We start from the raw sequence: 70,471 nt of genomic DNA on the forward strand, positions 1-70,471 counted from the left end.
ATGGAGAACATGGGCCTACAGCCCTGGGGCTACCAAATGCCCTAGGGACGGGGGAAGAGGGTAAGGGTAAGAATGAAGCCCCCCAGCATTCCTTCAGCCCACCAGTGACACTGACCTGAGCCTCCAGGACCAAAACCCAGGACCTCAACCTGAGATCAGTATCTGTGCTACACCTTCAAAGGGAGTGGGGAGGATACTCCTAAACTACATGGCATAAGTGATGAAACTTTCAATAAACAAAAAGAAATCAGCTTCCTGAGGCTCTCTGACCCAAAGCAAATCCCGGGGGAAGGGAGATCCAGTCTCCAAGCATCTCCAGATTCCTTGACAGCATACAATTCTAACAAGTCCAATTTGTCTTCCCACCATCCTTTTCTAGCTCCTGGCCATCCCTTCCTGCAAGCTGCCGGGAATCCATTCTGAAATAACTCCCAGACCTTCAGCCAGTCAGCCTTCTCTTCAAGCTGTCGAGTCTGCTCGATGTCTGAATACATCTATGCCAAGGTTTCTTCGTGGATTTTCCTTCCTATGGGACAAGTGAGTTTTGACTTCCAAAGGGACTCAGAGGTGTCATGTATATTTCACATTGAAATCACTTTTATTCCTTGCTTTCTTTACATTGGTTTGTGACTTCTATTATTGATGATATTATAGAAATAAAAAAGGATAACTAGGGAAAAAAAATAAAAGGGTAAGGAAGGACACGATCAAAATGTAATGGCATCTAAGAATTACAGACTGGGAACTTGTTTTAAAAACTCTAACACATCCATATTTGGCATCAACCATACCCACTTGCCAGGAAGACAGGATATACTTGACCTCACAGGGTCATACCACCAGGTCCCCGAGGAGAGAACTGGGATGGATGTGACGGAGAGCATGTAAAAAATGGGCACAGTCTCCATCATCTTTGCCTTTTAATACAAGATTTGGTTTCATCATTTCTGAATGTGACATATTTCTTTTAAAAATAGAGCTCTCTGCTTGTTCTGAAACTTCTTAAAGTTCACTTGGAGGTGAAGGGCAGTAAGGCTGACCATAATTCTGGGGTGACATTGCCAGTGTTTCATAGTCGTGGACAAAATCTTCAAGGGATTCTGGATGCTCACAGCAAGGATGAGTTCATTGCAAATCCGTGGTACTGAAGAAACAGGACAAAATGCTCCAAGGCCCCATCTGTGCCTGCTGTGGACTCCCTGCGCACATTACTGACAAAAGGTAATCAATCATGGCTCACAGGGGACCAGGCAGTAGCGGCCCCTCCCAAAGGAGGTACAGGAGACAGAGTGACCCTGCACATGTCTACCAGAGGATGATGGGGCCTTCTAACACACTGGTTAAGAATGTGAGGGCACAAATACACAAGACGTAGGAACGCAGGGCTGAAGATGTTAAGCTCCTACCCTGGGCCAATGTAGACCTGGGTTTAATATCATGGAACTTGCTGGGATTTTCTCACAATACAGATTAAGAGTCAGAATCTCCCCCTGCCCCTGAGGAAGAGCCTGGTTAGCTCCTGAATCCAAAGATCCCCTTGATGTATCCGGTGAGGCCACTCTTGGTTTTCTGCTCCAACTTGTCCTCAAGGGGTGGGAAAGCCACATGGTTGAGGGCCAGGTCAAAGAACAAAGGCTTGCAAGGGATGGGCTGGAATCCTGGTGGGAAGTGCACGAGGTTGGCTTGCTTGGTGACGAGGGAAGGGTCCAGGCAGAATGTTTCAAACCGTTCAACCAGAGGCTGGAAGTCAAATCAAAAGGAGGAATCCAAGCATTAATCGCAGGAGACCCTCAGGGGAGCCTTCACTACGCGCCAAGTGCCCAGCTTGGTGCCTTCCATTTGCTATCTCATTCAATCCCCACCATGTCCTGCAAGGAGCTGCTGTCATGTCCCTGTCTTATAGGTCAGAGTCACTGAAACCTAGAGAAGTTAAGAGAGGGTGGGTCTGTTGGCCGTCTGACATAGAGTTCTTTCTTTTTTTTTTTTTTTTTAAAAAGATGACCCGGTAAGGGGATCTCAACCCTTGGCTTGGTGTTGTCAGCACCACACTCAGCCAGTGAGCCAACCAGCCATCTCTGTATAGGATCTGAACCCGTGGCCTTGGTGTTATCAGCACTGCACTTTCCTGAGTGAGCCACGGGCTGGCCCAGAGTTCTCACCCATGGTGCACAGCAAGTCGTTCTCAACTCTCTGACCTGGGACGACCTAGACACCTAACAAACTTTATACAGGCAGCTTTCAGCTCTTTAAGTAAAAGAAGGGAAGTAGGAGGTTTCCTTAGAAATTAAGAGTTCTCCACTCTACAAATGGTTATACATTTCTAGTGAGTTACTAATCCTACTCTTTATTCCTCAAAAGCCACACAGACTTACCTTATTGTCCTTGACTTGGAAGGAAGTCTCTGTTTGATGGGAGTCATTAGCATCTGAAAGTTTCACAGAGATTCAGTGAGAAGAGACACTTAGAACACTACGGTCACAAATGAGTCCTATCAAATACTTGACTTCTACACCCCGAGAGCAAACGTAGCCAGCATGTGGGGAAGTTAGCCCTCTCGCCCCTGGGTTCAAATTCTGCTGAGAAGTGGTGTAGAGAGACAAGAAAGCCCAGATCCAATGCTGTCAGCCCAGGGAAGCTAGCACAGTCATACTGAAGATAATACAGAAGACAGAACAATAGTGTTTCTCTAAATCCTTCTTCAGAATTCGATGCCTAATTGGCAGAAGTAAAGGCAGGACAAAATAAAAACCTTATAATAGATTAAGCAAAACAATTGCTTTCAGTCTTAAAATAGTAGTATAGGGTGTGGGAGAGAAGAGGTATGGCAGGGAAGAGAAATCTGGGCATACAGGGAGCAAACACCAGGCAGGGAGCTCACCTAGGATGGCCGCGGCCTGCAGGGAGCACTTCTCTGAGCGCACTTGCGCGATGAGCTCTTGCACATCAGGCAGGTCCTGTAATGATTCAGAAAACATGCACTCACGTGCAGGGGCCAGGCCAGAGAAGAACACCAAACTAACCTGAGTTAAGTGATCCCACTGGTATTTTCACAGGATTTTAACCTTTTTAAAGGTTATCCCTATTAAAAACAAACAAAAAAACTAGCCTGTTTCAAATGGGAAAAGCCATGCTATGACTTAAATGATAATGCCTAGAAACAGTAATGATGATAATGATAATATTCATAAATAAATTTATCATACACTAAACATATTATGTGTCAGGTATTGTTCTAAGCAGTCTACATAACTGCTAATTTAACCTTCAGGATCATCTTGAGGTAGTCTGTACTCCCATTTTACAGACGAGAACACCGAAGCATGGAGAGGTTAAATGATGTGCCAGTCACACTCCCAGTGGTAGCAGAGCTGGGATTCAGACCCAGGTCGTCTGGCCCAAGGGCCTAGGCCCTCAGCCACCGCATCCCACTGCTTCTACAGGGGTGAAGCAATTCTCTTGGCCTCAGTCTCTTCCTGCATAATGGGAACGACCTGACAGGCTCTTCATACCACAGACTCCTTCCTGTCTCCATCTCTGACACTTTCCCCCAAGACCATTAGGCCCTATGGTCAGATGAGTATTTGTAAAACACCCTTTTTTGCCTGAGTTGAACAATTCACATTGGTTTGCCCGAAATGACGTCCCACTGTGGTGATGCTGCCACCCCTGCTCCCCAGCCCCACCCCGTTCTCTTCTCCTCTCTGCCTTGCTTGAGGCCTCTCTTACTTCTTTTGTGTGCACAGATGGGCTCCTGCATGCAAATCCTGCAACAAAACCACCGGCTCTTTGAAGGCAGAAACCAGGTTCATTCCTCATCCCTCAGGGGCCTAGTGTTCCTCAGGGCAAACAGCAAGAGCCCCTAGCAGCAGCCCTCACACACTGGCTTGTGACTACATTAATAACAGTAACCTTAGTTTGCTTTTCTAAACAGTCTCTACTTGTAAAATATACAAGGGTTCCTTGAACCAGCCAATGTTTTAGTAAGCTCTGCAACACTGCAGCAGTCCACAAGCTTAGGGAGCTAGTTGTCATTTAACAATCAGGAAAATAAAGCAAGCCAAGGAGGAGGAAGGGAGCTCAAGACGCCTGGAGGTCCTGTTAAAATGCACGTTCTCTTGAGGACTGCATTTCTACAGCTCCAATGCTGCTGGTCTTGGACATACTCTGTGCAGGGAGGCTTCACCACTGGTTCTCAATTTTTCTGCACCTGAAGTCATGAGGGTCTTTTAAAGAACTCACTGCCCATTCCAGACCCCACACCAATTAGAACCAGAATCTCGGGGGTGTGTGTGTGTGAGATGCAGACATCTGTCTTTTAAATCTTCCGAGGCAATTCCAGTGCGTAGCCAAGTCTGAGATCGGTACTCCAGGGCTTTTTTTTTTAACCAGAGAAATGGCTTTCCTTCTTCATATCTAAATCCTGCTCAGGCCTGGGACACAGACATGAGTTACACAGCCTGCGGCACCCGGGCAGCCAGGGACACAGCAGGTCCTATGGGTGACAAGGGAGAACCAGCCCAAGAAGGAGTCAAGCTGTTGTATCCTCACAGCCCTATACAGGCTCACTATATAACTTCCCAGGGTTTGGAGGAGAGGCCAATATCTCACCTTTAGGCTGTTCTTGAAGGCACCTGCATCAGAAGTCACTTCGTTTGCATATTTCAGAACTCTGTCATACAGGACAAGGGCTTCGCTCCACTTCTTCACCAACACGTAGGACTGAGCAATGAAAAAACACCTGATGGGGAGGGGAAAAGAGCCACAGTATTCTAAAGCAACACTTACCCAAGACCACGACTTTCCCTGCAGGTTAGGCTAAACCTTAAATTTGGAAACAGGTTTCTTTCTTTTTTTTTTTCTTTTTTTAAAAAGATGACCGGTAAGGGGATCTTAAAACCCTTGACTTGGTGTTGTCAGCACCACGCTTTCCCAAGTGAGCTAACCGGCCATCCCTATATGGGATCCGAACCCATGGCCTTGTTGTTATCAGCACCACACTCTCCCGAGTGAGCCATGGGCCGGCCCGGAAACAGGTTTCTTAACTAAGGATCACTGCATGGGAGACTCCCTATACCGTAAATGTCCAGGTTTGCCAGGCTCACCGCAGACTCTTCCCAGCAATCAGAGATGACCATGTAGGTCCAACCCTGTCTTTACTGGCTGACTCTGCAAAGAAGGGCAGTTCCCAAAAGAATGGTGGATTAATTCAAGAAACTGAGAATTTCAGCTTTATCTCAATTCAGCTCAGGTTCCCTGAAATGGCTATTCTGGTTCTGCTAATTAACACCCTTTTCAGGACTTGTCCCTTTTCCATTGGGAGGGAGGAGGAAGTGAGATAGGACAGAATAGGGACACGCCCTAGGGAGGCTGCTCATAAATATTCACACTGGATCACTAGCCTACTCCTTGATTTGCAGTTAATGAACCCATAATGAGCTGAGGACAGCTTAACCATCCTACCAATGAGCATGCTACACCTGGAACTTTGCAGTTTACAAAACTCAAGCATCTGTTCACTAAAGAACAAAAGTGCAGACAACTGCTACACGACTTTCCACCCTGACACTAGACCAGAAAGGACAAAGTAAAGGGGAAAATGACTCCATTGAGCATGACCAAAAACTTCAGAAACTCAGGGACGCATGACTGGAAGCTGATACAACTTCGCATCAGCCTGTTAGGCCTTGATTACCCTAGATCCTCCCCTGCGGCTGAATATTCCTCCTCTTAGTTAGGACAGAGAAACACCCCTGTCCCAGAACAACATATAAACCCTCCCCAGCCTGCACCCGCTTCTGTGCATACATTTGTTTTACAATAAAGTCCTATCGTTTGAATGTTCCGTCTGTCTGTCCCCCTTCCTTTTCTTTCTCTGAGCAGGTGCTCACTGTGTTGCGGACTTCATTCAGTCCCATGAAAGGTTCTCTTCACAGTTTGACCAAGAACCTTGGAGCTGCCATCTGGCAAGAACATGAGGCAGAAGGCAAGTTTAACGTGTGTGTGCCCCAACTCCCCCTGACCTATCCAAAGAGCAAACAAGGCATGCTGGAAACTACTAGCCGCAACCTTTAGTAAAGACTTCCCTTGAACGTCCTGGGCTGAATATTCTCTGGTCACAGGCAAGGTAACCATACAGTTAAGTGCCAACGACTCCATTTTCCAACAGACGGGACATTCTCCCAATGCTTACAGAGGTACTGGGAGGAAGAAGAATGCCCTGTCTGTCCCATGGGATGTTACCTGTAAGCCTTGTACACCAGGGTCTTGAGGCCTATCTCTTTGTGGAAGGCTTTGTCCTCCTCTAAGCCAGGAAGCTGGAGCAGTTCCACCAGATTCTGCACAAGACACGCAACAAGAAAATTCATCAAGAGAAGGCCTCAGATTGAGTTTTTGACAGAAGACCTTGTGAGAAAAGTCTTTGAAGTGTGGCTTGGTAGCAACCACACCTGGTGTCACCTTCATTCCCCTCTGATACTGAAAGCCTATTGCTCAACTCACATCTCACCTACCTTCGGAGACTTCTCGGAGCATCTCAGCTGGAAGGGATAGCTTCCAGCTCTGAATTTTCATTTCAGAGCAACCCTTGGTCAGGATCTACACAGATGCCTTGTTTTTGTGTACGTGCCTCACAATCATATTGACAAGCTCCCAGTGGGCCAAGCAGGGTGGACTCAGATCTCAAAATGCTCCACAGCGCCTTGGAGAGTATCTTATACAGGTGAAGTGCTCAGTGAATACCTGTAGGTTTACTAGTCTCTACATTATCAATGTGCCTGAAATATCAGGGTTCACAGACTGCTGAACTAGTACAAAACCTTTGACTTTTACCCAGCTACTAATAGCTCCTGGATGTCACAGCCCTTTCGTTATGCAAAGTTAAGTTGCTTTATATCCAACATAGGTAAAGGACAGGGCTTTGCCTTCCCAGCCCTCAGGAGTCACCTGTAGAATGATGTCATAGAGCCGGATCAGGTCCTGGGGCCGGGGGCAGCGCTTGCTGTCATCTTCCGGCTGCTGCTGCAGCAGAGCCTTCTGCAGACCTTTAGCCATGCTCTCATTACGCTTGATTGCCGTCGACAGCTTGATGTGAGTCAGGTAGCTGGAACGTACCACGTCAGCTCAAGTTACGCTCAGGGAGGCTGACAGGCTGGGAAGAGTACTGGACTATGAGTTGGGACTAACCAAGGGGAAGTGTCGGGGTGAGGGCATGCCAGACAGCAGGGCCATTTGGCCTGGGCCTCAAGCCCAAGGGGCCCTCAATTTGGCTGCTATTCAGTGGCAAATTTGCAGGGGACCAGCATGAGACTTTGTCACAGGGTCCAAGGATGGCATGCCAGTTGCTAGAACAAGGACTAGATTAGTCCTTGTTAGACCTACATTAGAAGGTCAGTGTGCTCGCATTATAACTACCCAACTCATGTGCTGAACTCTTCTCAGAAAACAGTGAGTCAGTCTCTTTGGCTGCTCATGCATACTAACAGTGTGTATATACTGAGGAGACTATGCATGACACCTGCTTATTTTAACTGTACCATCAGGTGAGCCCCTTAATATGTGGGGATAAAAACATGGTAACTGTTTAAAAATCTGTTTAAGAAGCATTCAGGCCTCTAGATCCCCATCCTACTCTGACAGAAGACTGGAGGCCATCCCTTGGAGAGGACTCAAAAGAGGCCTGTGGCCAGGGGATACAGGCATAGCTGAGAACAGGGGTTCCATAATGAACACAGGATCAACCGATGGTCAAGTTCTGAGTGCTAACCCCTGGCCTTCTTCTCTACTAAGCTTCCAGAACAATAGCAGCCTGTGGTATTCCAGGTTTCTGACCAGCCCAAGAGAAAAAACCCTTGGAGATTCTGGATTTGGGGTGCTGGGCAGAAGGCAGAGCCAGATGCCTCCAGTAAGACCCATGGATAGTGTGCCCACACACATGCACAGAGCTCCCACACAACAGGCCACATTCTTCAGCAGGACTGGGTGACCAAGGATCACCAGACACTTAAGGAAAACATCTAACAAAGAAGAGGCCAAAACCAAGGGGGAAAAGTGAGCAACCTGGAGGGACCAGACTTTGCAGGGAGAAAACTTCAAAAAATATATTATTAATCCCAGAAAGATAAGAAAAGACTTTGCAGATATGAAATTAGAATGAGAGTCTATTTTAAAAAATGATATTTGAAGAACATAAACAAGCTCTTAGATGGTATCAGAAAGACTGTGTAAGGGTTGGTTGGGAGGTCAAGAAAGGTCAGGATGTATAGAAGGAGCACAGCAGGTGAGATGGGGCTATAGTGGAAAGTCGTACAAAATGACTAAAACCCCAAATCAAGAAGTAGCAACATACACATGTCATTCAGAGGTAAAAAGGTAAATACCAAAAGAATTTGTTAAAATAATTTTAAATGGCTGCTTCAGAGAAATGGGAGAGAAAGTTAGGAGATGGATTTTCCTAAAAAGCTTTGCAGAAAAAATCAGACTCTCAAAACAAAATAACTGTTATACACAAAATGACATAGGAATTTAGATACAGCTTTACAATTATATTAAAATATAAAAGCTGCTTGATTCCTGATTCAATCAATTTACCCCAAATCTGGCCTCCTGATCCAACTTGAAGTCCATGATCCTGATACTAGCTAGATGTGAAGGTGGATGATGAATCCAAGGGTAAGGGGGCTTTAAAATTTCAAAGTTTCGGGCCGAGCCCGTGGTGCACTCGGGACAGTGCGGCACTGGGAGCGCAGCGACGCTCCCGCCGCGGGTTCAGATCCTATATGGGAATGGCCGGTGCACTCACTGGCTGAGTGCTGGTCACGAAAAAGACAAAAAAAAAAAAAAAAAAATTTAAAGTTTCAGGGCCGGCCCGTGGCTCACTCGGGAGAGTGTGGTGCTGATAATACCAAGGCCATGGGTTTGGATCCCTATGCAAGGATGGTCGGTTAGCTCACTTGGGAGCGCGTGGTGCTGACAACACCAAGTCAAGAGTTAAGATCCCCTTACCGGTCATGTTTTTTTTTTAAGAAAAGAAAGATATTATCTATTTCAACAATCTCAGGAGAAAGATGAGGTTCCAGGAGGTTAAGTGATGTGTTTGTAGTTAACAGCCACAAAGAGTAAGGAATTACTCTAACTTCCTAACCTTGAAAAGACAATCCGAAAACTTCAGTAGGTCTTAGGAAACTTTGAAAAAAAAAATTTTTTTTTTAAAAGATGACCGGTAAGGGAATCCAAACCCATGGCCTTGGTGTTGTCAGATCCACACTCTCCCAAGTGAGCCACGGGCCGGCCCTGGAATAGATAATATCTAAGGGCCATTCTTGCTTGATATTTTATGCATATAAGTCATCTGGCAGTCAATCTGACATTCACATAAAACTACATTCCCTAAGAATGGAGATTAATGGTTAAGAAGGGAGTTTCTGTGTCTTGGGGTTTTTTTAATTAAAAAAAAATGGAGAGGGGCAGAGAAATGGCTGAAGATACTGTCAGGTTCACTATATAAGTTACAAGCAGTGACCAAGAAATTAAAATTTCAAGGTCAAATGGAAAAGAGAATCTGATGAGAAGTGGAGTTTCCCCAAGTAACAATCTTAATTCTTCCCTGTACGTTCAAAAAAAGTCACTCTTCCTCCTTCTGTTTTAAAAAAATGAAACTTGACAAGGAGATTTAAAAGTGTATATGAAAGGCAAAGGGATAAGAATAGTCAAGCTGCGCCTAAGCAAAAACCTGCTGAGAGGAACTTGCTCTACTAGATATCGAGACTTAGCACAAAGTTACAGTAACTCATTAGAGACAAATAAATCAACGAACAGAACTGAGTCCTGAAAAAGCACACGAGGAGAAAACGGGATATGTGCCTGACAGAGCTGGCACTGCAGACCGGTGGGGAAAGGATGGAGTCGTCCATAAATCGTACTGGAACAACCCATCACCCTTACGGAAAAAAGTGAAGCAGATCCTTACCTTACACAAAAATAAACTCCAGACAGAATTAAACTTGAGTTGAAATTAAACTTGACGTGAAAGAGACAACTTTAAAACATTCAGAACCCAGAGGAGAGTAACTTTCAGAGCTTGGCACTGAGAAGGAGAGCAGTTAGCTCTCGAAGACGGGGAGGAATGGGACGAGTAGTGGCCACCGGGAGCTCCAGAGTCACTGGTTGTGTTCTAGTTCTTAAGCTATGTAAAAATCTTAAATGATATATATTAAAATAATATGAAAACGCAGTATGTACACTCATAGAATAAAATGTGCACAAATGCATTAGTTTTATTTGTTACATATTAAGAAATTATAAATTAAAATGTTCATGACATTATATATACTCTCTTATTCCAATGATATATTTCATAATATTAAAAAGTACAAAAATTAATATAACCCTTACCTGTGCAAGTATTGAAGATTAGACACCTTCCCCGACTCCCCTTCAAGGCTGTAATCTCTCTGTTTCTGCAGAAAGTGTAAAATGTAAAAAGTAAAACACCTGGTCCTATCCTTAGCTCTGACTACCTCATTCAATGGTGTGGTCCCCAAAGTACCCTGAACATAGGCACAAACTCTGGTAAATTAGGGGTCCTCAAATATCCAAGATCTATTTTACATATTATACAATGACAGGGTAACTCAGTTGCCACTGGCACCTAAAAACTGGCCTTGAGTAAGAGAATTCGGAGTAATGACCAGTTGAGGCTTCCTGTCCATGCTCCCAGGGTCTAACCCCAAAGCATTAAAAATAAATATTTTATAGTCCATGGCTCCACTTTAGATCTGTGCCTGAGACTCAGGTTCTACCCTTTTGCTGTCAGAGCTAGCTTTCTGTAGTAGGCTGAAAAATGGCCCCCAAAGATGTCCACATCCAAACCTCTGGCATCTGTGAGGCTGTTACCTCACATGGTAAGAGAGACTTTGCAGATGTGATTAAGTTAAGGATCTTTGCATTATCCAGGTGGGCCCAACATAATCACAGAGTCTTTAAAAGAGAGAGGCAGAAGGTCAGAGAGAGATGTAGGGAGAGAAGCAGAGGGCAGAGAGGAGAGAAGATGCTGAGCTCTTGGCTTTGAAAATGGAGGAAGGGGCCAAAAGCCAAGGAAAGCAGGTGGCCTCTAGAAGCCAGGAAATGCACTCTTAGGAATACTGAAAACAGATTCTCCCTAGGTTCTCTTAGGGCTTCCAAAAGGAATGCAGCCCTGTGAACCCACTTTAGGTGATAAATTTGTGTTGTTTTAAGCCACTAAATTTTTGGTAATAGTACTGCAGCAACAGGAAACAAATGCACCTCTGTATCACTACACTCATAACTTTCTGTGAGGTGTCTCCCTAACTGCCATCAATTCAAGGTGAGTGACGGAGGCTGGGGCTCTCTGTAGGTACCTCTGTTAAGTGGTTGAAGGGAAGCATAATATACGAGTATAAAGGCAGCCCAATAGGAGAAGGAAGCAGGTGACTACTTAGAGAAAGCAGTGATTTAAAAATAGACCAAAAAACATTTTTTGAACATTTTATACTCCAGGTACATCTGTGGCAGATGCTGAAAAAAAATACATAGCTGTTTTTAAGATGCTAATAATCTTGAGGGAAATATAACAAAAAGGTAAATATAAAACCATAAACAAAATGTTAAAAGGTAACAATTTGTTGCGGGGTTTTTTTTTTTTTTTTTTTAAAGATGACCAGTAAGGGGATCTTAACCCTTGACTTGGAGTTGTCAGCACCACTCTCTCCGAAGTGAGCTAACCAGCCATCCCTATATAGGGATCCGAACCCATGGCCTTGGTGTTATCAGCACCACACTCTCCCAAGTGAGCCACGGGCGGCCCTCAGAGTTTCAGTTTTACAAGATGAAAAGCATTCTGGACATGGACGGTGGTGACAGCTGCATAACATTATGAATATATTTACAACCACTGAAATGTACACTTAAAAATGGTTAAGATGCTAAATTCTATGTTATGCGTATTTCACCACAATAAAAAAAGTACATTTTAAAAAGAGACAATACTTGATTAACTATCGAACAAAAACGATAGCTGCACATATCAGACGTTTAGAGAATACAGAGTTTCTTGTGGACCAGGCTGGTGTAGGCATGCCTATCAGAGATGGTAAGCTATGAGCTGGACCTTGAAAAATAGGTGAGGTTTGGAGAGATGAAAAAGGGAGGAAAGATTATCCAGGTGTGAAGAGGGAAAGCGGAATGAGAACAGTGTCACTGATGCACTCAGGTAGGAAGGGCATATTAGGGAGCTTCAGGCAGAAAACTCAGGGACTCAAGGGCCAGCCCGTGGCTCACTTGGGAGAGTGTGGTGCTGATAACACCAAGGCCGCAGGTTCAGATCCCTATATAGGGATGGCCAGTTAGCTCACTTGGGAGAGCGTGGTGCTGACAACACCAAGTCAAGGGTTAAGATCCCCTTACTGGTCATCTTTATAAAAAAAAAAAAAAAAAAAGAAAGAAAAAGAAAACTCAGCAAAGTATAATGCTGGAGATGAGGTGCAAACAGCCTGGGGAAGGCTCGTACACCAGCTTCAGGAGTCTTCACTGCATTTGCTAGACCAAAGGTCTCTAAAGCAGGGTACACAAAACTCATTGACTGTGAGTATAAGAAGAAAATGAGAGCTTCTCTTTATATTTATCTCACTTTTAAAAACTTTATTTTAATGCATTTCATACATTACACATCAGTTATATAATTTATAAGTAAACATATCAGAGGTACACGCTCTCAATTTTACTTGTGGGGTACATTATCATAAAAGTTTGGAGATCACTGCTCCAGACCTAGGAGCATCACTGGGCTTCTTATAATCAGACAGTGAGATGAGATTTAGAAAGATTCACTCTGTGTTTCTGGAAAGAAAGGCCTGGTGGAGGGAATAGAGACCAAGAGAGGAGAAGCAATTAGAAGACCTTTGTAGTAGTCTGGGCATAAGATAAAAGGCTGATTAGAAACAAGTGGAATCAAGACTAGGCGCATGGCATCACAAAGGGAGAATAAACAGTGTTTGGTCCAGAGAAGAAAAATACAAAATGGTTCTGAGGTTTTCAGCCTAGTTGTTTGACTGGATTACAGTGATAATACAAGGGTACTTCAAAAAGTTCATGGAAAAATGGAATTAAAAAATAATTTGAGGGTTAGAGCGTAACACCAAGGTCAAGGGTCGGATTCGCATTACAGGCCAGGAAAAGAAAAAAAGATAATTCGCAGGGCCGGCCAGTTAGCTCTCTTGATTACAGTGCAGTGCTGATAACACCAAGGTCAAGGGTTCAGATCCCCATACAGGCCAGCTGCCCTCTTCCCCCCACCAAAAAGGATAATTTGAATCTTTCCATGAACTTTTTGAAGACCCCTCATATTATCAGAAAAAGGGAGAACTGGAGAAGTCCACCCAGAGATAAGAATTTGAGACCACAAGCTTAACAGGCAATATGTGAAACCATTAGGAGAAACAGGATAGGGAGAAAGAAATCTCTCAACCTGATGGAGTCCAGAGGCTCTGCGGTCAGCTGACCACCCCCCCTAAAGAAAATGAAACATTGGCTAAGAGAATAACGCACTCATACCCCTGGGATCCCACCTGAGAACGGGACAGAGACTGAGGAGGACGTCAACCTGGATCAGCTGTAGCAGGAGCTGGGGGTTCAGCTGATGGTCCTACCTGATCTGGCTTGAGCTCTTCCCGAACAGCCTGGATGGCGTCCCGACACTCGCTGAGCATGGATTCAAACAGACGCTCCTTGGTTTCTTCGCTTTCAGCCTAAAGAAAGGCAGAAGAGAGTAAGAGACTTTCTTTTGAGTAAACCGTTGTATTCTAACAGAAGGAGGACGTACGAGCACTTTCATTCCCCCCACCCAACCTCACACCATACACGCGGATACACAGGGGTGCCCTCATCAGAGGTCATTTTAACTGTTACTATTCCCCACTACGTGAGATTTTCTTACAGCCATATTCATGATTCACAAGGAAATGGGAATTATATTTTAAAAAGTAAACATAATGAAAAAGTTGTACAACTGATATGAAACTTTGTCAGGCAGCAGATGATTTAAATTTCTTCCTGTCATAGACCTTTCCACTACTCGTTCCGCAACACTTCTACCTCTGCTCAGAACCAGCATCTGGCATTCCTGGAGGGGCCTTAAAGACCAGACTTGGGGCACTGCTCCCTCACACTAAAGCACAGCACAGCAGAAGTCTGTTTCCCTTTTTCCTTCCAGAATAAACTGTCAAGTTCTACTGCATGCCAACAGAATTGGCCTTTACAAATATAACCCAACTTGCAGATTCTGAATTTCTTTTAGGGCCACGCAAGTGATAAACATTACTAATCAAGACACAATCAAAAAGATAGCTCCTCTAAATATCATAGTAAGTTCTCTTCACCACACACATTCTGCACTCACATATTCCACATGGCCGACTCTGAGAATAATTTTTAGGGCACACAAGGTTGACAAGTATGACATGACAGTCTTTGTACAAGTACTGGGCGTCACCCCTCTACACAGCTGGGGTAGGTAAAAAATGTGATTCACTGATTGAATTCCTGCCAAACCACATTATCGTCCTAAAGAATCTGCCTGAGCAGGTGGGAATGGACGTAAGGCTGAAAGGAGATGAACTTGTGTCACTGGCAGAGCCAGTGTGAAGTTAAAACATCAACATTCCATTACTGTATTTGACTTTCCACAGAAACTAACATCCAATCTGAAAAGATGTCTTGACATTCAACTGACCTCTGAGAAAGCTCAAAAGAAAACACAGTGCTATCTGCTCCTTAAGAGATGTTTGGGAGGGGCTTAAAGAAAAACTTTCTTCTTGTAAGAACTCTAATGTTTTTCCTAGTTTTCATATGAAAAAAATCTTCTCTGTAAATTACCCAATATAAATCAAACATACTTTTCCACTGATAAGTACTGGACTTTCCTGTTGTTCACTAACTTAGGAACACATGAGAGGCACAGTCATCCTTTACGTCTATTAAGGCATACGTGGCCACCATTAACTTGGTGAAACACAAGAGCAGTGTTGTCCAAAAGAAATTTCTGCAAGGCTGGAAATGTTCTCTATCTGCTCTGTCCAATACAATAGGCATTAGTCACACGTAGCTAATGAGCACTTGAAATTTTTATTAATTTTAAATAGCCATATGTGTCAAATGGCTACTGTACTGGACAGTTTGGCTCTAGAGAAATACACTTTACAGAACATTGTTAAGCACCTCAAGTTGGCAAGATCCTTTATAATCATTAAATCAAACTTGCTGGCCAAACTTTTCAAAGTGCTAATCTTGTGGAATGGTGCAGCTATATAATACTTAACAACTGCAATAAGATATGTTGGGCTGGCCTATTAGCTCAGTTGGATAGATGATGGTGCTGATAACACCAAGGTCTGGGGTTTGATCCTTGTAACCTGCCAGCCACCAAAAAAAAAAAAAAAAAAAAAAAAGACACGTGAATCTGGAATACTTAACAACGGGAATAAGATATGTGAGACTTGGCACTGTTTAAGAAACAAAACAACCAACCACATACATACACCAGAGCCACATTATTAGCAGAAGGATGAGCTACAGAACCAGTTTCAATACCATGCAATCCAACAAATATGACTCCAACACCCTTTTTCAGATACATGGAGTTCAGCAACTGAGGCAAATGGGCTTTACCCACTAAAAGAGTAAACTTCGTTTCATCAGGTATGCAGCATCTGTCTTCTTTCCTGTAGGTAGGGTATGGTTCAAATAAAAAATTAAAATCATGCTAAAATGCTAAATCCCTTTACTGCCACGTATTACCTTTGTTCCCCTTGACTGAGTAAACCTCTGCATCAAGGTGCTGAACACAAGCAAACTTCCCCACTGCTTCCACAAAATCTAAGTTCCATTGGGAATTTTGCAAACATCCTAAACAACAATGAAGGAAAAAGCACATCTGAAGGGGAGGACTTAAGTCAGTTGTGTTTTCTTTTGGCGCCCACACTGCACAGTGACTCAGAGACCACCAATCTCTGAAGCAGAACATCTCATGATTCTCCCTGGGCAGGGAAAAATGTCTCCAAACAGCAAATCTTAAATATATTTTGCTACTTACACTTTTATTCCATAAATCTCTATTTGAGGCCAAGATGATTCCTGAAAGGACAATGGAACAAGAAACACCTCTCAACGTGTAGAGGCAGGACTCCTTAACACCTACACAGCGACCTTCCCTGTCAGCCACTGAACCAACAAAAATATCTTCCTAAATATAAGGAATTCTTATAACTCCCTGCTTAAGAATTTGTGGTCTGGTGTCCTTTTCCCGAGGTGTGCCTATGACATAGAGAAATCTTAAGCCTAAAAGTAATGTGTTACTTATTAGTCTTAATAAATAAATAAATTCTAGATCACATTTTACAAAACTTGAATCATCCAGGATGTGCTTTTCTATAGTCTCTGATTTTCTTCTCAGGCGGTATCTCAAGGCTGACCTGGTACAGAGGAAACTCGGCTGCTGTGTGTCCTGAGGTTACAGACCTCCTTCTATTAAAAACAGAATCCTAGATTGTTTTCACTTGTCTACAGAAATTGCTGGAAGGTGGTGGTGTGACTAACAGACATTCAAGACGAGTCTGACCACATTCCCCACCACACCCATAGGAGAACCCTGGTGATGGGAACAAAGCCTCACCCAGCCCATAAGGTCCAGGGAAAAACACATGGAGATTTGGTAAAGGAGGAGACAAACCTCACTGGAGAACAGATTTTCTTTTTTAAAGAAGGTCTCAGGGCCAGCCTGTGGCTCACTTGGGAGAGTGTGGTGCTGATAACACCAAGGCCACGGGTTCGGATCCCTATATAGTGATGGCTGGTTAGCTCACTTCAGAGAGCGTGGTGCTGATAACACCAAGTCAAGGGTTAAGATCCTCTTATCGGTCATCTTTGGAAAAAAAAAAAAGGTCTCCCTTTCACTTAAATATTAATTATTAATCAGATTTAAGGATAAGAATCATTAAGCCTGCAGATGTTTAGAACTTGCCCTCCCCCCAAAAAGAGCTGCCTGAGAACATCCTCATATGCAACCACCAGTGACAATTCAGGAGTGATCAATTAAGAAAGCAAAATAAAAATAGTCTAGGCTGGCCGATTAGCTAAGTTGGTTAGAACACAGCCTTACAACACCAAGGTCACGGGTTCGGATCCCCACACCAGCCAGCCACAAAGGAAAAAAAACACCATTAAAAACAGAAAAAATAGAAACACAACCTAAAGTAAGTCAACATTAAAGATGTGAAGACAAAGCCTGGCTAAAGAGACTAAGGATTTTGCAAGTGGATTTTGGCAGCTGATTAAGTCTCAGATCAAGTCTTTTCTCCCTGAATTACTTTATCTCCCTGAATTATTTCTTCCTTCCATAATTTTCATAACTTCAATGCTATTTTAGTATTTAGATGTCATAAGAACTTCTACAAGCAAGCAGTAAGCTGGGGCTCCCAAATTCTTGCATTCCAGTTCCTAGAAAGTGGCAAAAACCAATACCAGCTAGATTAAGAGAAAATGAAATTAAGTACCTTGTATATCTCTAAAGCATAGTTCTTGGTTTCCAGGATAGAGAACAACTCAACATAATGAGAACTGGACAAGCAGGTAAGGCCCATGCTATATCTGGCCAAATAAACTGACAGTGGCACCAAGGGGCAAGTGGTTCTTTTTGGGATTAACCTCAACTGGCCAAAGGGCATCTTTCCATATTTAATAACCTGTGGTTAATTCAACAGACATTTAATCATCTACAGTGCTAGGCCTGACATCTAAGGATTGAACTAGACCTTCTTTGACACTGTACTTGAATTATTTTACTTACCGGCTTGCTTTGGGGTATGTGTGATATAAGACATTAGGTATTCAACTGTTTTTAATGTTAAAACCTTACCAGGATGCCCTGGGGTTACTGCACTTTTTGCTTGACCTACATCCTTTACATCCACCATATTACTTAAAGGTCTACAATACTCAGAAGTCGCCCTAAGGCATTTGTAAAATCCTTAAAAACCAGAGATAATTGTATACTGTACATAAAACATTAACCAGGCACATAATAGGAGAAAACACTCAGATAGTATAAACATTAAAATAAGGGAATATTATATTATAAACTTTATGTCAAAAAATTAAACTTACATGAAATTAATAAATTCCTTTTAAAAATGAGCTTCATCCAAACCGACACAAGATGAAATAGAAACTCTGAATAGCCTTATATGAGAGCACTTCAAAAAGTTCATGGAAAAATAGAATTAAAAAATAATACAAATCTTTCCACGAACTTTTTGAAAAGTTTCACATCTCTTAAGGGAATTGAATTTGTTTAAAACAGCAAAGAAATATATATATTTTTAACTTTCCCACAAAGAAAACTCCAGGCCCAAGGGTTTCACTAGTGAATTATAACAAACATTTAAGGCAAAAAAAAAAAAAAAAAAAAATTATATAAACTCTTTCAGAAGACAGAGACAGTGGGAATACTGCCAAACCTGTTTTATGAGGATCAGCAACCCTTATCTGAAAATCTGAAATCTGAAATGCTCCCTAACCCGAAACTGAGCATCAACGTGACACTCAAAGGAGATGTTATTGGAGCATTTTGGATTAGGGAGGCTCAAGCTATTAAATACAGTATCTGCAAATATTCCCAAATCCAAAAAAATCCAAAATCCAAAACACATTGGTCCCAAGCATTTCCAATAAGGGATATTCAACTTGTATAAACCTGATACCAAACCCTGGAAAAGACATTATTATATGAAAAGAAAATTATAGGTCATTACTCCTTTTTAAATAAATGCAAAAATTCTCAATATATTGACAAATCAAATCCAGTAACATATAAAAAATATCTCATAACCAAGTGAGGTTATCCCAGATATGCAAGGTTGGTTTAACATTAAAAATGAATATAATTCCCTATGTTAACAGGTTACAAATACTCTTCCCCCTTCCCTTTATCTTTCCAAATTGAAAGGTTTAATACTGTCTCCATAGGGTTGCTTCCAATCTTTTAATTTTACATGCCCTTCAAACACTCCACTGTATCTTATATGTAATATTAAAAACCTGTATAATATTCCTAGTGAACCTGCACAGAACAACTTTTACTGGCACAGGAGAAGATCTTATGTTAGGTTTCCTAACGACCCGGTCTGACTGAGGAGCAGCTTCATTCAGCAGTGAAAGCCTGCACTAGCTGGGACACGAAACCCTGGCTACTGATCCTGACTTACACTCAAAATAAAACCTTGGACCAACCCTCCATGGATTTGCACAACACATGTCCAGTGGGAAGAGTTCTGAACCTTGTGTGCAGAAGTACTCATATGTTTTTAAATTTAAGAACTGAAGCAATGTAGGAAAGACATAGAGGATAATGGGCTTAAATAGATGCTGAAGATCTCTGGAAAATGTTCAACACAAAATGTATCACCTTCATTACTGAGCTTTTACATTACTGCAAAGAGCTGTTCATTGAAGGTTTGTTTTTTTCTTGAAAAGGACCTTCAACTACACTAAAATTCAAGTTTGAGGGTCACCCTTTGAAAAATGTGCACAAAGCTCAATTACTCATCACATGATTGAAGTGACTTTCAATTTTAAAAGCAATGGCTTCTGTGCAGCTGTAAAACATTTTCTTCACTTGGTCCAATTTAGTCCAAATTGAATTATTTCATGAATAAGGCAAAAAAGAACCCCCCATTTAAGTCCTGATTCTCTAATTATGTATAAAAAGCAAGAGAAAGATAAATTCAGGTAAAACATCCCTATACCTTTTCCTCCCACTGGGGAACCAGACTAATGCACTGAAATAGAGGTGGTTCAACTGCCAAAGACTATTTGTTTCAGAGAAGGTTCTGCTTATTCAGTCTTTATTAAGGGCCCAGGACTCTGTTAAGTGAAACTGCATTTAGCTACTCAAAGTCAAATAAAACGATCTTATTACTAGCTTTCCTGATGAATTTAAGAGGATATACGGAAAAGTTCCAGGAACTTGAGCTTTGGAGTCAAGAGGGCGTGGTTTTAAATCCAAGCACTCGTCTCTACCAGTACATGACTGTGGGCAAGTTATACAGTCTCTTTGAGAAGTTTCCCCATCTGTAAAATGAGAATATCACCTACCCCACAGGGTTAAAAAGACGCAAGCACGAAAGCATTAAACAGTGAATCTGGGACATTAAGGAGGATCATTACCCTCCCTGCTCATCTCTGTAGAGTCTCTGTCCAGATGACCACCAGGTATTAAAAAAAAAATTGTGACATGATTTGTAATAACATGAAAAATTCTCACAACATGTTAAAAAGAGAATACAAAATCATCTGTGTAATTCCAACAAACAAGCAAAAATACCTAAGACCTCTCTCTTTGTTCAGGAATATGTATTAAGATTATGGAATGGGTGTAAGTCTTGGTAGGGGGAGAAAGTGGGTTGGGTTAAATGCATCTTTTTTGGCCCTATGATCTATCCTTGAAAGTTTTGAAAAATGGAAAGATCATTTTGTTGCATTTCTGCATTCTTGTTTTTAATAGAACAACAAATCCCAAGCCCTGCGAATGGCTTATATTGAACTTTCACATTTGAATTAAAGATTGTTAAACATGGAAAAAAAAAAACAAAAACCCTAAGACCTCTCAAGAATACAAAAAAGATAAAAAGAAAGTACATTGCTTTCCTTTTCCCTTGACTTATGATGGGTTATGTCCTGATAAACCCACAGTAAATCAAAAATGCATTTAGTACCCAGATAAACCTGTAGTAAAGTTAAAAAAATCGTAAGCTGGAGACCATCTGCACAATATCATATCAATGAAGGTACACAGGAAGTGAGACAATAGGTCCATCTTTAAAAAAAATCATCTGTATTTTCTAAATTTTAAGCATTACTAACTTTTAAAAATTACTTAATAAATGTTAACTTTTCTTGTCCTTTATTTGATACACGTCTGCAGGCCCATTCTTAAGAAGCCCCCATTTAACTTGCCTCCAAGGACCTCTCTCCCCACACTCCTATTCTAACCAGAATTCCTGTCCTGTTGTCACTGATGCCTGGCACAGAACCAAGGTGGTTCTTTTCTTCCAGCACTTATCACTTTAAAACAAAAGAATTAACCTAATCACCTCTAAACAGCTACCACCAGAGCCCCAGTCCAAATGAGGTACTGTCACACACTAGTGCCAAAAAAATGTTCTCAAAAAAAAACAAACAGAAAAAAAACGTTACTCAGTCTTTTAAAGAAAAATTAACTTTCCAGTTTTGTTCTAGTTTTCTGTTCTTTAAGCAAATAAAAGAGAAATGAGAGAGGCAATGTGCAACACAGACAAGGACACATTCAATTCTTCAATTGTTGAAAGCTGCCTGCAACCTAAAGTAGCCATTTTGGAACAAGTCATTGAAAAGTTGATGCTTAACACAATTCATCCACACAATCGACAAAGTACCCCCTGACACACCAGATACAAATTATTTGGGGTACAATAATTACTGTGAAGTATTAGGAAATGCCACTGGTCCCTGTGAGGCAACAGCCTGTTTTTGTTTTTGTTTTTTAAAGATGTCCTCATATGAAGAAGGAGCTCTAAAAAGTGCCTTAATCACTGTCTACTTGAAACAAACCAAGATCACCAGGATCTCTTATCTTTTGGGAGCATTTAGCTGTTTACACCCTCAAATAGGTAATTATGTCAACAAGCAGAATCAAGTAGTACAGCTTTGCATGAATATTACATGTATACCGCACACAAAACAAGATATTCTGGTTTAACAGGCTCTCCTAAAAAGGTTCAGGAATGAGAAGTGACCCCTTTAGGGCTAGAAGGCTAGGACAAAGGTCAGAGAGACTTCAGGGACATACTAGTTAAGCAGCTACACCACCTGCTGGGCCCAATGTGACCCTCACTGTAAGTCAGCCTCTTACTGCTCGCATTTGTATGCTGACAACTGTAACTGTCAATTTCTGTGCCCTCTAAACACAAGAACTCTACAAACCCAGTTTCCAAAATAATTTCATTCAAAAGGGTGCATCTCCAGGCTTACCAAATCCCAAACAGCATTAAGACAAATAGATGATTTGTGAGAAATGAACATCAACAAATGACTGCATCTTAAACACACAAGGACAATGTTCAGAGTCATACAGGCACCTCCTCCTTACCTGGGCAATGGCTGCTTCGTTATCAGCCAGTCCCAATAAAAAGATCCTCACTTTGTCGATTTTCACTGGAACCGTTCTCCCTCTCCATTCCACCTCGCTCATGGTAGCTGCCTGTTTGGCTCGAGTCTGAGTGATCAATGCCTGGAAAGCAGTTTTACAAAGTTAAAGCTTTAACTGTGGATATGAGAGACAGAGGAAAAAATAAGTGGAACCTATTGTTTGTCTTTTCCTATAACCAACACGCTATACCCCTCATACAATAGAGTATACGCAAATTTCTATTTATTTTAAATTCCTCCCTGGTATCATATATCTTAGCTATGGAAACTCAAATATTAAAAGGACAAAACAAAAGGTTAAAAAGAGCAACACTAAGTTTGGTAAGGATGTGAGAAGAAAAGCATACCTGTATACACTGCAAGCAGAAACACAAATTAGTAGAAACTTAAAGATATTTGTCAATATGTATCAAAAGCTTCTAAAACATCCAATTCCACTTTTAGAAATTTATCCTATGGAAATAACTACGAATGTGTCCAAGAACTGGGAACATGGATATTCACAGTAATACTGTTTACCACTTAATCAACAATAATGAAGTGGTTAAATAAAATAGACTTTTGTATAATGGAGTACCATACAGCCATAAAAAGATGATGGTGTTCTGGGCTGGCCAGTTAGCTCAGTTGATTAGAGCATGGTGCTGATAACAGCAAGGTCCAGGGTTTGATCCCTGTATTTGGCCAGTGGCCAAAAAAACAAAAGATGATGGTGTAGACATATATTTATTGAAGTGGAAAAAAACACATGTGATATTAAATTTAAAAAGCAGGTTCTTAAACAGTATAGACTAAGATACCATTTTAAAAATATTTTCCTTTTTTCTACACATAGAAAGGTCTGCAGGGTATTTATCACATTATTAATAAGTGGTTACCACTGTTTGGTAACTCAAATGATTTTATTTTTTTCCCCAGTCTTTTATATTCATTACTTTTTCTATGAATCTGTATTACTTGCTTAACCAAATAAATGTAATGAGGTTAAAAAGTTAAATACTTAAAGTTTTTTGTTATAAATATAGATGTAGATATAAATATGCATATATTAATAGCAATTATTCTTGGGGGACAGGATTATGAATTACTTCTAGACTTTTTCAAACCAAAGACTTTTCACAAAAACATATATGCTCGATTACCTCCAATTTTTCAGCCAGGAGACCCTCAGTGCCCCCAGACCTCAATCTCATCTGCATGAGTTCATTGATAGCTGACTGGTCCCCTGAAAGAGAAAGGAAAATCTTCAAGGGTCTGGTTTGTTTTCTCGAGAACCACTATATTCAACTCAGACTTAAAAGAGCTCTTCCTCCTACACAAGTACATTTCAGTGAATCCATAGTATTCTCTGAAGACAAGTCCGTTTACAAAGAATAAACTTGGTTGGGGAAGAGAAAATACTCTGTATGATACCCCAATGATGGGTACATATCATGATACATTTGTCCAAACTTATGCTGACACACCATTATCTCCCAAAGTCCATTGTTTACATTGGGCTAAACTATGGACTTTGGGAGATAATGATGTGTTAGTATAGGTCCATCAATTGTAACAAATAAACCCACTCTAGTGGGGAATAATGATAATGTAGGAGGCTGGGCATGGGAAATCTCTATCTTTCTCTCAATTTTGCTGTGAACCTAACTAAAACTGCTCTAAAAAGTAAAAAATGAACTCAGCTGAAGACTCAAGACTGCTCTTGGGCAGTACAGAAGATGGCAGGGAGCTCGTTTTTAGCTCACTCGGTAGAGCATGGTTCTGATAACAGCAAGGTCAAGAGTTCAGATCCCCATAAAGTCCAGCTGCCAAAAAACCCAACCAAAAACAAAAAAGAAGATGGCAGGATGGAAACAGAAGCAAAGGAACTGCCTTCTGTAATTTTGCACAGGGCTACTTCAACAGTTCTACTTTTGTCATCAACCAAAACTCAGCCTGAGGATAGGTGCAAAGGAAGGAGAAGGAAGTTACATAAATTCTCTAGGCTCTCTGAGATGAACTCCTGCAAGCCTCAGGCCAGGTGCAATGCCATGTTCCTGCTCACCAATATTATATGCACAATAGCGGATGTTGGGCGAGATCTCTTCCACACGCTGGTTGTATAGCACAGCCTGCTCCTCTGTGAAAGCACTGGCTAGCTTCTCGTAGATAGTTCTGCAAGGAAAGAAACATCAGGTTTTATAGCTCTTATTTTAAGAAAATAAACTCACAAGGAACACAGTAGCTAAAAATACTAGCAAACAGAATACAGCAACACATACGTAAAATTATTCACCACGATCAAGTGGGATTCATCCCAGGGATGCAAGGCTGGTTCAACATACGCAAATCAATAAATGTGATACACCATATTAATAAAGTCAAACACAAGGACCATATGATCATCTCTATAGATGCTGAAAAAGCATTTGATAAAATTCAGCACTCATTCATGACAGAGACCCTCTATAAGTTAGGTATAGACGGAAAGTATCTCAACATAATTAAAGCCATATATGACAAACCCACTGCCAATATCATCCTGAATGGGGAAAAGCTGAAAGCTTTTCCTTTAAGAACAGGAACTAGACAAGGATGCCCACTCTCACTCCTATTCAACATAGTGTTGGAAGTACTAGCCAGAGCAATCAGAGAAGAGAAGGAAATAAAGGGCATCCAGATTGGAAAAGATGAAGTCAAACTGTCCCTGTTTGCAGATGACATGATCCTATATATCGAACAGCCTAAAACCTCTACAAAAAAACTCTTGGAATTGATAAATGATTTCAGCACAGTAGCAGGATACAAAATCAACACACAAAAATCAGTAGCATTTCTTTTCTCCAATAGTGAACATGCAGAACGAGAAATCAAGAAAGCCTGCCCATTTACAATAGCCACCAAAAAAATAAAATACTTAGGAATTGAGTTAACCAAGGATGTGAAAAATCTCTATAATGAGAACTACAAACCACTGCTGAGAGAAATTAGAGAGGATACAAGAAGATGGAAAGATATCCCATGCTCTTGGATTGGAAGAATCAACATAGTGAAAATGTCCATACTACCCAAAGTGATATACAAATTCAATGCAATCCCCATAAAAATTCCAAAGACATTTTTCTCAGAAATGGAAAGAACTATCCAGACATTTATATGGAATAATAAAAGAACACGCATAGCCAAAGCAATGCTGAGCAAAAAAAAAATAAAGCTGGAGGCATAACACTACCCGACTTTAAGCTATACTACAAAGCTATAATAACCAAAACAGTATGGTACTGGCATAAAAACAGACACACTGATCAATGGAATAGAATAGAGAATCCAGAAATCAACCCACACACTTACTGCCATCCGATCTTTGACAAAGGCACCAAGCCTATTCACTGGGGAAGGGACTGCCTCTTCAGCAAATGGTGCTGGGATAACTGGATATCCATATGCAGGAGAATGAAACTAGACCCATACCTCTCACCATATACTAAAATCAACTCAAAATGGATTAAGGATTTAAATATACACCCTGAAACTATAAAACTTCTTAAAGAAAACATAGGAGAAACACTTCAGGAAATAGGACTGGACACAGACTTCATGAATACGACCCCAAAAGCACGGGCAACCAAAGGAAAAATAAACAAATGGGATTATATCAAACTAAAAAGCTTCTGCACAGCAAAAGAAACAATTAAAAGAGTTAAAAGACAACCAACAGAGTGGGAGAAAATATTTGCAAAATATACATCTGACAAAGGATTAATATCCAGAATATATAAGGAACTCAAACAACTTTACAAGAAAAAAACAAGCAACCCAATTAAAAAATGGGCAAAAGAGCTAAGTAGGCATTTCTCTAAGGAAGATATACAAATGGCCAACAGACATATGAAAAATTGCTCAACATCACTCAGCATCCGGGAAATGCAAATCAAAACTACACTGAGATACCATCTCACCCCAGTTAGGATGGCTAAAATCCAAAAGACTCTGAACGATAAATGCTGGCGAGGTTGCGGAGAAAAAGGAACTCTCATACATTGTTGGTGGGACTGCAAAATGGTGCAGCCTCTATGGAAAATGGTATGGAGGTTCCTCAAACAATTGCAGATAGATCTACCATATGACCCAGCTATCCCACTGCTGGGAATATACCCAGAGGAATGGAAATCATCAAGTCGAAGGTATACCTGTTCCCCAATGTTCATCACAGCACTCTTTACAATAGCTAAGAGTTGGAACCAGCCCAAATGTCCATCATCGGATGAGTGGATACAGAAAATGTGGTACATCTACACAATGGAATACTACTCAGCTATAAAAACGAATGAAATACTGCCATTTGCAACAACATGGATGGACCTTGAGAGAATTATATTAAGTGAAACGAGCCAGGCACAGAAAGAGAAATACCACATGTTCTCACTTATTGGTAGGAGCTAAAAATTAATATATAAATTCACACACACACACACACACACACAAAAAAAAAAGTGGGGGGTGGGGAGAAGATATAACAACCACAATTACTTGAAGTCGATACAAGCAAACAGAAAGGACATTGTTGTGGGGGAGGGAGGAGAGGGAGGAGGGAGGGATGTTTTGGTAAGGGGCAACAATAATCAACCACAATGTATATCGACAAAATAAAAGTTAAAAAAAAATAATAATAAAATAAATAAATAAATAAAATTACAAAAAAAATTAATAATAATAATAAAAAATAAAAACAAAATACAGCCCTGTGAAGCTTTTTATTTTTTTGCAGCTGGCTGGTACAAGATCTGGGATCCGAACCCATGACCTCAGTGTTATACGGCTGTGCTCTAACCAGCTGAACTAACCAGCCAGTTCCTGTGAAGCTCTTCTACCAACTACCAGAACTGGCATGTTCTAAAGATGAAAGAGAATAAATAACATTTCTATAGGAAAAATGAAAACAAAAGAAACACCCTAACTTTGACAGAAACAAACCATTTGAAGCTTGAATTTGACCGTCTAAATTCAAAACTGGTCACAGTCTTTGGACCTGAGGACTTACTTGCATTTGTTAAAAGCCTCAATGGCAACTTTCCATTCCTGATGTTCAAAACGCAGCATTCCTGAGAGGTAAGCCGTGTAAGCCTGTGAGGGGATAAAAAAGAAGAACTTCAACACCAAAGAAGCAGCACTCCAGCTCAAACTCCTCTACTGGCTTCTAACTGTGACATCAAGAATGTGGAGACATTCGGATTGATTTTAAAAGAGAAAAATGTATTTAACTAATAAAATGGAACACATAGGTAATATGTCATGATTCATTTACCTCCCAGGAGTGAACTTTAAATAAAGTACATTTGTTTACTTCATTTTAATTAACAACCACTTTCTGGACTATAACATAAGCAGCAAAGGTTGAATAAAACCTTGCAATATATAGCATCTCTTTTTTAAAAAAAATTCATTTAAAAAATATTTATTATGCTGTGAACTTCCCGAGGTATAAGACGCAAGATTTTCATCTATATATCAAAAGAACTTTGACCTTACTTGAAAAGTTAGAGCTAATTATAAAAAGCCAAGAGTTCAAAAACAAAAACAAGAGATGGTAATTTGATTTTAAAAGCAAAATCATGATGTTTTTTGCCTCTCCTGACTATTAAGTGTATCCCTGCTCTGTTTAACTCTAGTTTTGTTTTGTTTTTTTAAAGTTGCACCTCTGATCTCCACCATAAAGCAAGACTGCTGTGAAGACCCTCACCTGAGCCTCTAACTTGGTCTTGGCGTCCACGCGACTGCTCTCGCACAGGCGCTCCAATTCCTCGGCATGCTTCACAGCTTTGCGCAGGCGACATAACAGGTGAAACCGCTTTCGGGGTTCAGTGTTGGCTTCCTGTTTGAGCTGCATGGCATAGCTCCAGGCTCTTTCAGCGTCCATCAGAACCAGAAGCAAATATCTAGACCAGAGAGAGAAAATGGGAGAATGGAACAATAAAGGCCAGGAGCATCGGAGTCAGACATATTCTGCGAGGCACAATCTTTGGCCTCTGATGGAGTTTGGATGTACTGTCCACACAGAACTCATGTGGAAATTTGATCCCCACAACTGTGGCAGTTTGAGTTATGGGGGTGGATCTCTCATGAATGGGTTAATGGGTTAATGCTCTCCCTGGGGGCAGGGGACCTGAGTGAGTTCTCACTCTATTAGTTCCCATGAGAGCTGTTTATATAAAAGACCCTGGCACCTTCCCCCACACCTCGCCCTGTGATTTGCTTGTACCTGCAGGCTGCCTGCTGCTTTCCGCCACGGGTAGAATCAGCCTGAGGCCCGTGCCAGGTGCAGCTGTCCCAGAATCGTAAGCCAAATAAACCTCTGTTCTTTATAAATTACCCAGCTCAGGTATCTCTGTTATAGCAACACAAAAAGGACTAAGACAGCCTCTCAACTTTCTCTGCATCCTCTCTCCCTTACCCCCTCAGAACTACTCTTCTCACGGTATCAGCTATGACTCCTGAATCAGCATCTCTCATCCCAGCTCAGTTTCCAATCACCTACTAGACACATCACTGTGAACAGTCTCTATCACCCCAAACTCAGCAAATGCAGAATCTTGACCTACCCCTCCTAAATTGTGTGAAACAGAGGAGTCTAGGTACACAATCTGGCCTCACCTTTGAATCAACACCTCCTTCGTCCCAACCCAGGTAGAAACCATGTCCTTAAGAGGCAATATAATGAAATGGGGATGAACAGGGTTCAAGCCTGGGTTGGAATCCCAGTGCCACCACTTACTAGCTATGTGACTTTGGGAAAAGTACTAACTTTTCTGTGCCTCACTCTCCCATGTAGAAAATACATATAACACACTTAGACCAGAGCCTGGCACTTACTAAGTTCCCAATAAATTAACTAATTTACCATCACCCTGGTGAAACTTTCTTTAAACTACTACCTTGATTAATCTCCTTAAACTTAACCTTAACCTTGTCTCTTCAAAATAAAGGATCTTAGGCCGGCCCGTGGCTCACTCGGTAGAGTGCGGTGCTGATAACACCAAGGCCACGGGTTCGGATCCTATATAGGGATGGCCGGTTTGCTCACTGGCTGAGCGTGGTGCTGACAACACCAAGACAAGGGTTGAGATCCCCTTACTGGTCATCTTTTAAAAAAAATAAAAAATAAGTAAAGGATCTTGCTACCGTAAGAGAGTTCAGATTTCTTAATTTCTGACTTTTCCTAAGTGGACCTCATCACATTTAATCATTACCTCCTGCTATACCTCATCATGGTATCCATGCTCTATTTTCCTGACTGTGTCCCACACACCAAGATCAGAGCCTCTTGCCTGCCTGAGTAGCAGCTAACCACTGTCCAGAGCTTTAGGTTCCTAGACTGCACTCACAGACACCATGGCATGCTGTTTCCCCTAACACAAAGAATGTTCTTCCCTCTCTGGGCCAGCCCGTGGCTCACTCAGTAGAGTGTGGTGCTGACAACACCAAGGCCACAGGTTCAGACCCCATATAGGGATGGCTGGTTCGCTCACTTTGGAGAGTGTGGTGCTGACAACACCAAGTCAAGCGTTAAGATCCCCTTACCGGTCCATCTTTAAAAAAAAAAAAGAATGTTCTTCCCTCTCACAAATCTTTCGAGGTCAAGCCCCTTCCATGCAGGTTTACTAACTTCCCCATCAAGGACCCCTACACTAACCTCTCCTTTCCAAGACTTCAGAATGCTTAACAGTAAATGAAATACAATATGGCACTTTTGCTATCTTGTAGTGTTCCTGGTTTTGCATTTGACCAACATCTCTCAACAAGCCAACAAGGATCAAGAACTATGCCTCCTCTCCCTCTTCTACACCAGTACGGTGTCTGGCTGAGCCCTACCTACATACTAGACCATGGCGCAGCAAACTTTTTTGTAAAGGGTCTAATGGTACATATTTTTGACTTTGCAAGCATATGGTCTCTGTCACAACCACCCTGCTGTTGTAGCACAAAAGCAGCTGCAAACAATACCTACATGAATGGGTGTGGCTGTGTTCCCATAAAACTTTTTTTAGACATACAGGTGACAGGAGGACAATTTGGCCCATAAGCTGAAGTTTGGGGAACTTAGCTGGAGACCTTCAATACATGTTGCTTAACAGATTAATCCTTCAGCAAATGTTAAGAACTGGTGCATTAAGCACTGAAATACAGAATTCTGTAATAATTTACACACAGCTAGATTTCATTAAGGTATATTGATTTAAGCACTTAAAGACATTGGAATTTGCATCCTAGAAACTTTACCTAATAATTGATTAGATTCTAATTACTGGCTTTAACATATACAGAACACAGTTCTTGAACAAACTACTGAACCTCTTTGAGTCTGTTTCCTCACCTTAGAACACAGAAATAGCAAAAATGCTCATCCCACATAGCTGCTAAGAGAGTCACATGAGATAAAGAGTTTGGTACAATGTCTGGCACATGTAATTGCTCAATAAATGCATTAGCGAGAGGTTGGCACCTAGCACTGAGCAGTCGATACCTATTATCAGTCAGAAGATCTTCAGTTACTTTCTTCCCTGTGAATTTGTGTCTATTCCCCATCTTGAAGTTGAGTGTTTTCCGGAGACGTCTTTGTCTACGGGAACAGTAGCCCCTGTAAAAAACCACAAACAAAACCCATTCAGCCAAGCTGATAGTACTTTGAATAGTAAATTCTGTAATAAGGCAAGGTAAAAGGTTAAGGGTATTTTACTTATGGTTACTACAGATTCCACACATCAGCTTGCAAACATTTACTGAACAACTGAAACATGCAGGGCAATATGATTAGTATCACAGAAAACACAAAGAGACAGAGGACACCGTGCCCACCTCAAGGAACCCACACTCTAGTTGGGGAAGATCATGCAGATAAAATGGCAGCCAAGAAAACAAGGCAAATGTCAAATTGAATCGACATAAGTAATCATTCTCTTCTTAACACCTTTGGTTGGAGTGGACTGATGGTGGGCCTTGAAAGAATGAGTAGGATTCTGATGGATGTAAAGGAAGGGAAGGGGCATCCTGAGGGAGACTGTGGTGACAACGAAGACATGGAGAAAGGAACTGCAAGCATGTTTGAAGAAAAATGAGGAGGCCGATTAGGACAGCATCAAGAAACACTGTAACTGTCACCTCTATGCCAAGCCTCCCTCCTCTGTGCTCATGCAGCTCTTTTTTCTTACTTCTATTATAGTATATGGCATTATAATGATGTTCCTACATAGCTGTATATATTTATTATATTTACTAATATAAACCTCTTTAGTGCAGGAAGGATTTTATTTTCAAATTTCCCCCAATGCCTTAGCACAGTGTCTAGCACACACAGATGTTCAATAAATATATATTTTAAATAAATTAGTGTAAAAAATACATATAAAATTTTGCCAACTCTTAAATCAAAGTAACACCGCAAATAATTTACAGTACAAAATAACATTTAAATATTACTTCAGCATCTCAGTCTTAAAACTACCAGGGCATAGGTTTTTAAAAAGAATAATAGTCTAGGTTGAATCTATGAACTGAATTTTTTTCTCTCAATTCCTAATATCAGCTTTAATTATCATTTACTCTTTTACATAAAAATCAAATGGAATATTCATACATTATGGGTAGAAATATAAATTGGCAAACATTTTCTGACAATATGGATGCGTTTACCATGATCCCTAAAAATGTTCATACTGTGAACCAACATGTCTATATTACTCTATACTAAAGAAATAATCAGATACCGAGACAAAGAAGTATGAACAGAGATTTAAGCCTACAAAACTGGCTACCATATAAATCACCAACTTGGGAGAATAGGTAAATAAATTATGATATACCTATACATTGGGTTATAACACAACTAATAAAAATCACACGTACAAAACATTTTTATAGGCATGGAGAAATATACATAATACAATGTTCAGCAAAAAAGCAGGATACAAAGTTGTATACACAATATTACTAAACTTGTGAAAATGTAGAGAAAAATTTTACAAGACTAAAAATACTATTTAGTGGACACAAATATACAAACACATTCATGTACTGAAAGACAGAAGTGGTCTGAAGGATACACACCCATGACACACTGGGGGATGAGAATGGCTAGGAGGGTGGTAGTGACAGGCGACTTTAGTCTCCTCTGTCATGTCTGTCAACATGTACAATTTAACAGTTTAATTTTACTTCTGGACATTGGGATATGGGTATGCTTTACTCTTTATACTTATCTGTATTTTCATTTCTAAAATAAGTACAAAGAAATACAAAGATCCCTGTACAGGCCAGCCAACAAAAAGAAAAAAGAAAAAGAAATACAAATGGCTTTTAAGCACAAGGTGCACAATTTCACTTATGATTTAAAAAATGCAAATAAAAACCTTTTCCATATATTCCTTTTTCCTTATTGCCTAGTATTCCTGGGGAAAAAATGCTATTTAAAAAAAAGGAAAGTCTGGCCCACTGATGGGGCCTGAGGCGGCGGTGCTGAGGGGGCTGTCAAGGGCCAGGAAGAGTACACTGCTGAAGAAGCTGTTCCAAGAGCATGGCAGCATGTTTGGCTTCAGCATGTCCAGGAGATGATGCTGGGGGACACAGCCACTGGCAACATCATGCAGTACTCCTGGCTCTCAGGGAGCCTGTTGGGGATGCAGCAGGCGGCTGTGCAGGCCATGAACCGCATCTGCATGCTGGACAGAAACCTGCGGGCCATCTACAGCTTGGTGCCATCACCCTCACTGGACATCCTGGAGCAGTGGTGGTGGCAGCACAACACCAAGACCCAGGAAAGTGGGGCAAAGTGTCTGGCTGCTGCCTGGACCAACACAAAGAGAAGCAAGGAGCCCAGCCTGTTTGACCCAGACATCACCAATAACAACCTGGACAACACCAACATGGTGCTGAAGGAGGTGCTCTCCAAGGAAATCAAGAAAGCTCGAGGGACTGGTGCACCTGAGGAGGCCTGCTCTCCATTCCACCAGATGCCTCCTCAGCCCCATCCCTCCCCAGTCTCTGAGCGGGGCCTGGATAGGGCACCCAAGACTCATGCAGGACCAGGGTGGGTGCCTACTAATGGGTGCATGGAGCCTCCCCTTGGCTGACCACATGGTGGCTCCGCACCCTCAGCTGGCACTTGTGGTAGGAGGGCGTGATGCCTGCCTGCCAAAGTTCAAGGACCTTGTGGCAGCCCCCCATCTGCCTTCCCTGGGCTGTCCCATCACTATCCCTCCTGCTAGAGCTGGGCTAACATTGTAATAAAGTAACTGTTGGGTTATTTAAAAAAAAAAAAAAAAAAGGGAAAGTCTAAACCAGTGCTTAGTTATCTCTGGGATTTCTAGATTACAAGTGGACTTTTTTCTGTTCCTTTGTTGTGACAATTTACAAATTCCTATAGTTATAAGAAAAAAAATTAAAGCCCCCTCCGCCCTTTGATCCCTGTACCAGCCATCCACCAAAAAAAGAAAAAAATAAAGCCCTCCCACCCCAGCCAGGGAGGGAGATCAAACAAGGAATACAGAATTAATAATCGCTGCCTGAAGAGTAAGTTAATAGAATGCTAGAGCATAGTCAAACTTTAGTGGACAGAATAAAAAAGAAATGAGAGCATTAAATCATATCTGGCCCAAAATCTTAAAATGAAGCCATAATCTACATTACGGTACACAACTTTTTAGTTGCAGCAATTACTATGCAAGTCAAGTTTAGGACTACTCAAATCACCCGACAAGGACAGCAATAAATCAGTGTAGGTTTACTAGCAACGGCCAGTGTGGAGAATAACGGTTTCCATGAAGAATCTGTTATGTAACCTGGAGTAGAGCTGCTCGCTCAACAATCATCAAATTAATAGTTCATTCCTACAGAACAACTTTTGTCCCCAAGTCATTTGACTTAAGCACGGTAATTAGGTGCTAACTTAAGGAAGAAAAAAGTGGATTAAGACAAAAACAAAAAGACCACCCACCATTATCCTCCAGTAGGGGAGTAGTTCAACAAATTAAGGAATACCAATTATAACTGGTGGCCACGTTCACTGTTAGGTGAAAAGCACAGGTCAACAAAGAGCCTGTAAAGCATGAATCCATTTTGTTTTAACACCCAGACGTACGTGTGCACTGTGCACACACTCAGAAAAGCGTTTCCTTTGACTTCAGGTCCACACCTAAGTCCCTCCTCAGTCCTCTGTTTCCGTCACAGTAAAGCCTCTTCAGCTCGTGGTCTACAGCTGCTGTCTCTGCTTCCTCACCTCTCCTTCTCTCCTCAACCTCTCCAACCAGGCTTCATCCCCATTACTTCCCTCAAACTGTTCTTAAAATGTCATTAGTGATGCCAAAACTAAAAGTATATCACTTACAACCATTCAAAAAAAAAAGGAAAGAAGAAATACTTTGATATAAATCTAACAAAACATGTATAGGCTTGTATGCTGAAAAACACAAAATGCTGATGAAAAAAATCAAAGATCTAAATAAATGCAGAAACATGAGTGCTCATGGATTGGAAGACTCAACGTAGTAGAAATATTAATTGCCCCCAAATTGATATACAGGTTTAATGCAATTCCTATCAAAATTCTAGCAAAAATTTTTCTTCTAGATACGCATAGGATTATTCTAAAATTTGTATGGCTCACACCTATGAGGACTGGCTATTACAAGTGTTGGCAAGGATGTGGAGAAACTGGAACCCCTGTGTATTGCTGGTGGGAATGTAAAATTATATAGCTGCTGTGGTAAACAGTATGATGGTTCCTCAAAAAATTAAACATAGAATTACCATATGATCCAGCAATTCCACTTTGGAGTATATACCCAAAGAACTAAAAGCAGGGACCTGAACACATATTTGTACACCAATGTTCAAAGCAGCATTATTCACAATAGCCAAAAGGTGGAAACAACCCAAATGTCCATGGACAGATGAATGGATAAAGACAACGAAGTATATAAAGGATACTTTTAAAAGTTCGTGGAAAGTTAGAATTAAAAGATAATACAAATCTTTCCATAAATTTCGAAGAACCCCTGTGCATACAATGGAATATTATTCAGTCTTGAAAAAGGAGTAAAATTCTGATACATGCTACAACACCAATGATCCTTGAACGCATTAAGCTAAGTGAAATAAACTAGACACAGAAGGACAAATATTGTATGATTCCACTCAAATGAGGTACTTAGAAAAGGCAAACTCATAGAGACAGAAATTAGAATAGAAGTTACCAGGGGTAGGGGTAAGGGGGAATGAGGATTTAGTGTTTAATGGGTACAGAGTTCCAGTTTGGGATGATGAAAAAGGTCTGGTGATGGACAGTGGTTGCGGTTACACACAATATGAATGTATTTAATACCACTGAATCGTATACTTAAAAAGGGCTAATTTTATGTTAAGTGCACTGAATCGTATACTTAAAAAGGGCTAATTTTATGTTCTACTACAACAAAGGCTACATACAGTGTGATTTCATTTATATGGTATTCTAGAAGAGCAAAACTATAGAGACAGAAATCAGTCAACTGAGTGCTAGGAGTTGGGGGTAGAAAGAAGGGATTGACTACAGAGGAACTTTTTGAGTTGATGGAAATGTTCTATATGTCAACTTTATTGCGGCTACCTAACTACATACATTTGTCAAAATTCGAACCTAAAAAGGATGATAACGGGCCGGCCCCATGGCTCACTCGGGAGAGTGCGGTGCTGATAGTGCCAAGGCCGCGGGTTCTGATCCTATGTAGGGATGGCCGGTGCGCTCACTGGCTGAGCGTGGTGCGGACAAAACCCAGCCAAGGGTTACAATCCCCTTACTGGTCCAAAAAAAAAAAAAAAAAGGATGATAACACTAAGATCAACGGTTCAGATCCCCTTACCGGCCAGCTGCCAAAAAATAAATAATTAATTTTTTTAAAAAAAGGATGGGGGCAGGCCTGTGGCTCACTTGGGAGAGCGTGGTGCTGACAATACCAAGTCAAGGGTTAAGATCCCCTTACCGGTCATCTTTAAAAAAAAAAAGGATGAAATTTTATTGGATATAAAAGAACACTTCACTGTGGTGATAAATATGCTGTTAGTCTGATTTGATCAATACACTATATAACATGTTTTGAAATATTACTCGGTACCCCATAAATATGCACAATTATTACGTGTCAATTAAAAAGTAAAATTAAATGAAATACTTCAACAAACCTGACTTTAAAAAAAAGTAAGATGGGGACATGTCAAAGGACAGTAGTCCACTTGAAAGGACTTCTACTGGCCAAATCTGGGTCAATTAGAGCATCAAAACAATGGTAATATCAGATTGCATCTCATTAGGACACTATAAGTACAAACAGATACAAATAAATGAATACATTGCAAGTTTGATGAAGAATGGGACATTTACATAGTTTCAACGTATTTCCCTATAAAATACTTATTAATTACACAGGGAAAAGAAGTAACTTTCCAGTGGGGAAGCCTGGACACCACCACCACCATCAAATGATCAAAATGAACGTCAGTAACTGGACAAATCATTGCCGCCGGATGGGCATAATGAGATGAACCCTGCATCACTTCTGTGATATTCCTACCAAAGATATAGAACCTGAATTTAATCATAAGGAGACATCAAATAAACCCAAATTGAGTGGCATTCTACAAAATAACTGGCCAGTAATCTTCAAATGTTTGAAGATCTTGAAAATTAATGAAAGACTGAGGAACTGTGTCAGAGTTAAGATTAAAAACACATGAAAACTACAAGCAATGTACGATTCTGAACTGGATACTTGTGCTATAAAGGAAATTACTGGGAGAACTGGGGAATCTTCAGTGGGGTCTGAGGATTAGAAGACAGCAATTAATCTTTGGTTCCCCACTTTTGACCGCTGTGTTGCAGTTATGTTGAAGAATGTCCTTGTCAAAAACATACAGTAAAGGGCCGAGCCCGTGGCACACTCGGGAGAGTGCGGCGCTGGGAGCACAGCGACACTCCCGCTGCAGGTTCGGATCCTATATAGGAATGGCCGGTGCACTCACTGGCTGAGTACCGGTCACGAAAAAAACAAACAAAAAAAACATACAGTAAAGTATTCAGGTGCAAGGGCACCAGGTTGGCAATTTACTGCCAGTGGTTGAGGAAAAACTGGTTATTCGTAGTGTACCTGCAACTCTTCTGTAAGTCTAATTGTTTCAAATAAAAAAAAAAATTAAGACATTTTAAAGAAACCTGGGAAAATTGAATAAAGATTTTTACATCATTACATTACTGTATAAGATTATATTGTTAATTTGGTTAAGTGAAGGCCGGCCCGTGGCTCACTCGATAGAGTGCGGTGCTGATAACACCAAGGCCACGGGTTCGGATCCTATATAGGGATGGCCGGTTTGCTCACTGGCTGAGCGTGGTGCTGACAACACCAAGCCAAGGGTTGAGATCCCCTTACCGGTCATGTTTAAAAAAAAAAAAAAAAAAAAAAAAAAATTTGGTTAAGTGAGATACCTTATTTTGGTTGTTTTTAAAAAGCCTTATTTGTTGGAGATACAAACTGAACTACTGATGGTGAAATGGTATGATGTCTAGAATTTGCTTTAAAATAATTTGGCAAAAAAAATGCAAGACAGAACTTATGGAATGCTGGCAAGGATGTGGTACAACTGGAGTTCTCAAACACTGCTGCTAGGGGTGCAAATTGGTATGACTTTAGAAAACTGCTGGCAGTACCTCCTAAGGCTGACATAAACATATCTTATAGTATTCCATTCCCGGGTACGTACATGTCCAAGAGAAATGACTACTTCTCTCCACTAAGACATGTATAAGAATGTTTATGGCAGCACTATTTGTAACAGCCCAGACTGGAAAGTGGCCAAATGCCCAACAGTGTGCTGGTATACAATTTGTGGTATCATCACATACAAGAATACCATACAGCAATGACAATAAAAGAACTACAACTACACACAACAATATGGAGAAATTTTACAAAAATAATGTTGAAAGAAGACCGTCACAAGAGTATATACTGTGATGCTATGTAGATACATTTCAAAAGTAAGCAAACCTAATCTAAGATGTCATGACAGTGGCGGCCCTCAGGGAGGGTTTGTGATTAGAAGGGGCAAAAGAAGACTGACAGGATGTTGGTGCTTACTCTGGGTGCTAGTTACAGGGGTTCATTCAGGTTGTGAAAATTTCACCATGTTCTGTACACTTTTCCGTATATAAATTACACTTGAATAAAAAATTTAAATCTTCAATAAAATGTATTTTAAAAATAAAGTAGGGGAGGAAACAAACAAAACAACAAGGGCAGAAAGTTGATTGTTGTGATAACTAAGTGATGGGTTCATTGTACTAGCGTTTCTATGTTTGTGTTTGCAAATTTCCGTAATAATTTTTTAAAAATCAGATTATAATAGTCCCCTGCTCAAGTGGCTTCCCAAAACACCCAGATTAACACCCGAACTTGTCACCCTGGTCTGCTGGGCCAGGTACATCCTGGCCTTGCCTGCCTCTCCCACTTCATCTCACACCACTGCCCACCTTGCTCCCTCTGCCCCAGCCCTGTTGACCCTTCACCACATGGCTGCCTCCTCATCCTCCAGTTCCCTGCATAAAGGCCTTTCCTGACCCACCCCCATTGTAACTCCCTTTCACAGGAGTTGCTTTCTTTAATTTTCATCATAGCCTAAAATTTGTGTTTGTTTCATTTGTTTTGTGCATAAACTCCCTGAGATTAAGAACCTTTATTTGTGTCATTTAACGCTCTCCAGTGCCAACAACAGTGTTGCACAATTGATAGGTGCTCACTAAATGTTTCTGAATAACTGAATGAATAAATGAATGAATAAGAACCTGAGATATAGAGTTTTAGTAGTACTGTTTAACATCAGGCAAAGTCCATAATACCTACAATATATAAATAGTTGGATATCTATACTTTTAAGTAATGTGTGATGCCTATTACATATTAGGCATCTACTCTACTTTTTAGAGTCATATTAAATTTGTTTTTCAACTTGAAGGCTGTTATAAAATTTTGCCAATACATTCTAGTGATATAACAGAAATTCCCCTTACATAGTGTTTCAAATACTGAAAAGCATTGAATTTAACCAAGACTGTGTAATATGGTTAAGTTAAAAAATGATTACCATAACTGCCTGTTATTTTCCAAATGTAACAGCAATATTATGAGGCAAAATGGATTAAAAGGATGGCTCCTTTTATTCATTATATAAACTAAATTTTAAAAATTATGTAACTTTTGAGGATTCAATATAAATTCAAGCCAGACTTTCTAGGAACACTTTCTGATTATAGGAGAGTAAGTAGGACATTAACAAAAGCAAACCAAGTTTGAAAATCCCACAATAATTTCCGTACATCTTGTACATGATACTAACCTGTACCTCTGAAAATCTCCATGCCGTAAACCATGCTGCTGCTGGGATTCCTTAATAATTTGAAGGACTAGAGCCAAGATTAAGGAAAATCTTACAATGACAAGAATTTAAATAAGTCAAAACTGGTACCATTAGTCTATATTTGTGTCAAACCACAGCATGATAAACATTTCTGAAATAGTACATTAAGTAGTGAAATCGCTCATAACTATTTTCAATAGCTATCTTGTCACAGCACAGGATTAAGTATGCAAAAAAGTTGATTGCCTAAACTGTTACTACTTTCAAACTAAAATAAGAGGGTATTACTAGCCCTTTGGGATTGCTGAAACCCAACAGCTTAAATAAAGCTGCTGGATTCTACATGCTGACTATAACTGGAGTGGTTCCATTGATTTTACACCTGGACCCCCCATTTTACTCATTCAAGCAGAGTCAGGTTATAAATGACGTGTACTACTCCTCTGTTTGCATAACCTCTACATCTGCCAAATCAACCAAGCTAGGCCACAGTTTGCATAAAAATATTAAGGTTTTTCTTTTAAAAGAAGAACCCCTAATCAAACTCTCCTTTTAAGAATCCTAAAATATTTAAGATTATATACCAAACTTTCAGAAGTACAATGACCTTTATCTACAATTTTAGTTATTTTTAGCGTTTCCTCAGTGCTTTTCTATAGATGTATTTTAAAATAGTGACCACTAAAAGGACTCTTTCAATAACTAAAAAGCGACAAGGAGATACACGGTTCATAGTAAAATCAAGGCATTCTAACATCCATTTGGAATTATACCACAAATTCAAAAAGTAAAACTCCATACCCCTGAAAACTTAATACATCAAGATGTCAAAAAGCCACAAACTAGTGTCACGAGCACTCAATTGAGACACATATTAATCAACACTTGATACCGATCCTCCAGCTCATCTGAATGACTCCCAACAAGATAAAATGCCTACAGACCTATTAGGAAACTACACAAAGCTACGGTAATTTATATTCAAGATGAGCAACAAGCTTTTGCTCAGAGCAGGCAATCCTTACCTTTACATCCAAAGCATCAAGTTGTAATTTTTACTACCCAGTCTACGACAGCTGTCAGACGGGAGTACTAAGCCGAAACGTTAAGACTGCAGTTTCCTCTCCCCAGATCAGTGGCTCAAGGTGTCAAGGCAGGAGATCAGTGGGGTAGCCAGAGTGCCATCCGGGTTACAAGCCCTCCAACTGGGCCACTGCAGGCTACAGGAGAAATCTGCCCAAAATCCCTGTGTCGCCTGTAAGAAAAGGTCGTTCCCAGCCTAGAAGGCGAGGGGGATGCGAGGAAAGACGGGTCAAGAGACAGACCCTGGAATTCCGAGTGCCAGAAAGTAAGGGCGAGAGAAACTGCGACCCTCGGCCTCTCCTACCCGGAACGTGCCGGGACCCGTCGCCTCTCCCGCCCCCAGCCCTCCGGATCGACACGTAGTCATTGCGAGTTAGGCCCGGTTACTCTAGGATACTCTCCAAACTGAGGCTGTCCCCGAATTCTTTGTTTGCCTTCGATCCTGCTGAAGGGCGTTCGTTTTCTTTATTTTCCTCTCCTCCGGCACCGCGTCCACCCCCGCCGCCGCCGCCGCCGCCGCTGCCGCCGCTACCGCCGCCGCCGCTGCCGCCGCCGCCAGGGACCTGCTTCTCGGCAGCCATCTTGCTCCTGCGCCGCAGAGCAGGACGGGATGGAGGAGGCGGGACCACTAGGGGCGAGAGCGAGCGGAACCTACCAGGAGGGGCTGATGGGATAGCGACGGACCCCGCCGCCCGCGGCCCTTTCTGCCCCCAAAAGCCGTTTGTTGGAGCGCGCCTGCGCGTGGACTCGGCTTGCCGGGTCCTGAATCGTGAGGGCTAAGCAGGGGGCTCGCGGGCACAGGGAGATCGTGGCTGCTGAGGTCTTCTCGGGAGCAATGCCACCTCCCATCCACCAAGGGCGGGAGGACCGGTGATGGACCCCCACCTGTTGCATGCCTGCACTGGGGATCCGGCTCACGTCCTGCACAGGAGAGGGTGGGGGACTAAGGATTTTGGATTTCGGGATGTCTACCTCCCCTGGCACTCAGGAGATGGGGTTCCCACCCTACTGGAACGAAGGGTCCCGCCTGTGAGGGAACCTTCTCCGCCTGCGCTTTCATTTGGGGCTGGCTATAAGAATGCAATGGCCGGAGGAAGCGCTGGCGCAATCAGGCCGTGTCCCAAAGTAGGGACTTCCTTCAGACTAATTAGGAGGCTGTGGCTTTCTCTGGACTTTGGGGCGATCAGTCCAAGAAGGGAGAAGTGTCGCGGCACGGGAGAATATGAATCTTTGCTCTGCAATACGGCGCCGCAGCCTCTGGAGTCTGAGTTCTGAGGCTCCAATCCCTGCTCCATCATACTGGTTAGATGTTGGGCAAGTAACTTAATCTCCCTCTAAACCTGTTCCCTCATCTGTGAAATGGGGATAACAAATTCAAATAGTTGTTATGAAAAGTAATGATGCATTTTAAAGTAAGTCTCTGCTCAACATCACTAATCATTATGGACAGGCAAATCAAAACCACAATTAGCTATCACCTCACACCCATTAGGATGGCTACTATCCCAAAACAAACAAAAAGAAAAGAAGTTGTGCTGGTGAGGATGTGGAGAAATTGGAAGTGTGGTGCACTGTTGGTAGGAATGTAAAATGGTGCAGCCTCTGTGAAAGACAGTATGGAGTTTCTGCAAAACTTAAAAGTACATTACCATAGGATCCAGCAATTCCACTTCTGAGTCTATGCCCCCAAAGAATTGAAAGCAGGTTCCCAAAGACATATTTGTACACCCACATTCATTGCAGCATAATTCACAATCGCCAAAAGGTGGAAGCAACCCATTGTCCTTCCAGTGATAAACAAAATGTTTTACTTAAAAAGGTGTAATATTCTGATATATGCTACAACATGGATAAACCTTGAAAATAGTATGCTCAGTTGAGTAAGCCATCACAAAAAGACAAATATGGTATGATTCTACTTACACGAGGTACCAAGAACAGGCAAATTCATAGAGACAGAAAGTAGAATGGTGTTGCCAGAGGCTGGGGGGAGGGGAAATCGGGAATAGTCTAATGGGTATAAAGTTTCAGTTTTGCAAGATGAAAAAGTTCTGGAGATTAGTTGCAAACAATGTGAATTGTTTATTTAAAAATAAACTGTACATTTAAAAATGGTGAAAAAAGACAAAAAACAAAAATGGTTAAGGTGGTAAATTTTATGTCATGTGTCTTCTACCACAATTAGAAATAAATTGTTAAAAGAGTAAGTCTTCCAAATGTCCATTGACAAATCAATGGAAAAATAGAATGTGGTATAACCATACAATGGAATATTATTTGGCCGTAAAAAGGAAAGAAATACTGATCATGCTACAACATGGATGAACTTTGAAAACATGTTAAGTGAAAGAAGCCACACACAAAAGGCCACATATTGTATGATCCACTTATATGAAGTGTCTAGAATAGGCAAATCTGTAGAGACAAAAAGTAGATTAGTGGTTGCCCAGGGCTGGGGGTGAGGTGGGGTTGAAGGTGGGAGATTGGAGGCTGATAACCAAAGGATAGGAGTTTCTTTTGGTGGGAAGGAAAATGTCCTTAAAGTGATTATGACCATTGTCACATACCTCTGTGAAAATATTAAAAACCAAAAGAGCACTTTATTTTTTTATTTTTTGGCTGGCCAGAATGGGTAAATGAGCACCTTAAATGGGTAAATGGTACAGTATGTGGATTATATTTCAATAAAGCTGTTACCAAAAAAAGTCAGGCCATCTAGTCACAAGCCTGCAATGTCTGCTCATTTTACTAAAACCACAATCTTTAAGATGGAAAAAAGTCCTACTGCCAATCTCTCTCTTGCTTACTTAACTTGGGCCATTCCAGCCTCCTTGCCTTAGGGACATGGGCACACTTCTGCCTTAGGGCCTTTGCACTGGCTGCTGTTCCCTCTCTCTGAAATGCTCTTCCTCTAGATATCTGCTTGGCCAGCTCCCTCATGTCCTTCAAGTCTTTGCTCACATGTCACCTTTTTAATGAGGTCGACCTGACCGCCCTACTTAAATTGCATCATCACCACCATCTTGGTACTCCCAAATTTCCTTATCCTGATCTATTTTTCTTGAAAGCACTTATCAGCTTGTAATAGATTAATAACTTCCTTAAATTATGTGAATTGTCTGTTGCTCTTGCTAGAGAGCAAGCTCACAGAAGGTCTTGCTCTTTGTACAGCTCCTGGTACATCCCGAGGACACGGAACAGTGCCTGGCATGGAGTAGATGCTTCACAAATATTTATTAAATAAGCTAATGGTAAACATCTCATAAACACGAACCGTTTTCATCTTCCTACTCGATGTATAGGCAGGCAGAGCAGGGGTGGGAATAGGGTTTCCCTACCAAGAGGAGCTCCTCGGGCTGAGCTCTTGAGAAGCTGAGACCCAGCGGGGAAAAGAGGAAAAAAGACTGTTCCTGACGGGGGCCCAAGGAACAGGGCGGGGAAAGGGGGACAGAACTAAAGCCAGTGGCAGAAGGTGGTGATTTGCAGACCCGGTGAACTGGGAGGTGAAATTCTACACAAATAGTAATGATTCATTGTCACCAATGCCTGATGCAGAAACAAATATTTAAGTTGTATTGCAACCTAAATACCATCCTGGCCATCCAGGAAAATGCTGCTGGTGCATGGAACTCTGCTATTTTGATTTTCCTCAAAGTTTTTCCTTTTTAGATTTCTAAATAGGGTACGGAGGAAAAGGATCATTGGATTCATTCAGACTGAACTGACGGGCTGCAGCCTCTTGCATACAACTTATTCCATTCTCACCGGAGCCCTCCGAGAAGGGGGTGTCAGTGTCGCGTGTTACAGCCCAGAAAACAGGCGCAGCACCAAGGACAGAGCCTGGCACAGAGCAGACGCTCCGTAAATATTTTTTGGATTGTCTTGGAGCAGGAAACGTCCAATCGGTGAGAGAAGGGAATGAGACGAAGCTAACCAAGTTTGCTCAGAAACCTCCTCTCCTCCCCGCCGCTGATCTCTGGGGTTCCTGGAGCCCCGGTGCGCCCAGGAATTAGAAATGGGCAGAGGCGTGAAACACACGACGGAAACGTCCCACTCGCCAGTTCTGGAAAACCAGCCTCCCCCCACCCCGCCCGCCTCCGCCCCGTGTCACCTCCCCCTTATCCCCCAGGGGCCTTCCTCGAACTCTTTCGCGGACCGGCGCGCCCACCGCGCTGCAGGGAAGAGCCGGGGCGCGCGGGGCTCGAGCGGGCGCTCCTTGCGGCGCGGCGCACCGGCAGGTCCCGGGGTCCTTCTCTCCACCCCGCTGGCGTCTGCCGGGGAAGTCAGGGGGCCGGCTCAGCCCGGAACATCCCGGCCCCGGGGGCTGGAGCCGTCACGAGCGTCGCCCTCCGCCCCGGAGGTGGGTGCCGCTGGCTCGATGCTCGGGCCGGGACGCGCGCTGGGGCCACTCGGTAGCCCTTCCCCAGCGCCGCCGGCCGCCGCGGGGGACAATCCCACCCTCCGGCGGCTCGCTCCTCCCCCTGACCCCAGCGCACCCTCACCCCACCCCAGCCGCCGCGAGGCTCAATCCGCCGGCAACTTTGCGGAGTCGCGCGGGGCGCTGCAGCGGCCGCAGCAGTGAGATCCGCGCGCTCGCCGAGACCTAGACGGCTGCAGGAGCCCAGGCGGCCTCAGGTGTGGCGACACCATGAACGGCTCGGGCGGCCCGGGGGCCGAGACCGCGAGCCAGGAGGGCGGCGGGGACGGCTGGCCGGCCGAGGCCGTCATCGTGCCCCTGCTCTTCGCGCTCATCTTCCTGGTGGGGACCGCGGGCAACGCGCTGGTGCTGGCCGTGCTGCTGCGCGGCGGCCAGGCCGTCAGCACCACCAACCTGTTCATCCTCAACCTGGGCGTGGCCGACCTGTGCTTCATCGTGTGCTGCGTGCCCTTCCAGGCCACCATCTACACCCTGGACGGCTGGGTGTTCGGCTCGCTGCTCTGCAAGGCCGTGCACTTCCTCATCTTTCTCACCATGCACGCCAGCAGCTTCACGCTGGCCGCCGTCTCCCTGGACAGGTGAGCGGGCGCCCAGGCGGGGGCTGGAGAGGGAGGCGCGACCCCAGGACCAAGGAGGGACGCACAGAGACTGGGAGAGGACACCCAGAAGGCAAACGGACGGAGGCGGTGAGAGAGAAACGGGCGCGGAAGAGGAGACGGAGGACCGAGGAAGGGGGCCGCGGTGTCCCTCCATCAGGGGCGTCCTCCGGGCCTCGCAGGCTGGAGAATCCGGCTCTGCAGAGCCGCCTGCGCCTGACAATGCGCAGCGTTCCCTGGTACAGAGCGTTTTTGCATTTTTCATCTCGCTCGAGCTTATGCGCCGGTGAGGTTGGGACGAGAGGAATTACTGTGCCCAATTCACATTAGGGATCGAGTTCCCGAGTCACTTGCTCAGAGTCGCCCAGCCAGTGACCGTGTGCGTGGAGCCAACAGTCTGTCTCCCAGCGCCGGCCTCCCAGCCACGGTTTGGTGGCTTGGCGCAGACGGTTGGTGTCTGGACTGTGGCACTTGGGTCCTTCACGAGGACACACGCCAGAGTCCGAGAGTCCGAGCTAGCGCGCCTGAGGGCCCCCGTTTGTTCTGCGCCCACCTCCAGGCTAGGGGTCTGGGGCGGGAAGAGTAATGCCCTCGGGTTCCCCCTTCCAGCCAGAAGAGAGCGCGGCACTTGGGGGGAGCCTGAAGGAACACCGGGGTGGCTCCTGGGGAGGGAACCCGGGTCTGATTCCGGTGTCCCCCCACCCGCTCTTCCAGACCTCCCCGGATACGCAGGGAGGCGAGGCCACGCTCCCCACACACATCCCATTTCCACAAGCGCGGAGTGGGTGGGTTCCGATCGCGCTGCGGGGACCCCCAGAGCTCCTTCTCTCAGGAATTGCCGAGAGGCTGTCCCTTGCCTGACTCGCCTGGTCCAGGCTGTCTGCGTGAGCCTCAGGTGCCTTGTCCTACCTCCTCGGGCGCCGTCACTATTGGGTAATCACCCGGGAACGCCGTAGCCGGTTCTCTTGGTGGCTCTGGGGTGCCTTCCAGGTGAAGTCTGTGGTCCCAGGTGAAGTCTGCTCCCGGCGGCAGCAGAAGAGTGGGCTAGATGCGACCTTTCCAGCTGCCGGCCCCGCCCCCCCCCCACACCCCGGGCTCCGCTGAGTGTCCGGGACGCGCTGGGACTCCCTCCTGGCCTGTGCGGTGTGACCTTGCGCTACAGATCTTCCTCGAGAGCGGGTGGGGCGCAGGGGGCGCCGTCCCGCCGGCGTGAGTCCTCCCGCTCCCGCTCACCCGACGTCTCCGTTCCCGGCTTGACCGCAGGTATCTGGCCATCCGCTACCCGCTGCACTCCCGCGAGCTGCGCACGCCCCGAAACGCGCTGGCAGCCATCGGGCTCATCTGGGGGCTGTCGCTGCTCTTCTCCGGGCCCTACCTGAGCTACTACCGCCAGTCGCGGCTGGCCAACCTGACGGTGTGCCACCCGGCGTGGAGCGCGCCTCGCCGCCGCGCCATGGACCTCTGCACCTTCGTCTTCAGCTACCTGCTGCCGGTGCTGGTTCTCGGCCTGACCTACGCGCGCACCCTGAGCTACCTCTGGCGCGCCGTCGACCCGGTGGCCGCGGGCTCGGGTGCCCGGCGCGCCAAGCGCAAGGTGACGCGCATGATCCTCATTGTCGCCGCGCTCTTCTGCCTCTGCTGGCTGCCCCACCATGCGCTTATCCTCTGCGTGTGGTTCGGCCGCTTTCCGCTCACGCGCGCCACTTACGCGCTGCGCATACTCTCGCACCTGGTGTCCTACGCCAACTCCTGCGTCAACCCCATCGTCTACGCGCTGGTCTCCAAGCACTTCCGCAAGGGCTTCCGCAGGATCTGCGCGGGCCTCATGGGCCGCGCCCCGCGCCGAGCCTCGGGCCGCGTGTGCACTGCCGCGCCGGGCACCCACAGCGGCAGCGTGCAGGAGCGCGAGTCCACAGACCTGACGCACCTGAGCGAGGCGGCGAGGTCCCTTGTCCCTGCCCAGGCGCTTCTCAGACGCGCAGCCTCGAGCCGGGTCCCTGGCCCGTCCTGGAAGGACCAAAAGGCCCCCAACAGCATCCTGACAGTTAATGTGACCTGAAGGCACTTGGGTACGCTTCCACGTTAAAGGGTTGGAGTCAGAGGTCAAGGATCGTAGCGAATTTCGTCTGTTAATAAAACGTGCAAACCATTTCACATGCATTAACGTGCTGTCTCCCCGCATTTCTCACTGTCATGAGGCTCCATGGGAAGAAGTCTCTGGGACTTCACGGGGGGCTACCAATAGATGGGTGCAGGGCCATTTGCTGAGCTACCAGAAAAGAGGGTGGCCCGCGTCAAAGGCAGACGGGTTAAACATCCTTCTAAGTATACCTGACTGAGGCTGGGGAGTGCACGGTGACCAAAGGCTCTTTGCATGTGGCAATCCAGAGGCATCTGGTGTATATACATCGCTGACCTAGCAGGTGGCATGCGTGCGACAGAGGCAAGTAGAGGATTTAAGTGCTCGATAGTCAGTCGATGACTGACATTACAGGTGTTCCTAGTCCAATTCGTGCACCAGGGTCTTGCCTGCTTTCGTCTCCCTGGGGTCCCTTTGAGTCTGGGCAGCCTGATCAGCCCCTACCCACTTTTGGCCTTGGTGTTTCCTTCCCTGGCTGCAGCTGGGCCAGGATCGGGTCTATAGCTGCTTGGTTTCTCCTCAGGGCCAGGAAAATGGCCTCGTGGCCAGGTTCTGCTTCAGGAGCGCAACAGACTCTAAAGCACTGCTAGGCTGGGGCGGGCTGAGAATCCAGTGAGGTAATAGGCACGCCCCAGGGCTTTACTCCTGAGCTGGCCTCTACGGGTCAGGTTTGCCCCACTCCCGGATTTCCTGAGCCTTTACATAAAATCAGCCCAGTGTTTAAGGAGAGGCGGGAAACTCAAAAGTGTCCCCATCTCATGTCGTTGAGCACTGGGCTCTTTGGCCAAGGGCCTGGGTTTTTTGTTGTTGTTTGTTTTGTGGCTGGCCAGATCCAAACCCTTGACCTTGGTGTTATCAACATCACATTTTACCGAGTGAGCTAACCTTCTAGGCAGGCTTGGGTTTTTAGTCAGGCTGGTGCCAGCCGCAGAAATCAGGAGAGTCCTGTGGCATCAGCCCTGATTGGAAGGACCAAGTTGGGGAGAAGTGGTCCAGGGTCTGCCCAGTCTCCCTTAGAGGGCTTTGAATGTGAGGACAATTCCAGGTGGTGGAAATGGAGCAGGACAGGGACTCCTAGGCAGGTGTAGGGTGGGCGGAGCTGGGTTCTGAGCTTTGTATTCGATGTTTGCTGAACCAGGGTGGGGAGTGCCAAGTCGAAGGCCCCAGAGTCCTTGCACAGAGCAGCTGTCTCTGGCCAACTGCTTAGTCCCCAAGGAAGTGACTGGAGCAGAGATTGTAGCTTAGGTGCTGCCTTGTCCAGCTCCTCCAAGCAGCCACTGACGATGGTCCTGCGGCTCCTGCTCCATCTCACCTTCCTTGGACATGGCACCATCAGGCCCTTGATCCAGGGACATGGCTTCCACCTGCTGGTGGTCGGTAGGTGAAAAGCGTTAAGTCATAAGCTTTGAGATTTGGGCCCCAGGTCATCTGGGTGACCTCAACCTCCATCCCTCAGCCTGGCCATCCCTCTTCGACCTCAGCTCACCCCAGGAGGTTCAGGACACCATTCAGATTCCGAACAACGGGAGTGCACCCCTGCTTGTGGACGTGCAGGTGTTCGTCTCCAACATGTTTAATGTGGTAAGCACAGCTGGGCTGCTGGAGAGTGCGGGACCCAAGTGCTGAGGTGGATAGGGGGCAGGACACAGCCCTGGCTAGTGCTGGGGTCTCTTGCCTCCTTCTGTCACACAGCCCCCACCCCAAGGTGACACACTGCCCCACCCCTAGGATATTCTGCGGTACACAGTGTCCTCCATGCTGCTGCTTCAGCTGGTGATTTCGTATCCCAGGGGAGGTGGGACAGGAGAACCCAGCTGAGGCCAGCTCCGAAGTACTGGCCTTTATCAACCTGCCAAGCTTAGGGGCACATATATGCAGAGCTGGAGCCTCAGTGGTATGCCTGTGTCCCCAGTCCTGGCTGGACACTCGCTTGGCCTGGAATGCTAGTGTGCAACCCCGGCGTGCAGTCACACTGCCCTGGGACTCACTCTGGACTCCCAGACTCAACATCCAGGAGGCGTAAGTGAGGCGGGAGTTCTTGCCCCAGGAATCCTCCACACATATCCCTCCTCCTCTTCCCCATCTAGATCTCAGAGGCTGTCTTAGTGAAGGGCGATCCTGCGAGACTATCAGCATGCCTCCACTTCTGCATGGTCCTTCCCCCTACCAGAACCCTGATAATAGTAGGGGTTAGGGGTGGGATGCCAGGGTGTCCCCCACCCCAGTCTGAGAAGGGGCCAGGCGCCTTTCCATCCCCCGGCTGTGGCACCTTCCCATGCAGGCTCTGGGTGGACTGGAAGGACCAGAGTCCACAGGCCCGAGTAGACCAGGACGGCCATGTTGAGCTGAACTTGGCCCTCACCACAGAGACCAATTGTGGCTTGGAGCTCCTACACTTCCCCCCGGGACCAGAGCAACTGCAGCCTCAGCTTCTACACACTCAGCAACACTGGTGCTGACAGGGCAGGGGCTGGGGGGTGACAGCAGAGGGGAGGGGACCCTCTGGCCTCCAGCAAATGTCTGTGTCCACACCAGTCTACTCCCAGGCTTAGGGGAGCTGAACAGATCCTAGAGCAGCACTTGCTTCTCACCCTGCACCTCCCACCCAAACAGCAGCCCGTCTCCTAGTTTTGCTCTGCTCTTGGCTGTGGCCTCACGGTCCTCCTCTAGGGGCACAGCAGTTCCACAATCCTGTGGGTCCTGGTCACTTCAGCCTTCTCCCCAGAGCAAGTGCCCTCATCAGCCAGGGCCAAACTGCCTTGGCTGAGCCATTTGCATCAAGTCCAGGGACTCAGGTTGCTGTGGCCTCATTCTTGGAAACTCCTGAAGGTATGACCACCCGGTAAACATCCCACAAACCCATCGGGTGATGTCTAACTTGGCAGAGAAGTCCTCCCCTTCCCCTATTTCCCTCCCTCCATGAAACACCACAGCCACTGCGCCAGGGATCCTCATATTTCAGGGGTGAGGTGCTCGTACTGGTGAATGAGTCTGTGACCACTTTCCCCTCCACAAAGTGTCACAAAGTGCATTTATTTTTACAATGAAAATTTGCCTATGAATTTCATAAGGCCCTTCCCCTACCTGGAGATGATTTGGGGTGTTGCAAACCAGGTTTGGGGAAGCCCTTCTATGGACCAGTTTGGTCTCCAAGTCTGCCCCATAGAAGTCATCAGAAGTCTCCAGTATCCCTGGGCTCGTTTGTTTCTGCTGCTATTCCCAACAGAGATTTGGGGGCAAGGATAGCTCTTTTCTAGTTCTGTGCTCTCAACTCTGCCCCACCCCCTTTCAGTGACAGAGTCGGAGTTCCAAGCCCACGTGGTGAACAAGATTGTAAGTGTAAAGAGAGAATATGTAGTTCATGACTTGAACGCCCAAGTCCCACCCCAGTGGCTGGAGCCCTGCTTCCAGGTGATGGTGAGTCTAGTTGGGAAGAGGCCGACAGGGCAGATGGAGGCAGCAGGTGGGAGATACAGAGCCAGAGACATGACACCATCCCCCCAGAAAGCCTGACTTTCCCCCTTCCAGTTGAGCCTGAAGAACACAGCACTAAAGTCCATCACAGCTCTGTTGGTACCTGGGGAGGCGCTGCTATTGGCTGACTTGTGTGGGGGGCTGCTGCCCCTCCGGACCACAGAGCGCATTGCCTACAAGGTGACACTGCTGCTGGGCTACCTCATCTTCCATTCCTCCCTGGTGCAGGCCCTGCCCAGCTCTTCCTGCAACCCGCTGCTCAGTAAGCCTTGCTCCCTCACCTGGCCCACTTCATTCCTCCCACACCTGCTCAGCTCCTTGGCCCCTGACCAGTCCCCACTCATCCCCTGAAGTTTACTACTTCACCATCCTGCTGCTGCTCCTCTTCCTCAGCACCATAGAGACTGTGCTGTTGGCAGGGCTGCTAGCCCGGGACAGCCTTGAGGACAAGAATAGTCCCAGCCCTGCCCTGAGAGGGGGACAGCAAGATTACGAGAACCTGGGGCCTAATCCTGAAGGTGGGCAGGGGCTGAGGCCTTTTACTGGTGGGGAATGAGGCCCAGGAGCAGGTTTGGCAGGGGCAGAGCTGGCAGGCTGCAAACCGAGGGCTGGTGCTGGGACTCAGGGGGCGCTAGGCGTGTCTAAAGGGTCCCTGCATTCATTCTGCTGGATCTACTGTCCCTGAGTCCACCATGGCCTCCCTTAGAAGAAGCAGGGAGCAAGTTTAACCTCCCTAAGGGCCCAAGTGACCTGAACCCCCACCCACAAGATAACCCATGCCTTGCAGAGGCTCTTTAAGAGGGTGTTTCTTCAACTGAAGATGGCCTAGAATGGGCCAGACCCATATTTTCATTAGTTGAGAATCTAAGAAAGGGAGAAATAGACTGCCAGCCCCTAGGGTTCTCCCTCTTGCTGGGCATGCTCGGGAGCCCTGAAGAACAGCTCCTTTCCCTGCATCTCCCCTCACAGAAGCCCCCAGAAGAGCTAAGGGGTCAAGGAGCAGCTGGGCTGAGGCTGCTGACCACATCTTCTTCCTCATGTACGTGGCGGGGGTGGTGTGCAGCCAGTTCATCTTTGCTGGAATCTGGACGTGGGAAACGTGCAAATCTGACCCTGCCCCTGGCAGGGCTGCTCCCAGGCTGCAGCCCATGCCATGATGGGGCAGGGCCTGGAGCTGCAGACCTCAGAATGCCGATTAGTTTCCTGTAGCTGAAACTTGGTGGGGGGGGGGGGCTCATGACAGGTCTCTAGAGAGAGGGGAGGAAGGTCAGCTCTCTTCCCTAACCCTGGAGGACCCCAAGCCACCCTGAGCTCTCCTGTTAGCATACAAGCAAAGAGTGTGAAATTAACCCATCACCCAAGTGCATGCACCTCAAGAGTCTGTCTTCATTGAACTCAGCTGTTCACTCTCGTCCTAAGTAGGTGGGGCCCTACTTCACACCCTGACCCTCACTTTGCCCCTGAACTTCTCACCATTGCCCACCATCTCCCAGCCCACACGCTCCTTCTGCTCAGCCACTGCTGCTCAGCCCTGGGCCAGGAGGCACTGATGTTGGGACTGGTAGGCAGGGGCTGAGAGGCAGGCTGCAGAGGGCAGGTCAGAACTCCTCCTCCTAATGCCTCCTGCAGTATGCTGGACCCCAGAGGGAATGGAGAGTGAGCAATCCTGCCCCCCGCCACCTAGGGCACTCCTGGGAGGCAGAACATCTCAGATCTCAGGGCTGTGGGTGATGGGGAATGCGTTTCCTGCACTAAATCCAAGAGTCTTCTGGCTGTGATGAGAGGTCCAGGTCCCGTGGCTGTGATGTGCCTGCTCTTCTGAGCCCTACCCACATTTCTGGGCTGAAGGGGGATTTCTCTGTCCCCAGCTCCGAGCGAGGCTGGAGATAGGATTGTTCTGCCCCCCACTCCTGGTCCACCGGAGGCAGCTGTGGGCACACGTCTCTGCCTTCCTTCCCTTCTTTCCTGTTTCGGAAGCCATCAGGTGGCCCCTGCAGGCGGTGGTCAAGGTCACAAAACCTAAGGTGTGAAGGGACCCCCGTGTTCTGAGAGAGTGTTGGCTTGGAGGGGAACGTGGGCTGCAGGAAGAAGCAGAAACCAGGACTAGAGGGCTCAGGTACAAGGCTCCCGGCTGGGCAGTGAAGAAAGGTCTCTTTCCAAAAGACTGCAAACTCGACCGACCCCAAGGCAAGTTAACACTGGTTTATCTGTCCAATAACATGGTTAGTCTGTTGAAGCAGGCAGAGATAGTAGCAGGCTCAGGCGGAGGTGTCGAAAAGGCGCTCGATCATGTCTCCCACCTGCTCCACGCGGTACTTGATGTACTTCTCAGGGTTCTTGGTGAAGGGCACGCTGCCGTACCTGAGTAGGCACTGTGGTCAGGGGGAGGGGAGAGGCCTATCCCTTCCCTGGCTCCACCTGCAGCTTAAGGCTCTCCTGATAGGGTCTCAGAAATGGCATGGAGTGGCCCTGAGTGATGGCCCTGTCTGGCCCCACACCAAAGCCCAGGGCACTGGATCTTCCCTCTAGATCCACCACCCCCTCCTTTTTTACTACTGGAAGAAGAGAAAAGCAAAGAGACTGAGCTGGGGAGTGGCCGGGGAGGGGGGAGGGGGAGGGCGAGGAGGGCTCACCTGTGCAGAAAGGCCCCATAGGTCTCCTTGACAATGTTCTTCTGAGCCTGGCGAATCTTGTCCCTCTGCTCTGTGTCTGGAATAGCCCAGGCCTTCTGGATCTTGCATAGTTCTTCAAGGCCATCATTGAAGCCCTGGCCACCAGAAAGGTGGAAAGAGAGGGGATCCAGAAACAAATGCTTTGGGTCTGAGTCACCACAACAGCAGCAGCAAGCAGTGGAAGGGAGAGGACCCCAACTCACCTTAAAACGCTCCTTGATCATCTGTCGCTCCTTGTCCCGGAGCTGGGGGAGCCAGGAGAGATGACAGAAAAAGCTTTCCTCAGAGCAGAGCCACTCTGCCCCTGCTCCTTCCCCATACACCTCGGAGGGGGGCCCAGTCCTCTTTCCCGCTGCACTGATAGCCATGTGCATCCTTTGCTCTCTGATCCCCAAGAGACGTTTGTCCATTTTTCCCCCAGAGATGCAACAAAAAGTATCACATCTGCTAGACACCCCCTCCCAACCCACGCCTTCAGCCCACCTTGACTCCCGGTTGGAACACAGGTAGATTCCTCTCTGCGATGTAATCGGTCACCTTTAACCAACTGCCAGACACGGGGAGAAATGTGAGGGCAGAGGAGGGACAGCCTCGCTTGGGGGGCGGGGGAAGTGGTAGGAATCGATCTGGGTCACAACTAAGCAAAATAACAGATTTTTTCCTTGGAAACAGAAAATGTTTAAGCTGCTCACTTTGAAAATGAAGGACAGGAAACACGGGGTGGTCAATAAACTGAACAAATACTATCCAGTACACCTCACGTCGGTATCAGGACAAATTAAGATGGAGAAGCAGATGAGAAAGAAAGGTGGGGGCAGAGCACAGAGAAATGGGAAGGAAGAGGGAAACACACTGAAAAGGAAGAAATGAGGACTAGAAGAGCAGAGAGGGCACTGGAGAGAGGCTCAGCCAAGTTCAAGAGCTCCTGCAACCCTGCTCTTCTCTTGGGCTGAACATTACGCACGTCTTCCACAGCGCTTCTGTTATTCTTAGCCTGCGACACTTGGCAGACCACCCTCTGAACAGGCTAGCAATAGTGGCCCCTAGTGGGCAGGAGTGCTAGGGGCAGGGGCTTCTCTCTCCGCACCATGAATTTGATTAAAAAACAAGTGAAGGATTGGGGCCCACAGGGCAGCAGTTCCCCAAGGGTGACCCCTCTTCAGCTGGGCCCAGCATCCAGAGGGTCTGAGAAGGCAGAGTGAGTGGTGGGCATGGGTGGGAGAGAGGGCTGAGACAGTGGGGCCTATGCAGGAGCGGGGACAGGCCCAGCCTCTCACCTGCGCTGGTAGGTCTGGATCTGTTGCTCAATGTGCTCCCGGTAGGAGCGCTCGGCAGTCTTCTGGGTTACAGCCACCAGCTGGATCAGCTCAGACCTGGGTGGGGTAGGGGAGAAAGAAGGACAGAGTTGGCTCCCAGGCCCGGAGCTGCCGGCCACTGCAGCAACACCAGGAGGACCTTCCCATCCCACCCCCGATCTTCAGGAGCTCTAAGGCGGCAGCACTCATACCTCCCTAGGTCCTGGGACTGAAGAATACAGCACCCTCCTCCCCACCTGTGTACAGTGCGGAGGGCACAGCCAGCCCTGGGAGGGCAGAGCCTGGCACGGCTGCACAGGCCACTTACTTCTCCAGTGACTTGAGGATGTAGTTGTAGTTGTTGTGCAGGAAGATGGCGCTCAGGGCTGGGTCCTCATACACCTTGGACTTGCTCAGCAAGTTTAATTGCAGGTTGCCGAGGACTTTACCTGCACAGGGAAAGATGGGGCCATGCCCACCATGGCAGTCTGACCAAAATGCCCCAATCCCAGGCCCTACTAACTGACTCCTATCCATTACTCCCTGTCCCTCCTGACTCCAGACTCCTGGGGCCTTAGGAGCCCTGTCCCAATTCCCTGTGGTCTCCAAACTAGGGGGTAGGTTGCAATTCCAAAGGTCAGGTGGGGCTCAGGAGAGGGACCCAGGAACAGCGGGAGAAGGAAGAGAAAAGGCAGAGGACACAGGTTCTGCTCAAGAGAACACTCACAGATATAGGTGCTTAGCAGTCGCTTGCTGAACTCGGAGCTGTAGCTGGTGGCTGAAGAACTGGTCTCTGTGAGAGAAGTCCTACCATTGCAGCAGCGGTGGCAGCAGCCAAGACCTTGAAGGTCCTTCCCCCAGCCCAAGGAGCAGCCTGAGGAAGTGCTGGGAGAGGCTCTGGGCTTCCTCAGGCAGAGCTGGGTGCCTGCTGAGCTGCAGGGCTGCCCGCTGTCGCAGCAAGCACTGATCTTGGGGTGGCATGGTTAAGAAGCTGCCTGTGTCAGCAGGAAGGCTGCAGGACAGGAGTGGAACACCAGCGCCCTTCCCCATTCCCCGACCCATGCTGGGTGGTATCTATAAAGCCCACTTTTCCCATCTGCCAACAGCAAAGTCTTAGAATGGGCTTCCACAGCTTCTCCACCTTCTTCACATACTTCCCACACCCCCTCTACCAAGCCCTTCTGAACAGAGGGGACCCGCTGCTGCACAGAGTGGGAGGCTTAGCGGGGAGAGGCAGGCATGGGGGAGGGGCTGGGCCAGCCTTGAGGGTGTGTTCAGGGTGCTGGACCCAGCAGGGTGCTGCCTGGACAAACTCAGAGATGGGAAGTGGCCAGAAAGGGAGCTGAGAGAGTAGAGAGCACCCTGGAAGAACTCATGTCCCTGCTGACCCCTGCTCCCCAACAGGTCCTGAGAGTCAGTCCCCAGGGAACCACGTCACCCACGGGGCTGTGGAGGGGGAAAGTGGGGCTGCAGGGCCGCACTGCTTACCTCGGGGGTCTAAAGGAATATTGTATGTGTCCCCAAGAACTACGGAGTGAAAGGCAGTGCACACAGAGGGGACGAAGGCAGAGAAAAAGGAGGGAGAAAGATGCAAAGTACAAAAACGGGTTAGAAACAGATGTGTCAGCCCAAGTCAAGCAGACCCCTCCCCAGGACAGCCAGAGCACAGACAGCAGGACACACCCGGTGGAACCCGCAGAAGACCCGGGAACACACTGGAAAGTGGAGATCTGAAGAGCCATAGGCCAGGGGCTGCCCTTTGCTCCTGCCCCCAAAATGAGGGATGAAGGGAGGGTCTGGGGACCTCAGTGCTTGGAGTGACCCGAAAATGTGTTCTCCTTACATGTCAACCTCCCAAGCTCCAGTCCCAGGGTAGTGGCCAGCAGGAGGACACCCAGCTGGCCCAGAGATGCCACCCACTGAAAGGTCAGCTGTGTGAGACACATCAGGAGAACAGGGAGACACGAGAGGCAGTGGAGGAATGTGGAAGGAGGGGCAGGGGCAGAAAGGGCACCTTCAAACCAGCCAGTGCCACTCACAGAGTGAGGATGGTTGGAGGAGCCGAAGGAGGGGCCGGGGTCCAGTCACAAAAGACACAGGCAGACCTCGCTTTCCCGATGCTCAGCCCAGATGGCCCCACAGCCTCGGGGTCTCTCCACCAGCCACATCTCAATCCCACCCTATAGACTGGAGGAGGTCTCCTCACCGAGCCCTTGCCCTCACCCAGAGGAGGTCAGGGCTTCCTGGGAGGCCTACCCCACGTCTTCAGGGAGGAGTGGGGCACGGGCAGGCAGCCCAGCTCAAATGTGCCAAGTACCTTGGGAGGCCAGCATGGCACCTGCTGTTTCCTGGAAGTCCAGAAGCTGCTGCAGGAAGAGGATGGCCTGGGTGGGGAGGAAACAGGTCCAGGAAGAAGGTCAAGTGGCAGGACCCATTCTGACTGCCTCCCACAATGCACCCGTCTGACCAACTGGGGCAAGCCCAGGGCCAGCAATCTGCCCAGTGAAAAGGTGGCTGGAAACTGTGTATTTCTTCCTTTGGGCTCTGGCCTGCTGGGGAGGCCCTGTCTGCTGGAGACACTAAGCACTCCCCATCCGTCGTGCCATCAGTGACTGTCCATGAAGGCACGAGCGGCTCTGGAACCTCTGCAGGTGCTGATGCCTGGTGCCTGGCCTGGAGCCCCTCGTGTCTCCTCCCTTCCCTCCCCAGGTGTCCTTGGCGGCACCTACGTTGCTTGTGAGCTCGTGAACGGTGCCGTCCTTGGGCATGTTGTACTCCTTGTCCGGGTCATTCTGTGGAAAAAACAGCCTCTGTTTCCCTGCAATGGCTCCCACATGCCCCAGTCTGCCTGCTCATGGCGCCACCTCCTGACAGGTGGTGTTAGGACGCCCCTCCGGCACAAAGGCTGAGCAAGACAGGACCAAAGGTGAGACAGGAGCTTTGGGCCTCAGAGGGCTCTGCAGCCCTGGGGGAGGAAAGGGAGGCACGTGGGTATCGCAGGAGACCAGTAGCGCAGTCAGCTTCCCAACACAGCAGACCCACCCACCCCTCCCGGAGGCCTGTGCTCTGAAGGGGTTCCCAGAGCCTAGTGACGGATGGCCCTGATCTTTGGCCCCACAGCTAGGCCTGGTAGGCACGGAGGGAAGGAAGACAGGTACCTTGATGTTGTCTGCAAAGTCCTCCAGCGCTTTGGCTCCAATGGTCTCCATGGAGGTGATGAGGCCAGGCAGCTTGTTCTTGGTGCTGGCGGCCGTGCCCTGAGGCAGGAAGCACATGCTGTGCCCCAGCCACAGCCCAGAGCGCAGGGCCCAGGACCCAGAGCCCAGAGCCCAGCCTCAGCCCTCCCCAGCAGGCTATGCCTGCAGCCCAGCTGCTCCACTGCCCCTCGCCCCAGGGGACTGACTCTCTGGCACATGGGAGCCTCCAGCTCTCCTTCAATCCCCCTGTGAGCATCTTGACCTGCCCAGGGCCTGCAGAAGCTGCCTCTGTTCGCCCTCAGAGCAGAGGTGTGGGGGCGTAGAAATGGATTCTCCCAGGGAGCAGGGAGAGAGGCCATGCTGGGCGACAGGGTTCCTCCTGCCTGTGTCTCCAAGGGCCTCCCTGTCCACACACCTGGAGCACCTGGTCAAACTCAGGTTTGGTCTGTTTGAGGTGCCGCAGGATGGGGAAGACGGTGAGCACCGTGGAGAAGTCGTGGCGGATGATGGCCTTGCGGGCAGCAGCCACGATGTTCTCTCCCTCCAGCATCAGCCCATCCAGCGCATCCTGAGAAGGGCAGGGGACGGCTCAGGGAGGGGCAGAATGCTGAGAGCTGGTTCCCAGGGATGGTGTGTGCACCTGGTGCACTGTGGAAGGAAGCCAGCATACAGTGGCAGGGAGAGGGGCGATGGGGAGGTACTGAGGGGCCACCCGGGACAGGTCCCCAGGGCATGAGGTGGAGGTGGTAGCTGGAGTTAAGGGCTTCAGACAACAGGCCTGCCTCGCACTCAAGATTCTGCAGTGACAGCTCTTGCTGGGGCTGGCTGGGCAGAGCCCCTGGGGTGGGGCAGGGCAGGACCTGGATCAAGGAGTCAAAGGTTTTTTTCTGATGGTGCTCAGGGATGATGTCGGTCAGCAGCTGGTACTCGCTCTGGGCTAGCTTGACAAAGGCACTGACGCAGTGAATGTAGGCGTCGGTCTCCACATCCAGCATGTCATCTCTCCCTGTGGGGACAGCAGTGCCCTTGAGCTTCAGGTCCGGGGCAGCCACTCTCCCTGCTGGGCGGCGTGGGTCTCCCCAGCTCCCGGCCTGTCACCCAGACCGGCAGCAGATGGGGAAGAAGCAGACTGTTCGGGCAGAAAGCTACAAAGACTCCTGTAGGCCCGACCGGATTTGAGGGGCAAAACAGGAGCTGAGTCCAGCCTTTGTCCTGATTTCATTTTCAGCTCTGCATGGACAGTATTTATGTCCCCAGAGCATCAGATACTAGAGGTGTCAGAGAGAAGGATAAAAGGATAAGGAGGGAAGATTCTCTAAATCGACTTCCTGGATAAGGCATATCTGACCCCAGGACTGAGGATTCTGAATTGTACCTGAAAGAGGGCAGCCCAGGATGGGCAGGTGGCCATGCCCACCTCAAGGAGGTGAGCTGTGGTCATCCGAGAAAATGCTGGGCCTATGAAGGCAATTAACAGCCCAGGCAGGCCTTCTGGAACGTGTAAGAGGGCGATGGGCTACAGCCTGAGGCTAGCTGGCATGGGATCGACATTTGAGAAGAGGTAGGTGTGCCCCAGAAAGAAGGGCTCCTTGGCTGTCAGCTGCCCTAGGAGGAGACTGGATCCCACTACTGGAGGTTGGGGCAGGGGCGCCTGCACACAAAACCAGTAGCACAATAGGCTGGTCCTATGTGCCAAGGGATGGGCTCCAAGAGGCAGAGCCTTGGACTTGCTGCAGGCGTCAGATGTTAGGGCTCCCTGCCCTCAAGGGAGCCGCCTTCCCTCTCTGCCTGCCTTCCGGGCAGCGGCAACTTCTTTCTCCCCTTGGGCCAGGCCCTGAGAGCCAGGCATGCACTCCCATCTGGAGAGAGGCAAGGAGACCTAGTGCCCAAAAGAAAGAGAGACTGGAGAGAGAGAGGCGAGTAGAGCTGGCCCATCCTCAGAGCAGAGTGAGCCCGGCTGGGCCAGGCAGGAGCAGGCCATCCAGGACCGCTGCAAAAACAGTGTCAGCGGCTACCCTTGGGCTGGGCTGCGGTACTCACCAGCCAGCGGCCCGTGCTTGTCGTTCAGGGCCTCGGACAGGTGCTTAACTCGGAAATCATGCTCGTGACCTAGCAAGACGTCGGCCGCACAAACACAAGCAGCGTTTATCCAGGGGCCAGGTGGGCTGCCCCTCAGGTTCGGGGAAGAAGCCCTTGATCTCCAGGATGGGGATATGAGGAAGGGTGTAGGGAAGGGGGCATTGGGGAGGGCTCTGAGCCCCTCCTCTGCCTTAAACCACCTTGGGAACAGCCATTTCAAGCCTGACTTGCAGTGAATGCCCAGGAGAGTCCTTGGCTACCTGTTTCCCCAGGCACGGAGGTTGAGAGAAAGCCAGGAAAGCCCGTGAGGGTCTGGGGAGATTTTGTCATGGGGGGGGTCCTGATGCTCAGCCCCAGGGGTTTCCCCACCTCACCATATTTGGGGAGAGACCCAGTTAGAGAAATGTCTCTGCCGGGTGAATGGAGACAGCCATTTCTTGTTACACAGGGTGATTCATTTGAAGGAGGGTCAGGCCTACCAGGGTAGCTGACCTGGCTGTCCCTTCTCAGACAAGAGGTAAGTAAGGAGGGACATAGCCTGCAGGTGGCCCAGCTCCTTGCCACACATACTCCCCTTTCTAGAGAGGGGTGGCCAGGAGGCCTCAGCCAAGTCGATCCTGCCACTGCTGGTCTGAGCGTGAAAGGGCTGCCCCAAGACAAAGAGCTTTCTCTGAATTCACACGGGAGACGAGGACAGAGACAGGAAGGGGAGAAGGGGAAGCCTCAGGGAGGGCAGAGCTGCCATCAGCCAGACAGGACCAGGCCGAGGGCCATGACACACGTCCCTGCACCTGCTGAAGCCTGAGTGGCATCAGGGACTTGCCACTCCCACCCTGCTCCCCTCTCAGAGTTTCCCAAGGCCCTCCTGGGGGAGGCTCTGCCCTGCCAAGTGAGTGACACACAGTGGAGGAAGAGGGACGGGAGGGGAACACGGGGTGATTACCTTCCAGAGGAATGAGGTTAGAGCCCCCCTTTTTCCCATCTAGACCATGCTGGGAATACTGTTTCAGAAGGTTCTGAGCCTTACGGATCGTCCCTGTCACCAGAGTCACACAGAGAGGAGATAAGAAGACCTAGGAAACGAGTGAGAGAAAACAGCAGCGGCCCTCCACCTGCCCCCAGGCCCCCCACCCAGCCTCAACAGTGAGCACGCGCCTCTACCATCTCTCCTGGCAGGCCCTTCCCCAGGACCACCAAAGACCATGAGGACAGGGACGCAGGAAAGCAAACATCTTGTACTCCAAATGGAGCTCTTGATTCTGCTACTGACCCTCATTGTTCTGCATTTGGGCTCGCTCCAGGAAGTGTAGAGGGTGATGGAGGTAAGATGGACAGATATCCACCAGGAGAAGTCAAAAATAAAAACACTACTGCGTGGCACTTTAATCAGAATAGGTGGAGGAGCTAGTGACGAAGCTCACACACCCAGAGGGCATGGCCAGGCTGGCACCAAAGCCAGCAGGCCCACGGCCCAGCCCCAAACTCCAGGCTGAGTTCTGCAAGCATGCTCAGTGTTGGGACTTAAGTCAACGAGCGGCAGAATGCGGGAGTTGGTGAAATGGGACTGAGCTTCCTGGGAGAGCTGTGCCAAGATGGGAGGCTTGGAGTCCCAGAGGCAGCCTGGCCTCACACACCAAAGGAGTTCCCCAAACCACCAAAGCGAATGGAAAAAATCTGAAGGCCGAGAAGGGGTTAACAGAAGCCGCCACATAGAGAGCCTGGAGGGAGAGCAGGAGAGGGCATACGTTCTTGGCATGGGGGGGAAAAAAATCACAGTTAGTATCACAAGTGAAAATAATAAGAACAAGACTGTCGCACCCATAGCCTCCTGGGTGAGCCTCCTCTGCAGGGATGAGACGTTTCAGGGCAGAAAATGTGGGCAAACAAAATAGCACTTGAAGTGGACAAGCACAGCTATCTTGTTAACAGAATGTTCTGGGGGGAGAAGGCACTCATGAGCTTAACTCTGGTCCCTCTTCCTGAAGCCTCTCCTCTCCCCTCCCCACCCCCCCATGTATCTGAACACAGCCAGGCTGCTATGTCCTGGCAGCGCCCCAGAAGGCTGGGGAAGGGAGGGGCGGGGTCTGGGCAGCATCTCGCTCTGTCTGCACCACACCACGATTAGCTACTAATAGCTGCGTTCCACGGGCCCAGCTCACATCTGTCTCCTTGTGTTCTCCCCTTTCAGTGAGCGGGCCTTGCTAATGAGCAAATCAGATTCCTGCCCTGCGACTGGCAGGAGCAGCCGGCCCATCGGCCCAACAGGAGCCTCACCTGCACATTGGCATGGATGTGGATCGGGGATGCTCATCAGGTAGCCGCCAAACCCACCAGGCGAGACCAAGACCTCCCTGATTCTCTCCTCAGGGTGGAACTGACGCCCCAGGGGCCTGATTCCTGAGTCCCTGACATCAGTTCTGAGCCCACCAGCTTCTGACAACTCTTGAAACCCCACAGAAACCACAGGGACCCTCAAAGCCAAAGCTTTCCTCTTGTGCTTTGAGCCACAAACTGATTCAATCCACTGTGAGCGCCCTGAGATCAGATCTCTCCTCCCCAAAAGGCCAGGTCCCTGCACGGCCAGCAAGCACTATTGGGGCAGCACAAATAGGGATCTGGGGCCTCCATGGGCCTGTCAGAGAGCAAGGCAGAAGAGGAAGCGAGCACAGACCGGCTGAGGCCCAGGCAGCCTTGCAGCCTCAGAAGACAGCCCTCCCCAACACACAGGAGGCAGAGATGGGATGTTCTGCCAAGCAGGCAGCCGCAGCCCAGCAGGCTGGTTAGCAGAGTCCCTGTTTGCAGCAGGTTTTCTAGGAGGGTGGCCAGGACACCCATGTGGGGAGAAGGCAGCGTACGTCCTTCTGGGCCACCAGGCCCAGCTCCTAACACTCTCCTCACTGTGCCCTCCACGTTGCCATCACTCCAAACCCTAGGCCTGAGGAGGAGCAGTGCTCTTGTCAAGCGTAAACAGACACCTGGTCCTCTGAGGGGGACAGGCAGGTAGGGACTGGGGAAATGAAGGGTGTAAGTTCTACCTAAAGCCTGTTGTCACAAGAGGCAGGTCCCACAGGCCACGCCTCAGGCACGTGCTTGAAGCAGCAGCTGGGCGGGGGGCTGGCCAGGGTGGGAGGGGCCCCTGGCTTCACTGGCTCTCTCTCCCCAGACTACCTCAGCAGCCCCCAACCCTGGAACATCTCAGCCTCTCCTGGAGCTGAGCTCAACATCTCTCGGCAGCCATAGATGGGCAAGCTGCCAAGCTGTGGCTGACACACAGACACACTGTTTACCTGGAACACAGACTACAGGGGACATGATGATGAGAAAGAACAGACAGACAGTGAGCTGTTCACCAGGACCCCAACAACCCCCAGCTGGGTCTCTCTTGGCACGATGCCTCTTCCCTGACTTTTCCACAGGGCCCTGACTTTGCACTGCATCCCCAGAGCCAGTTTAAGTTGTTCTGAGAGGACAGTCTGGGATTTCCTTCCTTTCTGGATCGACTGTGAAAGTGTAAACTCTCCCCCATCCACTCCTCAGTGACCTGTCACTCCAAGTCACCCTGGCTTTCTGGAAGGTGCAGGCTGGCATGACTGCCCCCTCTCCCATCCTACTGCCTTGGCTGCAGCAGCGTGCCTGGCCTCCTGACAGGACAACGGAGGGGAAGGGGCCCAGCAAGTGGCTCTGCCCTGGTGGTGGCCCCTGTCACCCTGCCTCAGGAGAGATAACTGAGCATGTCTGTGACCACCTGCAAAGACATTATGTGACCCCTAGACTTTGCTGGGTAGAAGGAAGAGTCTCACCCTGTGGGTGCCTTGCTTGGCAGGTAGACATCTGCTTTCCGTCCTGTGCACCTACAGTCAGGGTTACCATGGAGACAAGCTCTGGAGGGGTCTGAAACTGCTAACCCTAAGGTGGATGACAACAATTCAGGTCCCAGGCAGCCTTCTGGCTGTTGCTCAGATGGGCCAGGATGGGGGCTCACCTGGCCGCTTGACTGGCTTCTTGGTGGGTGTGTCTTTCCTCTTGTTGGGGATGGCAGGGGAGTAGGGAACCCCAGAGGAAGAACTGCTCTTCCGGAAATGCTCCTTCAGGCCCTTGATGGAGCGGTCCAGCTGGCTGGAGCGAATCTGGTAGTAGACATTCATGAAGTCTGAGAAGAGACAGAGAGGCAGAGGCATGGTGGCTGGGGGCCCTGGGCAGCAGTGGGGCCCGCTACGTGTACATGACAGGCCCTTTCCAGGACCTGCCACCCATGTGGCCCGGGCCCAAATCAAGCAAAGTCTTGAAAGAGAAAACCACTCCCTAATGGAATTGGTAATTAAAGTTTTAAATGGTAAATTAAAAAATATATATACATATATATAAAATTAATATCCAGATTTAACTTGGACAAAGAATGTGACCAATTTATAGGAGTCAAAAAGACAATAAATGTCAGAGAATGAAAAAACACATCATATCATCCACCATCAATACAAGGCAAATTTTTAAAAAATTACAGGATGTGATAGCCCTATCAAATAGCAAAAGTAAATAAAATTAATGAAGAACAAAAAGCCACAGAACTGTCAATGAGTCTGTTGATTGGCCCTATCTACCCAGCGAGGAGCAGGCGATGGCAAGAAGGTTACAAATACGTCCAGACACTTATACGGAGTCCCTCCTTACCTGCTCCGCTCTCTGCGGCTTCAGTTACCCGGGGTCAACAAGAAGAGGGGTGAGTATAGCACAGTAAGATGTTTTGAAAGTGGGGCCGGCCCGTGGCTCACTCGGGAGAGTGCGGTGCTGATAACACCAAGGCCCCGGGTTCGGATCCCATATACAGATGGCCGGTTTGCTCACTTGGGAGAGTGTGGTGCTGACAACACCAAGTCAGGGGTTAAGATCCCCTTACCGGTCGTCTTTAAAAAAAAAAAAAAAAAGATATTTTGAAAGAGAGAGAGCATGCTCACTTAACTTTTACTACCATATATTGTTAGAATTGTTCTTTTTTATTATTAGTTATTGTTGTTAATATCTTACCCAACCTAATCTACAAATTAAACTTTATCACAGGTGTGCATGTATAAGAAAAAACATAGTATATGCAGTTTGGTACTATACACAATTTCAGGCATCCGCTGGGGGTCGTGGGACATACCCCCTGTGGATAAGGGGGGACTAATGTATCTGATAATTGCACCTTTAAGAACATACCCCAGGTAGCTGGCCAGTTACCTCACCTGGTAGAGTGTGGTGCTGGTAACACCAAGGTCAAGGGTTCGGATCCCCATATCAGCCAGCCACCAAAAATAAATAAATAAAATACAAAGAATATACTCCAAAGAACTTCCAAAATTAAAAAAAAAAAAAAAAGCAATCCACACAAGTGTGTTCACTGCAGCAGCATTTATTAATATCAGAAAACTGGAAAATCCCAAAATGTACACGAGTGAGGAAAAAGATGGAAAGCATGGTACCTTTCAGCAGTTCCCAGCAAATATCTTACAAGGAACCTCAATGTAAGAAATGGACCAAAGTAGACAGGCTCTGGCTGAAGGCTGCTGAGGGGTCTGGAGGCTGTCCTCCATGTGGCCTCCCTCTTGATCTTAAGGGAGCCCCTAAAAATCTTTTGCCAAGCCCTAGGCTCCCCCCAGTGGAGCTCATGAGCCACAGACTTGTGGTCAAATACATCATGGCCACGACACCTGCCCCCAAGTCCTTGCAGGAAGGCGTGTGTGCACTGACTGCTTGCTACGTGCACGTACTAACAGAACAGTGTGGAGAGCTAAAAAGTCTAAAACTGAATATCCGTTGGAGTTTTTATTTTCTAAAATACTTGTTTAACTCAAGAATTTTTTTTTTTAAATCCTAGGACAGGCCAAAGAAACAATGGTACCACCATACCATGGAAAACAAGGATACTTCAAAAAGTTCATGGAAAAATGAAATTAAAAGAAAATACAAAATTTTCCATGAACTTTTTGAAGACCTCTTGTATTATGCAGCTGTTAAAAAGAACGAAACAAATCTGTAAGTACCATTATGGAACAACCTCCAGGCATATCATAAAGTTTAAATAAAACACCACAAGATCATTGTAGGACAGTGTTTAGTGTGCTCCCTCCTGTAAAGTGAGAAGAGGATATACACAAATTTATTCTCTCTCACACGCGTGCAAACACACACACAGCTGCATAAAGACTTTTTTGGAAGGGTATAAATAAACCTTAACAGTGCTCATCTTTGGGTTATGATTTACGCATCAGAGAAGCAGGAAACTGAACTTTTACTTTGTACCTATGGCTTTCTGTACTATTTGAGAACTTTACAACTAATCAAGAAAAGCAAAGAAAGCAAGGTACATAAAGCAAAGCTTGGATCAGGCTAGATTCACAATTTGATATATAAGCTGTAGGATTTGTGGCTCATATGGTTTCCTGTTAATCTTCCTTTTATTAAGAAAACAATCCAGATGGATTAAAGAATAAAGGAGAATAAACTCCCACTGCCTCTGGCCTGCTGCAGGGCCACGCCGAGCCCCCTCACCTTGGTTGCGGCCATATTCCACTAGCCAGCGGGAGATGCGGATCACATCCTGGAGCACGCTCTCGGGCAGGTGCTCCAGGGCCACATCCTCTTGGACCTCCAGCTCGTCATCACCACTGATCAGGTCCAGGATGAGCACAGGGGAGACGACCTTACTGTGCCGGGTCATCAGGCTACGGAACTCGGACTCCAGTGAGTCCTTTCCCCGCTCAAACAGCAGCTTCTGCAGGGACAATGAGAGGAAGCAGGTCACTGTCGCATCAGCATTTTCCTAGCCCTGGCCTTCCCCTGGCCCCAGCTCTGCCTTCCTGACTAGAGCGCAGTGTTGGTAACATCAGGTCAGGGATTCGGATCCCTGTACCAGCCAACCGCCAAAATAAACCAAAACACAAAAAAGTGGAAATAACCCAAGTGTCCATCAAGGGATAAATGGATAAACACAATGTGGCACATACATATAATGGAATATTAAGGAATATTAAGGGCAATCAAAAGGAATGACGTTCTGAATTTCTACAAGATGGATGAAACTTGAAAACATTAAAGGCCACATATTGTATAATACCACTTATATGAGAAATCCAGAATAGGCAAATCCACAAAAACAGAAAATAGATGAGTGATTACCAGAGGCTGGGTGAATGCGGGAGAGGAGGGAAGGAAAGTGATTGCCAAGGGGTACAGGTTTCTTTTTCAAATGATAAAAATGTTCTAAAATTGATTTTGGTGATGGCTGCAAAACTTCATGAATTTTATAATTTAAATTCATAAATTTCATGGTATATGAATCATTTCTCCTCAATAAAAATGTTTCAAAAAGAGAGAGAAAGGAGTGTTTCTGCTTAGATGAAATCAGTCCCCTAGGGCAAACCCGTAGTTTATATCTTTTGCATTCTTCTTCATCCCACTCCCAAGGTCTAGTACAGAGCTCTGCAGTCTGTGATCAAAACTTGGTAGTGACCCTTAAATTCAAACTTCTCTAGCCCCTGACATGCCAGTCTCTGAACACAGGCTTCCCACCCAGGGACTGCATTAAACTGATTAAACAGGTGTATCCCTAATGGGTTACTGGTGTGCCAAGGTATCGAACCCATCATTCTCAAGGCAACCAGGTGGGACCTTGGGCAGCCAGAGACCACTAGATGGTTACCAGTTTATCCCAGTATGCCACACAAATACCCTCATTTCTTGATGCGGATAACACCAGGGTCCAGGGTTCCATCCCTGTACCAGCCAGCAAAAAATAAGTAAATTAAAAATATATACACACACACATACATAATTAAAATATATATGTACATGTGTATATATATATATATATATATATATATATATATATATATATAAAGCCAAATTTATTTTTTTAAAAAAATGCTTACAAGAACAAGGTCCAGGGTTTGATCCCTGTACTGGCCAGCCACCAAAAAAAAAAAAAGAAAGAAAGCTGGGGGGTGGGTTGGGTTAGCTCAGTTGGGAGAGCATGATACTGCATGCTGACAAATACCCTCATTTCTGACATAGACCATAACGGGAGAAAAGTTGGAAAATGCTATAAGCAAAACCTTACTGGTTCAGAGAAAAACCAGTTTCCTATCTTTGTTCCCCAGCCTACTCCCTCTTCTGGGTAAGACACACACCTTCGGACTAGAACTATAGTGCTACCCGGAATGTGTACCAGGTGCCTCCCTTTATACTCCTCTCTGTCTCACATCTGGGCCTCTGCTCCTACCTTTCCACCTGTCTGCATCCTTTCCTTCCCTCAACGTATCACGTGAGCCTCACTTCCCAGCCTTCCCCATCTTACTCTGATGATCTCAGGACCCCAAAACTTAAACATAAAGACATAATACAAAAAAATCACACAGATGCAGGCTCCTGGAGTAGTTGAACTTATAGAGACAGAAAGTAGAATGGTGGTTACCAGGAGCCAGGGAAGTGAGCATCTCATCAGAGTTTCAGTTTGGGGATGAAAATAGTTCCAGAGACAGATGGTGGTGACGGTTGCACAAAAATGTATATGCACTTAATGCCACTGAACTGTTCCTTTAAAAAGGGTTAAAATGGTAGATTTTATACATTTTTTACCACAATCAAGAAACCACACATGCATTCATAAAAATCAAATGTTAAACATACATGTAATTTATAATTTTATAATCATAAAAATATAATAAAAATGTATACTTGTAATTCCGGAGGCAGAAGTCTTAATGTCTGTAGTATGTGTATTATATTTTATCCTTTCACTTATTCTACTGTATATTTCTTTAAGCTGGTCCAGTGTCCCTCATGAGACCAGGACAAGGACTGATGTCCTCAAACCTCTCACATTCCTCTGCCAGTCCCTTACCACTTTGTTGAGCTCTGGACTGTCTGGGCTATTGTCCTGGAAATACTCCACAGCCTTCTGAATCTTGGCCATGCTTCCCAGGTACTCTTCCAGCCTACCTGTGGGGCTGGGAAAGAAAAAAACAGGATCAGCCTGGGGGATGGGGATGAAGAGGAGGGACTGAGGGCATGGTATGTGAAAGGGGAAGAAGAACATTACACAGGGCACTCTAGGCCCAAATACATTCTACCCTCCCTTCTAAGGTCTAGCGCTGCTGGTCCAGGAGGCATTAGGAATGTGACCCTCTGGACCTAGCTCACCCCTCCCTGATGATTTTCTCAGTGTCACTGGCCACATGGTAGTAGCTGATGACATGGTCCAGGCAGGACAGTGTCTTCTCAACATTCTCCTGCAGCCGCTGCAGATTCTCCGTCTGTTTGTGCACAGGGATGATGGAGTTCTCCAGCTTCATAAGGCGGCTCTCAAAGGATGATAGGATGGACACCTGCGGGAGGCAAGCCTCTTGCTGTCACGCCTCAGGGTTGTTCCAGCACTGCTTCTACCCACCCACCAGGTCGTTGGGTGTTTTTTTTTTTGTTTTTTTTTTGCCTTTTCTCTGGTTTTCTAGACAATAAGCTCCATGTGGGAAGGGACAGGTGTACCTGGTCACCACTGTATCCCTAGCACCTACGATGTGCCTGGCACATAGTATGTGGTCCAGGTTAAGTTGGTTGACATCTGATTTGAAGGCAAGCCAAGCTTTGGATTAATTCCTCCTAAGATAATCACCCCAGGATGGCTTCCCTTCCACCCTCTGAAGCCAAAACTCAGTTTCTCTTCTCTCTGAAGCTTTCCTAAACTGAACAGGAAGTGGTTTCATACAAAGTAGCCTCAAATGCATTGCTGATACCTTTAAAACCCTTTCTCTCTAAGGGTGAGTCACATTAAATAAGGACTAAGACTTTATTATTGTG

At 46.5% G+C, this 70,471-nt stretch overlaps 4 protein-coding genes across 13 annotated transcripts in view; 2 read left to right on the plus strand and 2 right to left on the minus strand.

Moving 5' to 3' along the window:
- Positions 1-608: 608 nt before the first annotated feature.
- Positions 609-41,330, minus strand: SRP68 (signal recognition particle 68). The gene is made up of 16 exons (XM_063080565.1): positions 41,147-41,330; positions 39,646-39,712; positions 30,752-30,865; positions 27,971-28,166; positions 27,272-27,354; positions 24,296-24,405; positions 23,394-23,476; positions 22,193-22,333; positions 13,662-13,760; positions 10,390-10,454; positions 6,943-7,099; positions 6,241-6,335; positions 4,609-4,738; positions 2,879-2,954; positions 2,373-2,425; positions 609-1,740 (listed from the first exon to the last, which is right to left on the minus strand). Exons 1-16 carry the CDS (start codon positions 41,328-41,330, stop codon positions 1,513-1,515), a joined length of 1,881 nt encoding a protein of 626 aa, XP_062936635.1. The 3' UTR covers positions 609-1,512.
- Positions 41,331-45,397: 4,067 nt separating this feature from the next.
- On the plus strand, positions 45,398-47,842 carry GALR2 (galanin receptor 2). The gene is made up of 2 exons (XM_063080376.1): positions 45,398-45,765; positions 47,047-47,842. The coding sequence occupies exons 1-2, from the start codon at positions 45,398-45,400 to the stop codon at positions 47,840-47,842; spliced, it is 1,164 nt and encodes a 387-aa protein (XP_062936446.1).
- A 1,364-nt stretch (positions 47,843-49,206) lies between these two features.
- Positions 49,207-52,554, plus strand: ZACN (zinc activated ion channel). The gene is given in 10 exon segments (XM_063080377.1): positions 49,207-49,300; positions 49,380-49,504; positions 49,652-49,696; positions 49,836-49,942; positions 50,205-50,322; positions 50,324-50,375; positions 51,216-51,340; positions 51,452-51,659; positions 51,751-51,915; positions 52,367-52,554. Coding segments are annotated over 10 exon segments (1,227 nt in total).
- The window catches only part of EXOC7 (exocyst complex component 7), a 20,654-nt gene continuing 1,120 nt past the window's right edge, over positions 50,938-70,471 (minus strand). The window contains exons 3-22 of one of the 10 annotated variants that reach the window (XM_063080447.1): positions 69,818-70,002; positions 69,519-69,624; positions 67,169-67,391; positions 64,623-64,790; positions 64,441-64,491; positions 61,584-61,676; positions 60,602-60,670; positions 59,422-59,567; positions 58,977-59,129; positions 58,523-58,621; positions 58,094-58,156; positions 57,682-57,748; positions 56,853-56,891; positions 56,092-56,157; positions 55,693-55,813; positions 55,347-55,442; positions 54,553-54,616; positions 54,273-54,314; positions 54,031-54,164; positions 50,938-53,758 (exon numbers count right to left, since the gene is read on the minus strand). In XM_063080447.1, the coding sequence (XP_062936517.1) occupies positions 53,656-53,758; positions 54,031-54,164; positions 54,273-54,314; positions 54,553-54,616; positions 55,347-55,442; positions 55,693-55,813; positions 56,092-56,157; positions 56,853-56,891; positions 57,682-57,748; positions 58,094-58,156; positions 58,523-58,621; positions 58,977-59,129; positions 59,422-59,567; positions 60,602-60,670; positions 61,584-61,676; positions 64,441-64,491; positions 64,623-64,790; positions 67,169-67,391; positions 69,519-69,624; positions 69,818-70,002 (2,088 nt within the window). In that variant the 3' untranslated portion in view covers positions 50,938-53,655. The other 9 variants (XM_063080449.1, XM_063080450.1, XM_063080451.1 and 6 more) reach the window with 9 other exon arrangements.

Source organism: Cynocephalus volans, chromosome 16 (genome assembly GCF_027409185.1).
Source record: "Cynocephalus volans isolate mCynVol1 chromosome 16, mCynVol1.pri, whole genome shotgun sequence".
NCBI lineage: Eukaryota > Metazoa > Chordata > Mammalia > Dermoptera > Cynocephalidae > Cynocephalus > Cynocephalus volans.

Excerpts from the sequence above, each read along its gene's own strand:
- SRP68 (XM_063080565.1), bottom strand. The coding sequence starts at position 41,330 with ATGGCTGCCGAGAAGCAGGTCCCTGGCGGCGGCGGCAGCGGCGGCGGC. Across the intron at positions 27,355-27,970 it reads AGACCAAGTTAGAGGCTCAG|GCTTACACGGCTTACCTCTC; the intron begins GTGAGGGTCTTC and ends ATCCCCTCACAG. Across the intron at positions 7,100-10,389 it reads AATCTTCAATACTTGCACAG|CTACCTGACTCACATCAAGC; the intron begins GTAAGGGTTATA and ends GGTACGTTCCAG.
- GALR2 (XM_063080376.1), top strand. The coding sequence starts at position 45,398 with ATGAACGGCTCGGGCGGCCCGGGGGCCGAGACCGCGAGCCAGGAGGGC. Across the intron at positions 45,766-47,046 it reads GCCGCCGTCTCCCTGGACAG|GTATCTGGCCATCCGCTACC; the intron begins GTGAGCGGGCGC and ends GCTTGACCGCAG.